Below are 72,089 nucleotides of genomic sequence, written 5' to 3'. Positions count from 1 at the left end.
CGGGCAGGGTCCTCGCACCTCCTGTACCAGTCGCTGACTCGTTTTGTTAAGATTATGTAAATGTTTTTGCTATGTATATCCCTATTACATGTAAAGCGCCATGGAATAAATGGCGCTATAATACTAATAAATAATAATAAAACGGCAACTGGTAATAATTAAACTCTGATATAAATCTCAGGCCCACTCTATGTATATTGAGTTCCCTGACAAATTCAAAACATTGTTCACTCGTCCCTGACCAGATGATAAAAATGTAGTCAGTATATTTGTATCATACCCCAATATATGGATGTCATCACTTATGATCATCCCTGAATATTGTGGTTTCCTCCCACCAGCCCAGGAATAGGTTAGCATATGAGGGGGCACAGAGGCTCCTCATCGCAGTACCCCTGAGCTGGTGGAAGTACTTCCTGTCAAAAGAAAGACGTTATGAGTAAGAGTGAATTTCAGAAGATCCTCCATGAAGTCATTATGTCTGCTACACTCTATTGATCTCAATTTCAATAAACGTCTTACTCCTCTGATACCATCCTCATGCAGTATATTACTGTACAAAGCCTCGATATCTAGTAAGGCCTGATCCCCTACATGCATGTATACATGCTCGAGGGTCTACATGTAGGGGAGCAGGCAGAGGGAAAACCAACTCCAGAGGGATTATTCCAACTGCAGGACCTCAGGCGCTACTGGGGGAACATTATACTGGGGGGGGGGCATCATACATACTGCATAAGGGGCATAATGGGAGCATTATACTGTGTGGGGGCATCATACATCCTGCATAAGGGGCATAATGGGGACATTATACTGGGGGGGGGGCATCATACATCCTGCATAAGGAGCATAATGGGAGCATTATACTGTGTGGGGGCATCATACATCCTGCATAAGGGGCATAATGGGGACATTACACTGTGTGGGGGCATCATACATACTGCATAAGGGGCATAATGGAGGCATTACACTGTGTGGGGGCATCATACATACTGCATAAGGGGCATAATGGGGACATTTTACTGTGTGGGGGCATCATACATACTGCATAAGGGGCATAATGGGGGCATTACACTGTGTGGGGGCATCATACATACTGCATAAGGGGCATAATGGGGGCATTACACTGTGTCGGGGCATCATACATACTGCATAAGGGGCATAATGGAGGCATTACACTGTGGGGGGCATCATACATACTGCATAAGGGGCATAATGGGGGCATTACACTGTGTGGAAGCATCATACATCCTGTATAAGGGGCATAATGGGGGCATTACACTGTGGGGCAGTAAAGGGGTCCTGTACTATGAGAACAATACGTTTCCTCCCTTCCTGTCTCCATAGTTGGGTCGTATGTATCTATTACAGGAAACAGAACAAAAACCTTATGATTCTTATAAAGGGGCAACACAAGACCCCAAAAGAGTCCCTGCGCCCAGTAATGGGGGATCTCCACATACCTCCACCTGCAGAGCCGCCATCACATATATGGCTGCTCTGTGCGCACAGGACCTGTGATGAGGTCACAGGAGGGGAGGAGTCAGGGGTCACATGATCAGGGGCCTCAGTGGATGCAGGACTCTGCTGTGCTGGTTGTCATGGTGCTGGATGAGCTGAAGTTTATGTGTGGGGTCAGGAGGGGTTTACAGTGTGGATGTAGCAGAGCCGCGTGTGTACGAGGTGTACGGAGCAGAGCCGTGTGTGTGCGAGGTGTACGGAGCAGAGCCGTGTGTATACGAGGTGTACGGAGCGGAGCCCCGTGTGTACGAGGTGTACGGAGCAGAGCCGTGTGTGTACGAGGTGTACGGAGCGAAGCCGCGTGTGTACTAGGTGTACGGAGCGGAGCCGCGTGTGTACTAGGTGTACGGATCCGCACATGTATGTGGTGTACGGAGTGGAGCTACGATTTACTGCATGTAATTACATTTCAATTGGTCAAAATCTACAGCGGAGACTTGCTGTCACTCAAAGTGTAGGAAAGGCCAAGTGCAGGGAAGAGGGGGAGGAAGCCCAAACACTAGGGAAAGGGGGAGTGGAGAACCCTAGGCAGATCTAGTATCACCCTGCCTATCCTACCGTCCCTATATAGGTTCCACACTGATCACCGAGCAGGAAACCTAAGCTCTGTATATCCCTAGAGCTAGGCCTTAGATAGGGAGGGGACAGGGTGAGCATTGGTCACGCCCCACTATAAACTAAAGACAACAAGGTAGACAAACAAAGGGGATAAATTTAGCTTGAGCAGACACCAGAGAGAAAATGCCAACTGTCCTCCAAGGGCACCAGAGAAGAAGCTAGTCGACTACTAGAGCTCCAATGCTTGCACAACGGTACATAGAAATACAGGTGCTTCTCATTAAATTAGAATATCATCAAAAAGTTAATTTATTTCAGTTCTTCAATACAAAAAGTGAAACTCATGTTATATAGAGTCATTACAAACAGAATGATCTATTTCAAGTGTTTATTTCTAGACCCTGCTGGCGCTCCTGTGGATATTATGGGAATCCTCGTGAGTTTGAAAAGAACCACCTTATGACCCACTTTTTCTTTAAAAAATGGGGTGGTTTTATTTTCTTAAAAAAAAATGTGTATATTTAAAAACAAGATATCGTGAAGAAATTATCATATATACTGGATATCTTAATAGACAAATCACCACTCGTTTCTGCTTAAAAAAGCCTTCATCAGGTGCATAAAGAGGAGTGTGTCTCTCAAACTTTTTATACTCAAATGTTCTTGAACACCGCCTACACCCATCAGTACAAGCACATGCCTGGCCCTTCCTCTGTTCGTCCAACACCACCATCCATCCAGCAACATTCACATCTGGCTACCCTCATGCCTGTGGAGGCTACTGGTGGGCCAACATTTTGTGAGCCTCAGCCCTACACTCTGCCTGTAAGGCATCAGACACCTGTGCCACAACAATTTGGACTTCACAAGCCTTTGCCAAGATCCCAACAAGCTAATCCATCTCAAACATGTCAGCCACATTACAACCACACAAAATTATACACAGCCTGGTGTGGCAGCTCACCAATACGCAGCCCCTCATAATTACTCACATCACACACAAACCACAGACCAAACAAGGTATTCAGCCTCTTTGACACAAGAACATTATCCTACAGACACATCTGTGACACATGCAGCCATACACACACGGGCAAACACCCTCACTCCACCCCCAAACATCTACCGGCCAAACTGACACACACTCCTCCAGCCCTGAATGGGGAAGCACACAAAACCCCACAGAGGAATCATTGTCGAATCAGGGTGATTATGTGGATTTATAACTAATGATCCTAAATCTGCTGTATATATTATATATTTATTAATGTTCTTGCAACAATAACAGAATCACATGTGTTGGCTGCATAATAAAAGACCTTGTTCATTTGTTCAGATGGTTAGTTTTTATTTTCATACATACATTATAAAAGAAACGCCAAAAACAAACAAACATAAAATAGCATTGGTGACAGTGTGTTTGTTAGTGTTGTGTGGATGTAGAACATAATGACACCCTGAAAAATATCAAAAACAAATATAAGGTTTCATTAACGTACAACGGGTGTCAAAATAACTCACATGCTCAACAACTTACATGACATTACACCTAATGTGAGAATATGTGCTACATTCATGGGCCCAGAATGTGTTGCCACTCGGGCCTTATTTAAGCAAGTATAATTACACTAACCTCACAACACAATGTGTGTGATGTTGTATACAGAGTGTGAACTTAAAGTTTCTGTGCTCATTGACGACATATGCAGCAATAAGAAGAATTGTGTGCTAACAGTGGTCCAGTAAGCAGACATGGAATAATTTATGGCAAGATATTGACTAAAAACAACAATAAAAGTACAACATCAGAATGTGTTTTTGTTTTTATATGTAAAACAGGATGAAATCACATAAATCTTGCAAAATTAAAAATAGAGGAGGCTTCTTTTTAAACAAAATGAGTTTGAATCAAACAACGGTAAACTTATGGAAAATTGAAAAATGAGGTATTTGTTATTTTGTCAGGGAAAGAGGAAGCCTTTGCGAAGGGTGTGTAACATTTTCCGCAAACAAAAATAAGGTCGCAACCCACGTGACAGATCCTCATTGTCAATTCAAAAAATCAAACCCTACAATTCTATCTAATGATGGCATGCTTTGAATCACTCCATTTGCCATGGGACACTACCATCTGGTGACCTAAAATAATCACAAAAAATATTCCTGACTCGAAGGCCAGAAGTACCTGCTTGTGGACTACGCGGAATGTCCTGTGGTCTTGGCACGCCTAACATTGTCACATCCTCAACATCTTCCAAGAATGCTTCATGTGTTCTTGCAAAATTATGCAAGAGGATGCTTGGCTTTATGGCTGCCTTAACATTGGCTGGATGGATTTGTATAGGACTCTGAAATATACGCCACTTAGAGGTTAACAATCCAAAAGCACACTCAACAAAACAACGGGATTTTGTCAGTTGCATGTTAAAAATGCGCCTCTGTGTATCCAAACCTCTCTGTGCAAATGGCCTCAAAATATGGCTTGAGAGTGCAAAACCCTCATCAGCAACCATAATAAATGGTGCAGGTGAACCAGAGGCTCCTGGAAGTGCACATGGCTGGGGAAGGTTTACATTCGTTTCAGCAAGCCGCCTAGCAAATCTGGAGGAGCGAAGGATACGAGCATCCGACACACTCCCATAGGCACCAATGTCAGCAATTACAGAACAGTAGTTACTGTCAGCTAAAGCCAGCAGCTCTACTGAGAAAAAAATGTAATTTATTAAAGAATCATGAGCATGAGTTTGGCGGCTTCTTGACACGAATGTGCTTCCCATCTAGTGCACCGATACAATTGGGAAACTGTGCTGCTTCCATGAACCCTGGGCAATCCTCACCCAGTCATGTGTGCTTGGCTGAGGCATCAACCGGCTCTTCAGCTTGTCCCAAATAATATCACAGGTTGAGCGTACAATCTGGGATATCATCGACGTGCCAAGGAGGAACTGGAAATGGTGTGAACTAAATGAATTGCCAGTAGCCAGGAATCTGAAATTAGAAATGCCAAAAATGTTAACACAAAAAGACAGCCATGATGTTAAAAATGCAAAAAAAAAACAATGTCTATATATTGATGTTTAAAATGGGGAATAGAGTGCAAACACTTTATAGGCCGAAATTTCAACCACAATATTTATAATATAACCAGAGATGCGCATCTCTGTCTGAAGCCTTAATAGACTGCGCAAGAAGGACACGCCTGCGCAGTCTGGCTCCAGACAGAAGCACACATGGAGCCGTTACAGGTTAGAGGAATGTGTATGGCGCCGGACATCACGGTATGCGTAGGAACTGAACGCATACGGCCATACTTAACTCACCTAGAGGAGCGTTGCCGCTGCTCCTCTCTTCGCCGCAGACCGGAGCAGGAATCGGCGCATGCACATAGCGCTATCTGGCGCCATTTTACTGAAGACACATTTTCAGTGTGTCTTCAGCAAAATGGCGCCGGACAGCGCGGTATGCGCATGCACGCACTCCGGCGCCGCACTCCTCCCTCCGGCAGAACAGGAGACAGCAGCACTGGAGCACAAGGAAGAAAGGTATAAGTGTTTATTTTTTTGTATGTGTGCAGCGTGAAAGGGATGAAGGGTGCCATACATACAAGGATTGGGGGATGAGAGGGCCACACATACCAGGATTGGGGGTTGAAGGGTACCATGCATACCAGGATTTGGGGTTGAGGGGTACCATGCATACCAGGATTGGGGGATGAGGAGTACCAAGCATACCAGGATTGGGAGGTGAGGGGGCCACACATACCAGGATTGGGAGGTGAGGGGGCCACACATACCAGAATTGGGGGATGAGGGGTACCAAGCATACCAGGATTGGGAGGTGAGGGGGCCACACATACCAGGATTGGGGGATGAGGGGTACCATACATACCAGGATTGGGAAATGAGGAGGGTCATACATACCAGGATTGGGGGGGGTGAGGGGTACCAAGCATACCAGGATTGTGGGGTGAGGAGACCATGCATACAAGGGGTCATGTATACCAGGATGAGGGGTACTACACATACCAGGATTGGGGGGGTGAGGAGACCATACATACCAGGATTGGGAGGTGAGGGGACCATCCATACCAGGATTGGGGGGGTGAGGGGACTATGCATACCAGGATTGGGGGGTGAAGGGTGCCATGCATACCAGAATAGGGATGAGGGGTACCATACATACCAGGATAGGAATGCGGGGTACCATGCATACCAGGATAAGGGAAGTGGTGCCATGCATGCCAGAATAGGTATGAGGGGTACCATGCATACCAGAATAGGATGAGGGGTGCCATGCATACCAGGATAAGGGATGGGGTGCCATGAATACCAGGATTGAGGGCGAGGGGTGCCATGCATACCAGGATTGGGGGAGAGGGGTGCCATGCTTACCAGAACTGGGGGCGAGGGGTGCCATGCATACCAGGATTGGGGGAGAGGGGTGCCATGCATACCAGAATTGGGGGTGAGGGGTGCCATGCATACCAGTATTGGGGGTGAAGGGTGCCATGCATACCAGGATAGGGATAAGGGGGCCATGCATACCAGGATTGGGGATGAGGGGTGATATGCATAACAGGATTGGAATGAGGGGTGCCATGCATACCAGGATTGAGGATGAGGGGCGCCATGCATACCAGGATTGGATGTGAGGGGTGCCATGCATACCAGGATAGGAATGAGGGGTACCATGCATACCAGGATGAGGGGTAACATACATACCAGGATATGGATGAGGGATGGTGTACCATGCATACCAGGATAGGGATGAGGAGTGCCATGCATACCAGGATGGGGGTGAGGGGCCCATGCATACCAGGATAAGGCTGAGGGGGCCATGCATACAAGGATGACGGGTGCCATGCATACCAGGATTGGGGGTGAGGGGTGCCATGTATACCAGGATTGGGGGTGAGAGGTGCCATGCATACCAGGATTGGGGGTGAGGGTGACATGAATACTAGGATTGGGGGTGAGGGGTACGATGCAGACCAGGATTGGGGCTGAAGGGTGCCATGCATACCAGGATTGGGGATGAAGGGTGCCATGCATACCAGGATTGGGGATGAGGGGGCCATGCATACCAGGATGGGGATGAGGGGTGCCATGCATTCCAGGATTGGGGATGAGGGGGCCATGCATACCAAGATGGGGATGAGGGGGCCATGAATACCAGGATATGGATAAAAGGTGCCATGCATACTAGGATTGGGGGTGAGGGGTGCCATGCATACCAGGATAGGGATGAGGGGTTCCATGCATACCAGGATCGGGGTTGAGGGTTGCCATGCATACCAGGATTGCAGATGAGGCGTGCCATGTATACCAGGATAGGGATGAGACGTGCCATGCATACCAGGAAAGGAATTAGGAGTGCCATGCATACCAGGATAAGGCTGAGGGGGCCATGCATACAAGGATGAGGGGTGCCAAGCATAACAGGATTGGGGGTGAGGGGTGCCATGCATACCAGGATTGAGGGTGAGGGGTACCATGCATACCAGAATTGGGGGTGAAGGGTGCCATGCATACCAGTATTGGGGGTGAAGGGTGCCATGCATACCAGGATAGGGATAAGGGGGTCATGCATACCAGGATTGGGGATGAGGGGTGACATGCATAACAGGATTGGAATGAGGGGTGCCATGCATACCAGGATTGAGGATGAGGGGCGCCATGCATACCAGGATTGGATGTGAGGGGTGCCATGCATACCAGGATAGGAATGAGGGGTACCATGCATACCAGGATGAGGGGTACCATACATACCAGGATATGGATGAGGGATGGTGTACCATGCATACCAGGATAGGGATGAGGAGTGCCATGCATACCAGGATGGGGGTGAGGGGCCCATGCATACCAGGATAAGGCTGAGGGGGCCTTGCATACAAGGATGAGGGGTGCCATGCATACCAGGATTGGGGGTGAGGGGTGCCATGTATACCAGGATTGGGGGTGAGAGGTGCCATGCATACCAGGATTGGGGGAGAGAGGTGCCATGCATACCAGGATTGGGGGTGAGGGTGACATGAATACTAGGATTGGGGGTGAGGGGTATGATGCAGACCAGGATTGGGGCTGAAGGGTGTCATGCATACCAGGATTGGGGATGAAGGGTGCCATGCATACCAGGATTGGGGATGAGGGGGGCATGCATACCAGGATGGGGATGAGGGGTGTCATGCATTCCAGGATTGGGGATGAGGGGGCCATGCATACCAAGATGGGGATGAGGGGGCCATGAATACCAGGATATGGATGAAAGGTGCCATGCATACCAGGATTGGGGGTGAGGGGTGCCATGCATACCAGGATAGGGATGAGGGGTTCCATGCATACCAGGATCGGGGGTGAGGGTTGCCATGCATACCAGGATTGCAGATGAGGCGTGCCATGTATACCAGGATAGGGATGAGACGTGCCATGCATACCAGGAAAGGAATTAGGAGTGCCATGCATACCAGGATAAGGCTGAGGGGGCCATGCATACAAGGATGAGGGGTGCCAAGCATAACAGGATTGGGGGTGAGGGGTGCCATGCATACCAGGATTGAGGGTGAGGGGTGCCATGCATACCAGGATTGGGGGTGAGGGTGACATGCATTCTAGGATTGGGGGTGAGGGGTGCCATGCATACCAGGATTGGGGGTGAAGGGTGCCATGCATACCAGGATTGGGGGTGAAGGGTGCCATGCATACCAGGATTGGGTATGAAGGGGGCCATGCATACCAGGATGGGGATGAGGGGTGCCATGAATACCAGGATTGGGGATGAGGGGGGCATGCATAACAGGATGGAAATGAGGGGTCCATGCATACCAGGATTGGAGATGAGGCAAGCCATGTATACCAGGATAGAGATGAGGCTTGCCATGCATACCAGGATGGGGGTGAAAGGGCCATGCATACCAGGTTGAGGGGTGCCATGAATACCAGGATTGGGGGTGAGGGATGCCATGCATACCAGGATTGGGGGAGATGCGTGCCATGCATACTAGGATTGGGGATGAAGGGTGCCATGCATACCAGGATTGGGGATGAGGGGTCCATGCATACCAGGAAGGGGATGATTATGGTGGAGCGCATTTGACCTGGATGAACATTATTGTCAAAATCTCTTTCCTATGATAACCCGAGCAGAGCTATCGAATAGCCACCAGGTGTATGCAGCAAACCAACTGAAAGGAGAAAATCCCTTTGTGATCCTTAGAAATCCGTAAGCTGAACTGAAAGACCAAACAAAGGTGAGTGCAAATGAAAATATTCATATTACCGCCATATACTACACTTAGATTGGTGCGCTCTCTGTCTACCTTTCTCTTTGTTGTGAGGATAGGGATGAGGGAGCCATACATACCAGGATTGGGGATGAGGGGTGCCATGCATACCAGGATTGGGGATGAGGGGACCATGCATACCAGGATGGGGATGAGGGGTGCCATGAATACCAGGATATGGATGAAAGGTGCCATGCATACCAGGATTGGGGGTGAGGGGTGCCATGCATACCAGAATAGGCATGAGGGGTGCCATGCATACCAGGATAGAGATGAGTGGTGCCATGCATACCAGGATTGGGTATGAGGGGTGCCATGCATACCAGGATTGGGGGTGAGGCGTACCATGTATACAACGATTGGGGGTAAGGGGTGCCATGCATACCAGGATTGGGGATGAGGGGTGCCATGCATACCAGAATAGGGATGAGGGTTACCATGCATACCAGGATGAGGGAAGGGGTGCCATGCACACCAGGATGAGGGGTACCATGCATACCAGAATAGGGATGAGAGATACCATGCATACCAGAATAGGGATGAGGGGTACCATGCATACCAGAATAAGGGATGGGTGCCATGCATACCAGGATAGGGATGAGGGAGCCATACATACCAGGATTGGGGATGAGGGGTGCCATGCATACCAGGATGAGGGATTGGGTGCAATGCATACCAGGTTTCTGGGATGAGGAGACCATACATACCAGAATTGGGATGAGGGGTGCCATGTATACCAGGATGAGGGGTACCATACATACAGAATAGGGATGCGGGGTACCATGCATACCAGGATAGGGATGAGGAGTGCCATGCATACCAGGATGGGGGTGAGGGGCCCATGCATGCCAGGATAAGGCTGATGGGGCCATGCATACAAGGATGAGGGGTGCCATGCATACCAGGATTGGGGATGAGGGGTGCCATGAATACCAGGATAGGGATGAGGGGTGCCATGCATACTAGGATAGGGATGAGGGGTGCCATGCATACCAGGATTGAGGGTGAGGGGTGCCATGCATACCAGGATAGGGATGAGGCATGCCATGCATACCAGGATGAGGGTGAGGGGGTCATGCATACGAGGATGAGGGGTGCCATGCATACCAGGATTGGGGGTAAGGGGTGCCATGCACACCCGGATGAGGGGTACCAAGCATACCAGGATAGGGATGAGGGGTACCATGCATACCAGAATAGGGATGAGGGGTACCATGCATACCAGGATAAGGGATGGGGTGCCATACATACCAGGATTGTGGATGCGGGGTGCCATGCATACCAGGATGATGGATTGGGTGCCATGCATACCAGGTTTCTGGGATGAGGAGGCCATACATACCAGAATTGGGATGAGGGGTGCCATGTATACCAGGATGAGGGGTACCATACATACCAGAATAGGGATGTGGGGTACCATGCATACCAGGATAGGGATGAGGAGTGCCATGCATACCAGGATGGGGGTGAGGGACCCATGCATACCAGAATAAGGCTGAGGGGGCCATGCATACAAGGATGAGGGCCATGCATACCAGGAATGGGGATGAGGGGTGCCATGCATACCAGGATTGGGGGTGAGGGGTGCCATGCATACCAGGATTGGAGGTGAGGGGTGTCATGCATACAAGGATAGGGATGAGGCATGACATGCATACCAGGATTGGGTATGAGGGGTGCCATGCATACCAGGATTGGGGGTGAGGTGTTCCATGTATACCAGGATTGGGGGTAAGGGGTGGCATGCATACCAGGATTGGGAGTGAAGGGTTCCATGCATACCAGGATTGGGGATGAGGGGTGCCATGAATACCAGAATAGGGATGAGGGGTACCATGGATACCAGGATGAAAGAAGGGGTGCCCTGCACACCAGGATGAGGGGTACCAGGCACACCAGGATAAGGGGTGCCATACATACCAGGATCGGGGGTAAGGGGTGCCATGCATATCAGGATTGGGGTGAGGGGTGCCATGCATACCAGGATTGGAAGTGAAGGGTGCCATGCATACCAGGATTGGGGATGAGGGGTGCCATGAATACCAGAATAGGGATGATGGGTACCATGGATACCAGGATGAGGGAAGGGGTGCCCTGCACACCAGGATGAGGGGTACCATGCATACCAGAATAGGGATGAGAGATACCATGCATATCAGAATAGGGATGAGGGGTACCATGCATACCAGAATAAGGGATGGGTGCCATGCATACCAGGATAGGGATGAGGGAGCCATACATACCAGGATTGGGGATGAGGGGTGCCATGCATACCAGGATGAGGGATTGGTTGCCATGCATACCAGGTTTCTAGGATGAGGAGGCCATACATACCAGAATTGGGATGAGGGGTGCCATGTATACCAGGATGAGGGGTACCATACATACAGAATAGGGATGCAGGGTACCATGCATACCAGGATAGGGATGAGGAGTGCCATGCATTCCATGAAGGGGGTGAGGGGCCCATGTATACCAGGATAAGGCTGAGGGGGCCATGCATACAAGGATGAGGGGTGCCATGCATACCAGGATTGGGGGTAAGGGGTGCCATGCATACCAGGATAGGGATGAGGCGTGCCATGCATACCAGGATGAGGGGTGCCATGCATACCAGGATTGGGGGTAAGGGGTACCATGCACACCAGGATGAGGGGTACCATGCATACCAGAATAGGGATGAGGGGTACCATGCATACCAGAATAGGGATGCGGGGTACCATGCATACCAGGATAGGGATGAAGAGTGCCATGCATACCAGGATGGGGGTGAGGGGCCCATGCATACCAGGATAAGGCTGAGGGGGCCATGCATACAAGGATGAGGTGTGCCATGCGTACCAGGATTGGGGATGAGGGGTGCCATGAATACCAGGATAAGGATGAGGGGTGCCATGCATACCAGGATAGGGATGAGGGGTGCTATGCATACCAGGATTGGCGGTGAGGGGTGCCAAGCATACCAGGATTGGGGGTGAGGGGTGCCATGCATACCAGGATAGGAATGAGGTGTGCCATGCATACCAGGATTGGGGGTAAGGGGTGCCATGCATACCAGGATTGGGGGTGAGGGGTGCCATGCATACTAGGATTGGGGGTAAAGGGTGCCATGCATACCAGGATTGGGAATGAGGGGGCCATGCATACCAGCATGGGGATGAGGGGTGCCATGCATACCAGGATTACGGATGAGAGGGCCATGCATACCAGGATGGGGATGAGGGGTGCCATGCATACCAGGATATGGATGAAAGGTGCCATGCATACCAGGATTGGGGGTCAGGGGTGCCATGCATACCAGGATAGGGATGAGGGGTGCCATGCATACCAGGATAGGGATGAGGGGTGCCATGCATACCAGGATAGAGATAAGGGGTACCATGCATACCAGGATGAGGTTAGGGGAGCCATGCACACCAGGATGAGGAGTACCATGCATACCAGAATAGGGATGAGGGATACTATGCATACCAGAATAGGGATGAGGGAGCCATACATACCAAGATTGGGGATGAGGGGTGCCATGCATACCAGGATTGGGGATGAGGGGTGCCATGCATACCAGGATGAGGGATTGGGTGCCATGCATACCAGAATAGGGATGCGGGGTACCATACATACCAGGATGAGGGATGGGGTGCTATGCATATCAGGATTGGGGGATGAGGGGTACCATACATACCAGAATAGGGATGAGAGGTACCATGCGTACCAGGATGAGGGGTACCATATATAACAGGATTTGGATGTGGGGTACCATACATACCAGGATTTGGAATGATGGGTGCCATACATACCAGGATTGGGAATGAGGGGTGCCATGCATACCAGAATTGGGAATGAGGGGTGCCATGCATACCAGGATTGGGAATGAGGGGTGCCATGCATACCAGGATTGGGTGTGAGGGGCGCCATGCATACCAGAATTGGGTGTGAAGGGTGCCATGCATACCAGGATTGGTGATATGGGGTGCCATGCATAAAAGGATTGGGAATTAGGGGCGCCATGCATACCAAGATTGGGGGTGAGGGGTGCCATGCATACCAGGATTGTGGGTGAGGGGTGCCATGCATACCAGGATTGGGGGTAAGGGTTGTCATGCATACCAGGATTGGGAGTGAAGGGTGCCATGCATACCAGGATAGGGGATGAGGGGGCCATGCATACCAGAATAGGGATGAGGGGTACCATGCATACCAGGATGAGGGAAGGGGTGCCATGCATACCATTATAGGGATGAGGGAGCCATACATACCTGGATTGGGGATGAGGGATGCCATGCATACCAGCATTGGGGATGAGGGATGCCATGCATACCAGGATGAGGGATTGGGTGCCAAGCATGCCAAGTTTCTGGTATGAGGACGCCATACATACCAGAATTGGGATGAGGGGTGCCATGTATACCAGGATGAAGGATACCCTACATACCAGGATGAGGGATGGGGTGCTATGGTTATCAGGATTGGGGGATGAGGAGGCCATACATACCAGGATTGGGGGATGAGAGTACCATACATACTAAAATAGTGATGAGAGGTACAATGCATAGCAGGATGAGGGATGGGGTGCCATGCATACCAGGATGAGGGGTACCATACATACCAGAATGGGGATGGGGTGCCATGCATACCAAGATTGGGGGATGAGTGGTGCCATGCATACCAGGATGAGGGATTGTGTACCATACATACCAGGATTGGGGGATGAGGGTTATCATGCATACCAGGATAGGAATGCAGGGTACCATGCACACCAGGATGAGGGATGGGGTGCCATGCATATCAGGATGAGGGGTACCATGCATACCAGAATAGGGATGAGGGGTACCATGCATACCAGGATTGGGGGATGAGGAGTGCCATGCAAACCAGGATAGGGATGAGGGGGCAATACATACCAGGATTGGGGATGAGGGAGCCATGCATACCAGGATGAGGGATTGGGTATCATGCATACCAGGTTTCTGGGATGCATACCAGGATTGGGGGATGAGGAGTGCCATAGTTGCCAGAATTGAGATGAGGGGTGCCATGTGTACCAGATTTGGAATGAGGGGTGCCATGCATACCAGGATTGGGGATGAGGGGTGCCATGCCATGACAGGATGCGGGTAGCACAAATACCAGGAGGAGGGCAGCACAAATACCAGCATGGGAGACCATAAACCAATAAAAATGCTCGCCACCCGGGCGTAGAACGGGTTCAATAACTCGTTTCATATATATCCATAGCTAATACATGGCAAATGTGTTGGGTGAAGTATAAACCACAACTATGACTGAAGCACACAGGTGTTACATATACTGGAGAGCTGGCAAATGCTGGACAACACATGTTGGGGAGGGGAATGGTCTTCGTTTCGCTATAATTTCACATATGCCAAAATGATTGTTTGCACTTGAGAAATGTATACTTGGACATTAATAAAACAGTGCAGTGCTTATAAATATTGATCAGTGGCAAACATAGTTAAGGGGTTATCAAAAAATGACCAAGAAACAAACTTACCTCGGTTACTAGCAAACGCTCCTCTGGAGAAATGCTTAGTCACATGTGACTCGCCCCCTGGGCCGTGAGGTACCCAGAACCGGGCCTTCTGGTGTACGGGGCTGATGGGGGTAGTAGTGGCAACCCGATCCCGTGGCTCAGGGTGGTCAGACCAAATTGTGGCAGTCTATCAATCAGTGTTTTGAATGTCCGACTACGCCACCCGTGGATTGCAGTCAGAGATAACCACCGCTGAGAGGCAGACCACTGAGGCTGGTGTTGGTGTGCAGCACAGGGGTAGGATAACTCCCCACAGGAAGAGTGTAGCCTCAGGGCAGTGTAAGTGGATGCTGGGGGTGATGGTGACGGCGCAGCAGAAATCACACAGAGTCCAATGATGCAGTCCAGGGTCTTTTACTCACAGTGTTATCCAAGTCACTTCTGTCAGCAAGGACTGCCCGAGCCGTGCTGCGTCCACCAGGTGAGAAGCTCGGTCAACCCCCAGGCAATTCAGGAGTATGGCACAGGACCCCCTTTTGTCCTTTGTCTGGCCTCTCGTGCCCCACCAGTGTCCTGACTTCTGTCCGGCTACCGCGGACCGTGTCGGGTAAGCGTTGGCCTTCACTTCCCGCTATCCTATATGGTGCCTTCCTAGCAGGTTTAGCGGGGGGTCGCACCAATAAATGGTCACAATCTCCGGTTCTTGGCTGAGGGTAGATTCGCCTCCACCAACTTAGGGATCCGGTACCTTTCCATAGCTTGACCCTTCCACCCGATATAATGGGGTATGCAATGGTTGCTGGCCGTTCTGCACTCTTAGGGTCCCTTCTGCCTTCTTGTTTCTGGAGCCCTTCCACTCCTCTTTCTCTTCTCCTTCCTTCCTTCTCCTTCTTCTCTTCTCCTCTCTGGCCCCGGCCTTCTCTCTAGGCCTGCCTCGTGGAGCTGAGCTCAGGCTGAGCCATGGCTCCCTGTCAGCTCTGACTGAACTACTTCTCTCTTTCTCACTGACTTAAGATGGCTCCCACCTTTTATCTACTTCTCAGTGTCTGAGCTCAGGTGACCTGCACCCAATGAGCTCCTTCCTGTGCTCCAGAAACCGTCCCCTTTCTGCTCCTACACCACTGGGTTCTCTCCCCCCTCCCCACTCCAGCCAGGGACATGGTCAGTTGTGCCCGCAGCTGGGAGCACCGTCGAGCTGTCCCCCAGAAATGAGGAGTGTATGTGCGTGCAGCTAACTGAGCCCTAGTCCACACTCCATCCTTACCTGGGAGTGGAATATCACACCTCTGGTTGAGGTGCAATACCCCTGTAGCAACCGAACCCTCGGGGCGCTACACATGCAGATGTCTTTTTTAATTAGGAAAGGACCCAAATCCTCCAGACGTTTGTCTAAACAACACATGGACAGGCGACAGAAAGCAATAAACTGTGCAGGATACTTGCGAAGTTCATTTTACAATGTATGAAAATGTCCATATGCCCCACGTTGCAAGAGGAGCGGGTCAACCCATAGTGTTTGGGACGCCGTGGTTCTTCACCAAGCATATGGCGCCAAACTCCAAAGTGACGGGACACAAGCCAGGCCAACACAACAATGCCTCATTGGAAACACACATATTTGGCAAACCACAGAACTAACACACGAGACAAATCATAAATGTGTGAGCTAATTGTGTTTTTAAGGATTTTAATAGCTAATTACTAAATTGGCGCACCTTTTCCATATCAAACCATTTAATTATAGATAAAACCCTTTCATTTCTGAAACAAATAGTAACTTCCACGGAAAGCACACAGATGGTAAACACGGACAGCAAACGGATGCAACATGTAACACAGATAGCTCCGGAACCGGAAAAAAATGGACGTGTGAAACCGGCCTAAAGATTTTGTACCTGCTTGTGAAGATTGTGCACACGCTAAAGTCTGTCACAACCGGCCGGCCGGTGTATTGGCTACATTGGCATTTCCAGAAAGACAGTGGACGCATCGGTCCATGGATTTCATCACAGATTTGCCTTTGTCAGGTGAGAAGACTGTTGTTTGGGTGGTTGGCTGATTAAGTAAACTGGCTTATTTTGTTCCTTTGTCAGGGTTACCTGATGGGAGACCCTCTCCAGGTTGTTTATTTGTCATGTGGTGAGATTACATGGAATTCCTCATAACACTGTGTCTGATAGGGGAGCGTAATTTGTCTCCAAATTCTGGAGAGCGTTTTGTAGTAAACTGGGGATTGACTTGTCATGTTCCTGTGTCTACCACCCTGAGACCAACGGTCAGGCAGAAAGGATAAATCAATCTTTGGAACAAATTTTCAGGTGTTTTGATGCAGCTCAGCAGGAGGATTGGTCTTCATTCTTACCTCTTGCTGATTTCACCTTTAATAGACAGATCAATCAGTCCACTGGAGCCTGGCTGTTTTTTGTAATTATGGTTTTCATCTCCAATTTGGTGAATTTTCTAAGATAAGTTCTGAATGTCCTGGGATGGAGATCACCATACAGAAACATGGGGATGTTAAATATTTACATAGGTTGAAAAAAGATCATATAATGGTCCCCATATAATGTTCCATACAGAATAATGGACCCCATATAATGCTCCATACAGAATAATGGACTCCATACAGTATATTGCTCCATACAGTATAATGGACTTCATATATTGCTCCATACAGAATAATGGACCCCATATATTTCTCCATACAGAATAGTGGGCCCCATATAATGCTCCATATAGATTAATGGACCCCATATAATGCTCCATACAGAATAATGGACCCCAAATATTGCTCCATACAGAATAATGGACCCCATATAATGCTCCATACAGAATAACTGACCCCATATAATGCTCCATACAGATTAATGGACCCCATATAATGCTCCATACAGAATAATGGACCCCATATAATGCTCCATACAGAATAATGGACCCCATATAATGCTCCATACAGAATATTGGACCCCATATATTGCTCCATACAGAATAATGGGCCTCATATACTGCTCCATACAGAATAACGGACCCCATATATTGCTCCATACAGAATAATGGACACCATATAATGCTCTATACAGAATAATGGGCCTCATATATTGCTCCATACAGAATAATGGACCCCATATATTGCTCCATACAGAATAATGGACCCCATATATTTCTCCACACAGAATAATAGACCCCATATATTGCTCCATACAAAAAAAGTGGGCCCCATATATTCCTCCATACAGAATAGTGAACCCCATATATTGCTCCATATAGAGTGATGGACCCCATATAATGCTCCATACAGAATAATGTGCCCAATATAATTTTACATACAGAATAATAGACCCCATATAGTGCTCCATACAAAATAGTGGGCCCCACATAATGCTTCATACAGAATAATGGACCCCAAATATTGCTCCATACTGAATAATGGACCCCATGTAATGCTCCATACTGAATAATGGACCCCATATATTGCTCCATACAGAATAATGGACCCCATGTAATCCTCCATACAGAAAAATGGACCCCATATATTGCTCCATACAGAATAATGGGCCTCATATATTGCTCAATACAGAATAATGGACCCCATATATTTTCCATCCAGAATAATTGACCTCATATAATGCTCCATACAGAATAATGGACCCCATATAATGCTCCGTACAGAATAATGGGCCTCATATATTGCTCCATACAGAATAATGGACCCCATATATTGCTCCATACAGAATAATGGACCCCATATATTTCTCCATACAGAATAGTGGGCCCCATATAATGCTCCATATAGATTAATGGACCCCATATAATGCTCCATACAGAATAATGGACCCCAAATATTGCTCCATACAGAATAACGGACCCCATATAATGCTCCATACAGAATAACTGACCCCATATAATGCTCCATACAGAATAACTGACCCCATATAATGCTCCATACAGATTAACGGACCCCATATAATGCTCCATACAGAATAATGGACCCCATATAATGCTCTACACAGAATAACGGACCCCATATAATGCTCTATACAGAATAATGGCTCCCATATAATGCTCCATTCAGAATAATGGACTCCATATAATGCTCCATACAGAATAATGGCCCCCATATATGCTCCATACAAAATAATGGACGCCATATATTGCTCCATACAAAATAATGGACCCCATATATTGCTCCATACAAAATAATGGACCCCATATATTTCTCCATACATAATAATGGGCCCCATATAATGCTCCATACAGAATAATGGGCCTCATATAATGCTCCATACAGAATAATGGACCCCATATAATGCTACATAAATAATGGACCCCATATATTGCTCCATACAGAATAATGGGCCTCATATAATGCCCATACAGAAAAATGGACCCCATATACAGTATTGCTCCATACAGAATAATGGACCCCAAATATTGCTCCATACAGAATAACGGACCCCATATAATGCTCCATACAGAATAACTGACCCCATATAATGCTCCATACAGAATAACTGACCCCATATAATGCTCCATACAGATTAACGGACCCCATATAATGCTCCATACAGAATAATGGACCCCATATAATGCTCTACACAGAATAACGGACCCCATATAATGCTCTATACAGAATAATGGCTCCCATATAATGCTCCATTCAGAATAATGGACTCCATATAATGCTCCATAAATAATGGCCCCCATATATGCTCCATACAAAATAATGGACGCCATATATTGCTCCATACAAAATAATGGACCCCATATATTGCTCCATACAAAATAATGGACCCCATATATTTCTCCATACATAATAATGGGCCCCATATAATGCTCCATACAGAATAATGGGCCTCATATAATGCTCCATACAGAATAATGGACCCCATATAATGCTACATAAATAATGGACCCCATATATTGCTCCATACAGAATAATGGGCCTCATATAATGCCCATACAGAAAAATGGACCCCATATACAGTATTGCTCCATACAGAATAATGGGCCTCATATATTGCTCCATACAGAATAATGGGCCTCATATATTGCTCCATACAGAATAATGGACCCCATATATTGCTCCATACAGAATAATGGACGGACCCCATGTATTTCTCCATACAGAATGGACCCAATATATTGCTCCATACAAGAGTGGGCCCCATATAATGCTCCATACAGAATAGTGGACCCCATATATTGCTCCATACAGAGTGATGGACCCCATATATTGCTCCATACAGAGTGATGGACCCCATATAATGGTCTATACAGAATAATGGACCTCATATATTTCTGCATACAGAATAATGGACCCCATATATTGCTCCATACAGAATAATGGACCCCATATATTGCTCCATACAGAATAATGGACCCCATATATTTCTCCATACAGAATAATATATCCCATATATTGCTCCATACAAAAAAGTGGGCCCGATATATTGCTCCATACAGAATAGTGAACCCCATATATTGCTCCATATAGAGTGATGGACCCCACATAATGCTCCATACAGAATAATGGGCCCCATATAATGCTCCATACAGAATAATAGACCCCATATAGTGCTCCATACAAAATAGTGGGCCCCATATAATGCTCCATACAGAATAATGGACCCCAAATATTGCTCCATACTGAATAATGGACCCCATATATTGCTCCATACAGAATAATGGACCCCATGTAATCCTCCATACAGAAAAATGGACCCCATATATTGCTCCATACAGAATAATGGGCCTCATATATTGCTCAATACAGAATAATGGACCCCATATAATTTCCATCCAGAATAATGGACCTCATATATTGCTCCATACAGAATAATGGACCCCATATAATGCTCCATACAGTATAATGGACTCCATATAATGCTCCATACAGAGTAGGCCCCAAATAATGCTCCCTACATGATGGGCCCCATATAATACTCCATACAAGATGGGAACAATATAATGCTCCATACATGATGGGCCCCATATAATGCTCCAAACAAGATGGGCCCCATATAATTTTTAATTAATTATTTATATAGTGCCATTGATTCCATGGTGCTGTACATAAGAAGGGGTTACATACAAAATACAGATATCACTTACAGTAATTGAACAAACAGTGATAGACTGGTACAGAGGAAAGAGGACCCTGCCCTTGCGCGCTTACATTCTACAGCATATAATGCTGTGTACATAAAAAAAAGCAGAGGGCGCACTGTAGTGATGTCATCGCTCCCTCTGACCTGAGATGTCACAAGTCAGCAGACACAGAAGAAGAAGCTGGAGCTGCGGGGAACGGGGAGAGGTAAGTATTCCAAGTGCCCTCGACTCACTGGCCCCTAAAGGCGAGTGGGCCCCCCCACTGGCTCAAGGCCACGACACTTGCCCATATGTGCCGGGTGCTGATGCTGGCCCTGGCTAGCACTTTTGGAAGAATTTGCAATAATATGGAGAGGGGGCGCCAATAGAGCTGTTACCCAGACAACTAGTGGTTAAAAGAAAGAAGACGCTCACCTTGGTGAGTTGTGAGAATGCACAACTCATATGATGGTAAAATGGAGTGCTGCAGGAGACACCAAACCTCAAGGGTCCGAGTACCATAAGTTGTGGATGCAAGAAAGTGCCAGAAAATCCACGCTCCTCCGGGTCCAAAAAAGGATGCAATATCCAGTACTTAGTTATGAGTCCATTTATTGAAGCTAAAATCAGACGCGTTTCGTGGATGTCCTGTCCACTTCATCAAGTGCATAGCTTATACTGGGTATAACAAGGAGTGGACATAAATATATACAAGTCAAAAAGAAAAAAATGTGAAAAAAACTGCCGCCAAACTAGAGTGGCCGTTAGGGAAGAACAGTTTCTTCAATATGAGAAAAGCATAAATTTGAGTCTCCATCAATGTATATATGTGTCAAGAATAAAATATTAGCATAATTAAAAAATAAATAATTAGAAACCGGTATATTTCAGTGCATATTGCTTAAATAAAAAATAATTCCGAAATGGGAATAAAACCTGTTGTATTGCGATCAGCTGGATCATGTTTAGATCCTAATCGTGGTGCAGCCCTCTATGCTATGGGTACATATATATGTATCGAGACTGATTTGTTCCGATAGGAAATTATAAAAGAATATTTAAAAATGCATTTAAACTTATATATACACATATGAAAATAAAAATAAAAAGGGAAAATGTATATCAAGATCCAAGAGACGGTGCCTTGTTCAAGAGTGTTTTATTTATTTTTATTTTCATATGTATATATAAGTTAAATACATTTTTAATTTTTTTTTTTTATAATTTCTCGATACATACATATGCACCCATAGCATAGAGGGCTGTTTAGGATCTAAACATGATCCAGTTGATCGCAATACAACAGGTTCGATTCCCATTTCGGAATTATTTTTTATTTAAGCAATATGCACTGAAATACTATATACCGGTTCTTAATTATTTATTTTTTAATCATGCTAACATTATTTTATTCTTGACCCATATATACATTGATGGAGACTCAAATTTATGCTTTTCTCATATTGAACGAACTTTTCTTCCCCAACGGCCACTCTGGTTTGGCAGAAGTTTTTTTCACATTTTTTTCTTTTTGACTTGTATATATTTATGTCCACACCTTGTTATACCTGGTATAAGCTATGCACTTGATGAAGTGGACAGGACATCCACGAAACGTGTCTGATTTTAGCTTCAGTAGATGGACTTATATTTAAGCACTGGGTATTGCATCCTTTTTTGGACCCAGAGGAACGTGGATTTTCTGGCACTTTCTTGCATCCACCACATTTGGGAAGAAGTTGACATTTACCGATAAAAGATAGATGGGTCTATAGGATGCCCGCAAGCTGTGGTCCTTGCCTTGTTTAGGCAACACCGTAAATACAGCTTCCTTCAAGGATGTGGGCAATGATCCCCCTCCAAAACATGTATTATATACCTCCAATAACACTGATAGTAATACTTCCTCATTAGTGAGGAGTGAGCACTAAAATGCACGGGTACTTGTTGTTCAAGTCGAGTATATTGGAATGCTCGAGTGCTCGGTCTGAGTAACGAGCCCAATGTAAGTCTATGGGAAACTCAAGCATTTTTCAGGCGGCTCCCCCCAGAGGTCTGCAGAGGGCCTAAAAATTGTCAAAATCGAAGAGAACAGTGCTCAAATGACATGGGAACAGCATGAGGAAGACCCCTGGAAGCATTTCTGACTCCCAGGTCACTGCTGTGAAAAATGTTGTCAGAGTATTACGCTTCCTTTACGGACTCACAATAAAACTTACAAAAACGGAACCAAACTGGATTTTCCTTTGAAAGATGTTAAGGAACACCCTTTCCAGGGTAATGACTTGTATATAAGGAAAAATAAATAACCAAAAACAACAATGCTCCTCCACACTTTGGGCTATGTTCACACATATATACATTTACTGGTATACAAAAAATACATTTACCGGTAAATGTCATTTTAACATTTAACTACCTTATCTTCTCATGTGGTGTGTGAGACATGATCAGACACATCCTGCTTCATTTATGAAGGAGGGACTCAAAGTCACAAACACTATTTTTATAGTGCCATCAGGCAGCCCTTACTATTCTTAAAGGGTCAGCAGTCGGCCCTCACTATAGTTAGACAGCCATCAGCCGGCTATGCTTTGTTGTTCCCATTATTAAAGAGTGAGTCTCCTACACTGTTAATGTGTATGCAATGACTGCAAGAGCTGCCAAAAATTTAGACGTACCCCAATACCCCTTTGAATAGACAGAGGATGTGTGTATCGTACCCAGTCTCATTCGTTCTCTTTACACCACAACTAACCCTCCTCTTCCTGTATTCCCCCACAGGAATCTCCATTCTACCTCCATATCTCCCTAACCGTAACAGTCATCCTAAACGGGACAGATAAAGGACCTCTATGACCTAATTCACTTCAGCACGATATATTTTATCAGTATTTTTTAACCAGCCAAATCCACCTTTTTAGCATTTTATCGAAATAAATTTTGTATTTTAATCTTCATTTATTTTCATAGTCTTTACAAACAAGCACTCTCACCAGTGCAGATACAGTTGTGCTCAAAAGTTTACATACCCCGGCAGAATTTTTGCTTTTTTGGCCCACCCAGCAGAATTTTTGCTTTTTTGGCCTTGGGTCAGAGAATATGAATGATAACAAAAAACTTTTTCTCCACTCATGGTTATTGGTTGGGTGAAGCCATTTATTGTCAAACTACTGTGTTTTCTCTTTTTAAATCTTAATGACAACCATAAACATCCAAATGACCCTGATCAAAAGTTCACATACCCCAGTTCTTAATACAGTGTATTGCCCCCTCTAACATCAATGACAGCTTTAAGTCTTTTGTGGTAGTTGTGGATGAGGTTCTTTATTTTCTCAGATGGTAAATCTGCCTATTCTTCTGGGCAAAAAGCCTCCAGTTCCTGTAAATTCCTGGGCTGTCTAGCATGAACTGCACACTTGAGATCTCCCCAGAGTGTCTCAATGATATTGAGGTCAGGAGACTGAGATGGCCACTCAGAACCTTCACTTTGTTCTGCTGTAGCCAATGGCAGGTCAACTTGGCCTTGTGTTTTGGATCGTTGTCATGTTGGAATGTCCAAGTACGTCCCATGCGCAGCTTTTGGGCTGATGAGTGCAAATTTGCCCCCAGTATTTGCTGATAACTAGTGAGGAGCGAACATACTCGCCACTGTTTGGTACTTGCCCGAGCATCACTGTGCTCGACGAGTATTTCCGGGTTGCTCAGGCGGGAACTCGGGTCCCCTCCGTGCATGTTTGGCACTCTTTAGAGAGCCAGTAAACATGCAGGGATTGCCTGCCACGCACTGTAATGCCGTAGCCATGTTGGTCGTGGGCATTACAGTGATTGGCTGGTCGCACAGCATCATCAGGTCTATATAAGACCTGGCGCCGCTATGCCCGTCAACGTCTACCTTGGAACCAGGCAGAGTAGGATGAGTTGCTTTTGTGTGAGGGAGAGATTTGCTTGTGTATATTTAGTAAAAGTATTCCACAAGATATATATATATATACAGTGGTGGCCAAAAGTATTGGCACCCCTGCAATTCTGTCAGATAATACTCAGTTTCTTCCTGAAAATGATTGCAATCACAAATTCTTTGGTATTATTATCTTCATTTAATTTGTCTTCAATGAAAAAACACAAAAAGAATTGTCCTAAAGCCAAATTGGATACAATTCCACACCAAACCTAAAAAAGGGGGTGGACAAAAGTATTGGCACTGTTTAAAAAATCATGTGATGCTTCTCTAATTCGTGTAATTAACAGCACCTGTAACTTACCTGTGGCACCTAACAGGTGTTGGCAATAACTAAATCACACTTGCAGCCAGTTAACATGGATTAAAGTTGACACAACCTCTGTCCTGTGTCCTTGTGTGTATCACATTGAGCATGGAGAAAAAAAAGAAGACCAAAGAACTGTCTGAGGACTTGAGAAACCAAATTGTGAGGAAGCATGAGCAATCTCAAGGCTACAAGTCCATCTCCAAAGACCTGAATGTTCCTGTGTCTTCCGTGCGCAGTGTCATCAAGAAGTTTAAAGCCCATGGCACTGTGGCTATCCTCCCTAGATATGGACGGAAAAGAAAAATTGACGAGAGATTTCAACGCAAGATTATGCGGATGGTGGATAAAGAACCTCGACTAACATCCAAACAAGTTCAAGCTGCCCTGCAGTCCGAGGGTACAACAGTGTCAACCCGTACTATCTGTCGGCGTCTGAATGAAAAGGGACTGTATGGTAGGATATCCAGGAAGACCCCACTTCTTACCCCGAGACATAAAAAAGCCAGGCTGAAGTTTGCCAAAACTTACCTGAGAAAGCCTAAAACGTTTTGGAAGAATGTTCTCTGGTCAGATGAGACAAAAGTAGAGCTTTTTGGGAAAAAGCATCAACATAGAGTGTACAGGAAAAAAAAGAGGCATTCAAAGAAAAGAACACGGTCCCTACAGTCAAACATGGCGGAGGTTCCCTGATGTTTTGGGGTTGCTTTGCTGCCTCTGGCACTGGACTGCTTGACCGTGTGCATGGCATTATGAAGTCTGAAGACTACCAACAAATTTTGCACCATAATGTAGGGCCCACTGTGAGAAAGCTGGGTCTCCCTCAGAGGTCATGGGTCTTCCAGCAGGACAATGACCCAAAACACACTTCCAAAAGCACTATAAAATGGTTTGAGAGAAAGCACTGGAGACTTCTAAGGTGGCCAGCAATGAGTCCAGACCTGAATCCCATAGAACACCTGTGGAGAGATCTCAAAATGGCAGTTTGGAGAAGGCACCCTTCAAATATCAGGGACCTGGAGCAGTTTGCCAAAGAAGAATGGTCTACAATTCCAGCAGAGCATTGCAAGAAACTCATTGATGGTTACCGGAAGCGGTTGTTCGCAGTTATTTTGGCTAAAGGTTGTGCAACCAAGTATTAGGCTGAGGATGCCAATACTTTTGTCCGGCCCATTTTTGGAGTTTTGTGTGAAATGATCAATGATTTGATTTTTGCTTCATTCTCTTTTGTGTTTTTTCCTTGCAAGCAAATTAAATGAAGATAATAATACCAAAGAATTTGTGATTGCAATCATTTTCAGGAAGAAACTGAGTATTATCTGACAGAATTGCAGGGGTGCCAATACTTTTGGCCACCACTATATATATATATATATATATATATATATATATATCTGAACTAACAGTCCTTCTGAGGACTAATCCAGCTCCATATAATCAGTGCTAGGCAGGAGTTAGGCAGGCAGGCAGTGTATGTGGCAGACTGCAGTGCATATAGCACAAAAGGGTCCATTGAACGTCCTGTCTGCTGCTGCTGTAATAATTTCAGATATTTGTAGACATAACCCCAGATATCAGGGGCCAGGGCAATTTTTTTTTTATTTTAGTCCTCATTATTTGCTTAAAAAGCAATCCAGGGTACACCATTTTTGTGGTCTATTAGCTTGTTTGCACTACAGAATACAGCCAGATCTGTTCAATATTCGAGCAATAAAATTTCAGAAATTTGAACTGAACGTGGAATATACTGGCCTCCTTTTAGATTCTGTTGCAGTGTGTCAGTCAAGCTATTCACACTAGGTATTTGTGAAGAATAGTATCAGTGAATTACAGGCCTGCTATTTAAAACCATGGTTCTCTGTCACACGTATCACATATAACTGCTTTCCAAAATCAGCCATTTCTCGTGAACGTGGAAAAAATTGTTCTCCATTTAAAATGGGCAAGGTGCGTATCAAGGAACGGGGAAGTGGACATGATGGTGCATGCAGAGGCCGAGGATGTGGCCGTGGGCAAGCTGAAATTGTGCCACAACAAAGACCCACATATTGTCGCTCAACCTTCCTGTCTTAATTACTAGGGGACTGCAGCACAACACTATTGAACCCAGAGCAGTGTCAAAAGGTTCTTGGCTGGATAGCAGATAATGCTTCCAGTCACTTTGACACCCCCACCACCCTGGCTTCCACACGGTCAAGTGTCAGTAGCCGTGAATCTGGACCTCATATTTCTCACCCTGAATCTCCTTCCTCCCACCATGTCGAGTGCCTGGAAATAACTGATGCCACACTTGGACACTCAGAAGAGCTGTTCACTTTTCCATTTGTAGATTCGGGCCTCTTGCCCGACCAGTCAAGAGGAGAACACGTGTAGCGATGCCCAAATATTGGAGCAACCACGGTCACATGAAGGCAATGATGGGAAAGTGCAATTACTGTCGCAGGAGGTGGACGATGTTGATGAGACACAATTGCCAGAAAGTCAGGAGGAGGACTAGGGTGCGTAAGTGTAAGAGGAGGTGGTGGATGATATAATAACTGACCCAACCTGGCAGGGGGACATAGAGAGCGAGGACAGCAGCACACAGGGGGAGGGAGGCGTAGCACCACAACAGGCAGGAAGAAGCAGTGTGGTGGCCGCAGACACAAGGCGGGAAAGCACTCCTCGTAACACCAACACGACGGAAGTTGCCAGTACAACTGTTAGGTCTTCCCGAGTCTGGTTATCATTAAAGACTCCGCAGATAACCCCAAAAAGGCCATTTGCACCACCTGCCAGGCCACCATCAGTAGGGGTAGCAAAAGTAGCAGCCTGACCACCACCAGCATGATCAGGCACATGGCAGCAAAGCACCTAAGTGGCCGAACCCCAGGGTCCAGCAACAGCGTCTGACACCACTGCTCCTTCCGCTGTTGTGCATGCACACCAATCCCCTGTCCATGGCTCATGCCAAGATGCCTCCCGCCCTGCACCTGTCATTGCACACTCTCAACTAGTACCATCAGCAAGCACGTCCACGTCCTTGTCCCAGCGCAGCATTCAGTTTTCCCAACCCCAGTCCTTGGAACGCAAGACAAATACGCAGCCAACGCCCCACAGGACACACTACTAAATTCTCACATTTCGCGAATGCTTGCACTCGAAATGTTGCCTTTTAGGCTCGTGGAGACGGAAGCTTTTCACAACCTGATGGCGGCGGTACTTGGTCCCCAGCCAACACTATTTCTCCTGGTGTGCCGTTCCCGCATTACACGAGCAGGTGTCCCACAACATTAGCCGTGCCCTCAACAATGCAGTTACTGGGAATCCCACCTAACCACGGACACATGGACAAATGCTTGTGGTCAGGGACGGTACATCTCTCTGACGGCACACTGGGCTAATATAGTGGAAGCCGGGACCCAGTCAGATTTTGGGACGGAACACGTCCTCCTGACGCCGAGTACTGCGGGCCCTGGATCAATCAGGGTTGCCCCCACATTCTACAGCTCCTGCACCTCCTCCTCCTCTTCAGTCTCCATCTCCGAAATGACCACATTAGTCGCAAACTGGAAGCACTGCAACACTGCCTCGGCCAAGCGGCAACAGGCTGTGCTGAAGCTAATATGCTTAGGTGACAAATCGCACAATGCTGAAAAGTTGTGGGCAGCTCTGAAAGAGCAGGCAGATCTATGGCTGACACCACTGAACCTACAGCCAGGCATGGTCGTGTGTGACAATGGCCGGCCGGAATCTGGTGGCGGCTCTGAGGTGAGGCGAGCTCACACACGTACCATGCCTGGCCCATATGCATAACCTCGTGGTTCAGCGGTTTCTCAAAACTGACCCGGATCTGCTTGTCAAAGTACGCCGCGTGTATGCCCATTTTAGAAAGTCACCTCCAGCTTCCGCTGCCTTTGCCGTGCTTCAGCAGCGTTTGCAACTTCCAGCTCACCGACAGATCTGCAATGTCCCCACACGTTGGAACTCTACATTATAGACGTTGGGAAGGATTTGTGAGCAGAAGAGGGCAGTTGTTGACTACCAGCATCAACAAGGCGGTCAGTATTCAGTTCAGACTCCACACATAACACCTGAGGAGTGGGCGTGGATATCAGACATCTGTACCTTCCTCCAAAAGTTTGAGGACTCCACAAACATGGTGAGCGTAGATGTTGTCATAATTAGCATCACCATCCCGCTTCTCTGTCTTCTGAAATGCTCTGTGCTCACAATTAAAGAGGATGCATTGCAGGTGGAGCACGATGAGATGGAGCAAGGAACCATACAGGGTGATTTCACACAGCCCAGCCTCATCTCATCCCAAAGTGCATTGGGTGACAATGAGGAGGAGGAGGAAGAACAGGAGCTAATTTCCTGCGCTATAGACGGTACTACTGTCATATCATCTGTACAGCGTGGATGGCCTGAGGACAGGGATGAGGAGAACATGGTTAGTCGTCCTCTTGGTGAGGACTCGGAAGTCTTACCTCTTTGCAGTCTGGCACACATGGCTGAGTTTATGTTACGCTGCCTTTCCCATCACCCTTGCATTGTCCAAATTTTGGGTGACAGTCATTACTGGTTGGTGACACTTCTAGACCCACGATACAAGGAGAACTTTCTGTCTCTTATTCCTACGCTGGACAGGGCTCATAAAATGGGGCAGTACCAGAATGCCCTTGTTGCAGAATGACTAAAAAAAATTCCCGTCTTAAAACGCTGGCAGCAGAGGTCACAGTTCGTTGGACAACCAAGGCGTACAGGTGAGGGAGACACAAATGCAATACAGCAGAGGCAGGGGAATACTGTCTAAGTTCTGGGACAGTTTTCTCAGACCCTCCCATTGCACAGGCCCTGAGGTGTAAGGTACTCTCACAAGGAGGGAAAAGTTTTGGAAGATGTTGAGGGAGTACCTTGCTGACCATACCAACATCCTCCGTGATTCCTTTGTGCCTTATAATTATTGAGTATCCAAGCTGGACTCAGTGGGATGAACTGGCTCTCTACGCTTTGGAGGTCCTGGTCTGCTCTGCCACTAGCATTTTATTAGAACGGGTTTTTAGTGCCGCTGGTGGAATTATAACCGATAGACGCATCCGCCTGTCCACTGAAAATGCTGACAGGCTGACTCTTATAAAAATGAACAAGGGCTGGATTGGGCCAGATTTCTCAACATCCCCGAATGATAGCAGTATGACAAACTCAAAAACAGTGTTTTTTTTGGGATGTCTAATTCTATTCCCATGCACCTCTGTCTTCACACCCAGACATTGGGTATACACTTCCTGATTTTGTCTATTTGATCTTGTCCTCCTTCTCCACCACCATATCACCACCATATCACCAAATCTACAACTCTTGCAAGGGGTATTGAAGTTCCTCCAAATTTTTGGGAGCCGTTGCATTCACTGCATACCCTGTATCTGTATAGCAGACCCTCTTCTTTCTACTGGGAACATGCCGTTACTGTGACCCAGCTCTATGTGTCTTTAAATTGTTAGTGGGATTTTTGCCAAATTTTGGCAGCTGTTGGACTCACTGCATACCCTGTAACTGGATACCAGACCCGCTCCTTTCTAATGGGAACATGCCATTACTGTGGCCCTGCTCTATGTGTTTTTAAACTGTTAGTGGGGTTTTTCTCAACTTTTGGCAGCCTTTGCAGTCACAACATGGGCATTTTCACTATAGGAGACCCACTCCTTTATAATGGAAACATTTTTTGTTACTGAGACCCTCCTATATGTCTCTTCAAAGGGGTATGGTGTTGCGTCCAAATTTTTGTCAGCCCTTGCAGTCACTGCATAGGCAATAACAGTATAGGAGACCCACTTGTTAATAATGGGAACAACAAAGCATAGCCAGCTGATGGCTCTCTAACAATAGCGAGGAATGACTGCTGGCCCTTTAAGAATAGTAAGGCGCTTCCTGATGGCCCTATAAAAATAGGCTTTGTGACTTTCAGAGTCCCTCCTTCATAAATGAAACAGGATGTGCCTGATGATGTGTCACACACCACATGGCCAGATAAGGTTGTAAAATTTAAATTACATTTCACGGTGAATGCATTTGTCACTGTTGACAGCAATGCAAAACTGCAAAAAAAGCTATGTGTGAACATAGCCCAAGGTGTGGAGGAGCATTTTTATTTTTGGTTATTTATTTTGCCATATATACAAGTCATTACCCTGGAAAGGATGTTCCTTAACATATTTGCCAGGAAATTCCATTTTGGTTTTATTTTTGTATGTTTTATTGTGAGTCCGTAAAAGTAGCGTAATACTCTGACAACACTGTTTACAGCAGTGACCTGGGAGTCAGAAATGCTTCCAGGGGTCTTCCCCATACTGTTCGCATGACATTTGAGCACTGTTCCCATTGATTTGGGAAATTTTTAGGACCTCTGCAGACTGCCAAGGGGGGGGGGGCAGTCTGCAGAGGTCCTAAAATTACTGCTTTATAGTAGGAATGGTGTTCCTTGCATCATAGGCCTGGTTGACCTCTCTCCAAATGTAATGTTTATGGTTGTGGCAAAAAAGTTCAATTTTGGTCTCATCACTCCAAATTACCTTGTTCCAGAAGTTTTGAGGCTTGTGTCTGTGCTGTTTGGCGTATTGTACGCGAGATACTTTGTGGCATTTGCGCAGTAATGGCTTTCTTCTGGCGACTCGACCATGAAGACCATTTTTCTTTAAGTGCCTGCTTATCTTGAAACAGCCACACCGCTAGTTTTCAGAGAGTCCTGAATTTTAGCTGGATGTTATTTGTGGGTTTTTCTTTGCATCCCGAACAATTTTCCTGGCAGTTGTGGCCGAGATTGTTGGTCTACCTGACTGTGGTTTGGTTTTTACAGAGACCCTGATTTTCCAGTTGTTAATCACAGATTTAACGCTGCTGACTGGCATTATCAATTCCTTGACTCACAATCCAGAAACATCAGTGGCTGGATGAAAGATGCAAGTCTGTATGGATCCCACAAACTCATTCAATATTATGCACAGACACTGATTACAAGCAAACAGGTCACAGGTGAGGATGTTACCTTTAGTAGCCATTCAAACCCATTTGTGTCAAATTCTGTACATGTTATCAGGCCAAAATCACCAGGGTATGTGAACTTTTGATCAGGGTCATTTGGATGTTTTTGGAAGTCATTATGATTTAAAAAGAGAAAACAAAGTAGTTTGACAATAAATGGCTTCACCCAACCAATAACCATGAGTGGAGAAAAAGGTTTTTGTTATCATTCATATTCTCTGAAACAAGGCCAAGAAAGCAAAAATTCTGCCTGGGTATGTAATCTTTTGAGCACAACTCTATCAGAAAATAGGCATAAAATATTCTGCATCTGTATATTTACAAAAATAATGTTTCAAAGTACTGAAACTTTTATCATTAATTATATGTAGCAGTAAAAGGAAAACTCATTGTCCAATTTGAATTCAAGAGGTCAAACTCATTAAGAAATGGCTCAGTTAATAACAGAACCTGACAATTTTTAAAACTATGCAAAACAGTGTTACATGATCTGAAAGGTCCTTGAGATAGTCACGTGAAAGGTTCTTCAGCTGCTCAGTCAGGATGTGCTGCCTCTGTACAGGTCCCGGTACCTTCCCTCTCCTGCTCTGCACCAATCATTTAGATAAGTGTGGTGCTGGAGGAGAGAGCAGTTCTCTCACTGATCAGGAAGGACACTGTCTCATTGTCCTCAGTCACAGGAAGCTACCTCCAGTCTATAGAACACACTCACTTATTAGCAACATTTTTTCTTGCTAAAAGTGTGTCTTTTCAAGTAAAACATTTTCCACATTAAGGATATAAAAAGGCTTCTCCCCTGTGTGACTTCTCTGATGTATAACAAGATCTGATTCATTGTTAAAACATTTCCCACATTCTGAACAGGAAAAAGGCTTCTCCCCTGTGTGAGTTCTCTGGTGTATAACAAGATTCCATTTCCGGTTAAAACATTTCCCACATTCTGAACAGGAAAAAGGCTTCTCCCCTGTGTGAATTCTCTGATGTTTAACAAGATCTGATTTCTGGTTAAAACATTTCCCACATTCTGAACAGGAAAAAGGCTTCTCTCCTGTGTGAGTTCTCTGGTGACTAAGAAAATATGATTTTGTGTTAAAACATTTCCCACATTGTGAACAGGAAAAAGGCTTCTCCCCTGTGTGAGTTCTCTGGTGTATAACAAGATTCCATTTTCGGATAAAACATTTCCCACATTCTGAACAGGAAAAAGGCTTCTCACCTGGGTGAATTCTCTGATGTGTAACAAGATCTGATTTCTGGTTAAAACATTTCCCACATTCTGAACAGGAAAAAGGCTTCTCCCCTGTGTGAGTTCTCTGGTGACTAAGAAGAATTGATTTCTGGTTAAAACATTTCCCACATTCTGAACAGGAAAAAACCTTCTCCCCTGTGTGAGTTCTTTGATGTATAACAAGAGTTGATTTCTGATTAAAACATTTTCCACATTCTGAACAGGAAAAAGTCTTCTCCCCTGTGTGAGTTCTTTGATGTGTAGCAAAAGCTGATTTCTGGTTAAAACATTTCCCACATTCTGAACATGAAAAAGGCTTCTCCCCTGTATGAGTTCTCTGGTGACGAAGAAGATTTGATCTATTGTTAAAACATTTCCCACATTCTGAACAGGAAAAAGGCTTCTCCCCTGTGTGAGTTCTCTGATGTGTAACAAGATCTGATTTCTGGTTAAAACATTTCCCACATTCTGAACAGGAAAAAGTCTTCTCCCCTGTGTGAGTTCTTTGATGTATAACAGCAACTGATTTCTGGTTAAAACATTTCCCACATTCTGAACAGGAAAAAGCCTTCTCCCCTGTGTGAGTTCTCTGGTGACTAAGAAGACTTGATTTCTTGTTAAAACATCTCATACACTTGGAACAAGAAAATCTATTCTTTGCTGTGTCAATTTTTTGATGTTTAAGAAAAAACATTTTGACGGGAAAACTATTTCCATATTCTGACTGTGAAAATGATTTTTTAGCTTTAGGAGCAGTTAGATTTTTAATGCTTATTTTGTGACTTTGATTTTCCTTAGTAGTAGGTAATGAATCAGAAGAAAGGACCTGTTTCAAAGGATCAGATGACACATCTTTGCTGTGAAGGGATGATGGTATATCTGGAGTAATGGCATTTCCTTCAATTGTATCCTGTGGGATCTCAAGATCATCTGATTTGAAAATTGAAGATGTCAGCTGTCCCTCTGATCTCCTGGTACAGTCATCTGCTAAGTAAAAAAAATATTATATTTGAATGAAATATTCTTGAAATTTATATTTTTGAACATTTCTACTTAAACTAATGGTACAAATGGCAAGCTATGGAAAAAGATTGAATTATTCACCAAGACAATGACAGTTCACAGTATAATATAAAACCTCATAGCATGAAACAGTAGAGTGTGGTGTTCAACTGTTTGTTCATTCTGCCTCCCAAATATGAAATATGTGAAAATGATACCAATAAAACTTTCTACTCATTTCACAAAAAAATAAGCTCCCACTCAGGTCCATCATCTGTCAACAGAGGTTTCTACATCATTAGTGGCTCAAAGGCTCTTGAAAAGCAACATGACGTCCATAAACCAATCCAGCAAAATCCACTCTTCCAAAGTCACATATGCTCCCTACTTAACTCAAATGGAAAGCATCACACCCTACTAAAGCTCACGCATAATTCCGGAAGCTGCCAGATACAGTCTTGTTCTCCTCTGGTTAAGTCCTCTGTGATCAGCTCTCGTGTTGTGTATTTTCTTCTTAGTTTCTTCTTGTGATCCCAGCCCATTTACTGACTACTATTGTGTCTTCTGATTTTGTATTTTCTCTGCCCTCCTGGTTCTAATCCGGCTACCTGACTATTCTTCTTGTCATCTCACACCACAGAACAGCAGGCAACACCGTGGCCCAAGTCTAGGGGTCTTTTTGTGCAAGAACAGATCCATGTAGAGGGGATAAAGGGTGATGGGCAAAACTTTGACTATAGATAATAACACATCTAATGAAAAGATCCAAAAAAAATAATAAAATGTAACTAGTGGTGAAACCTCTCTGGGGTAATTAGAGTATGTTTCTTGGCTCAAGTCATGCCAACATATCTCCTGCAGGCATGAATAAATGTATATTACAGCCATCAGCCACGCACAGCTTATAGATATATCATGGCACAGGTGTAATGTTTTTTGTACACTTTATCACGATTATTTTTGAAGTTATTTGGTTTAAAAAGAAATTGAAAAGTCAGGATAAAAGGAAACTCTTTTGTTATTGTACAGAAATTCACACTTGGCCCTCACTGCACGTTTAATATTGTCAATCATAAAAGCGAGGTTTGGTCATAAAGACTGGACCTGGTCTTGTAGGGACCATATGAGGACATTCAGCAGCACAGAAGGGAGAGAAGGTAGATTCATCTAATAAGATATCAGGGATCTAGGAAGCCAACAGCATCATTACCTCCGCTTTCTCTCACAGGCCAATCATAATATGTTTCTTCAAGTGATTTTCTAACTTGTCAGCACTTTCTACATATGCTGTCATTTGGATTAGTTTAGAGACCTGGGCAGGTAAGAGTCAGGATCTTCTAATTTCAGTTGGTAGGTGGATCTTCCAGGTTGTAAGTTCTATAGAAAAGGGCTTTCAATGTCCAAAGTCATTTGAACAGTTTTTGGTGGAGGAGAATGTTTTGGTAAAGATGCAAAATGGTGATCACACGATTGTGATACAGCTGGACTACATGACCGGTAAACCAGCCACAGCCTGTAACTGAGAAGAATCTGTGACTTCTCTGCATTTAGTGGTTACTACTCACCTCCACAATTATCTGTAGGAATCTCCTCTTTACATCGCTCATCACCCCTTACATATGTCTCCGTAGTATTAATATGGGTCAGATCTTCACCCTGAAACAAATATAGTACAAGTCACAGACAGATGGAGAAGTCCCATCTATGAACAGCTCCAATCCAGCCATCTCCACCGTTCTCATTACACAAGTATAAAACATATAATATTGGTGGATGAAGCAAGACTGAGCACAAGACCTTCACAGCCGTCTACACATCATAGGGGAGATCTCATGACACCTTCTATCCATCTACCTGATGATCCTGAGGAACATTGGGATCTTCTTCTATACAGTCCTGTGGAAGAAGAGGACGGGGACATCTTTCTGGTGTTATCCTCTTACTGGATAGATCTGGAAAAAACACATACAGGGACTGAATTCATTCTTTACATAGAGATAATTATAGGCTGTGTGTATTTAGTCCTGTCTATTACCTGGTGATGTGAGGGGCTGGGGAAGCTCCATCATGATGTCCTTGTACAGATCTTTGTGTCCTTCTAAATACTCCCACTCCTCCATGGAGAAATAGACAGTTACGTCCTGACACCTTATAGGAACCTGACACATACAATGATAGAGTTATACCCCCAATCCCTTCATAGCTTTACTAGAAAATGTCCCAGCATTCCCAGCAGTGTCACCTCCCCAGTCAGCAGCTCAATCATCTTGTAGGTGAGATCTAGGATCTTTTGGTCATTGATGTCCTCATGTATCAGGGGGTGAGGTGGAAGCTCCGTGATTGGGCTCAGGGGTCTTTCCCATCCCTCAGATACAGGGTCCTGACAGCGCTCACTAGAGGTCTTCTTCACTACTGTGTAATCCTGGTTATGGAGAGACACATTAATACATCTCACTACAGACATTTCCAGAGTCCTCACCTCTCCAGTTCTGTCCATCTGTTATTCCCATAGATAAGAATGATGTAATGTGACGTCATCAGAATCTCTCACCTCTCCAGTAAGCCGGAAGAGGATCTCTAGGGTGAGGTGTAATATCCTCTCCGCCATCTTGTCTCTGTCCATATCCATCTTTGATGGGTAAATCAGGAAAATTCTCTTATATAGAAGATATTCACTGAGAGGATCCAAAATTGTAGAGACCTGAATGAGAAGATGAATCGATGGAACATAATAAAAATCCTGTGTAATAATACAATTACTGGAGATAATAAGGTGAAACATATGAGGACATATATTATTTTACAGTGTTTAGTTTTCTTCTTTACACCTACTAATAAAACCTATATATCTTAGGCCACAGACAACAAGCAGTTCTTCCTCAGAGTCTGCAGCTGAATACATTTCTCATAGACTCATCTTCCTTATTGCTAATTCTCATCTCATTTACTTGAATTGGCATTAGCAAGACTGCAGGAGATATTCATTACACGTAACATGAGAAATAACTACTTCATGATGAGGACGAAATCTTCATCTTCTACTACGGCTCTATAAAAGTATTTGGCCAGAGTCCGTCACTGACTACATCACCACCGGCCGTCTATATGTTTCCGGTCTTCACCGGACTGTCATCCATCACGTTAGATCTCAGGTCTGATTCACACCCAGAAGTTTGAGACTTTTATAAAAGCTTGTTTGTAAGAACACCAAGACAGGAGTTATTTGATACCAAAGTCTCCATGTACAGTGTTTTATGGGGGTACAGTGTTTGATGGGGTTTATTTCTGACCTTAGGCTTTCCTATATTACAAGAAAAACTCCATAAAAAAGCAGATATTAAAATGTTTCCAAAGAAAATTGGCATTAACAATTCTTGTAATAAGAAAAAAACCTGCAAAAAGCATAAGACACATTTTGTTACTTTTTAACATGTTAAACATTTGTTTTAAAAGAAAATAACTCTTTTGGGCGCCAGAACAGATGTACACCACAGGGATGGCACAGGTACGGCTGCTACACCAACCCTGGCAGTCTAACCACTTGTTGCTGTCAAAAGCAAACATGGCATCTAAGAAGGTTTGACAGAGTTCGGCTCAGTGCCCCTCCTCCCCCAAGTACTCAATAGTATGGGGCTGACTAGTTACTATGATACTTAAATGACCAATAATGGTGTTTGGGCCTGCAATGTACAAAAGTCTATTAGTCTATTATGCTGGACCAGAGGCAGCATACAATAAGTTACTTTTTAATGCCCCCATACACATTAGACTAAAGTTGCATGAAAGCACTGATTTTGGGGCATTTGGTCAACTATATAATGTATTTGGGGACCTCCTGACAGATGATGTCAGGGCAGAGAAGGATCTGGGATCCTGAATTTCAGGCTAATCCATTTATTTTTCCTGTAGATAATCCTCCGCTAGAGGAGTCTGGAGGAGACTCTCATACAGATCACAAGAAAGCTGGAATATGTGTCTGTATGGGGGGAGTCGGGAGAGATAGCCGTCTGCCAAATGACCGTTCAGCCAACACTTATCTCATGTGTATGGGTCAGTTAGTATTACACTGACAAGCAGTAATAATACACTACAGTAGTACAGTGCATCATCTGAGCAATCAGAGGCTTGTATGTTTTATGATCGCACTAAGGAGAGTTGTTTAACCCCTTAGTGATGGAGCAAAGAAACAGAAATTTGGAAAATTTTGCAATTTTCAAACTTTGAATTCTTATGCCCTTAAATCAGAGTTATGTCACATGCTTCACAGGAACTGAAGCAAAGAGAAGGAAAAAAATAAACATTTAACTTTTTTCTCAAACATTTTACTTCAGACCCAATTTTTTTTCATTTTCACAAGGGTAACAATAGAAAATGGACAACAAACTGTGTTGTGCAATTTCTCCTGAGCATGCCGATATCCCATATGTGGGGAAAAACCACTGTTTAGGCGCACTGCAGGGCTCGGAAGGGAAGGAGCATTGTTTGACTTTTTAAACTTGATTTGTTTTATTAAACAGTTTTAGAAATAATTATACATTGCATTTGGTAGTAGAAAACATCCAGAGACATCACATCAACATAAATTTACATCGATGAGGACATATTAAAAAAAACTGGTCAGATGGGTTATCGCATGCATACAAATAATTTCTTTGCCCTGCAAATGTCACATCTTCTGAAATTACCGTATTTTTCGGACTACAACATGCACCGGACCATAAGACGCACCCCAAATTTTGGGGTGGAAAATAGGGAAAAATAATGTTTTTTATAAGATGGGGTCCATCTTATAGTCTGAATAGGTACGGTATCTTATCTGGGGGGTGGTGGAGCAGGGGGTCACAGGAGGCAGGGTCCTTCAGGAAACCGGCCCGGCAGAAGCCAGTGCTCCAGCAGCTGTGAGATGAGGTGGTGGTGCAGCAGGATTGCAGGTCCCTCTGTTCCCTGCCTCAGGAACCCGGCGGCGGCAGCAGAAGAGGTTAAATGCTGCGGGGCCGGTGTCTGACTGGGGTCTGTCACCTGCTGGGGCCCTGTCACCTGCTGGGGCCGGTCTGAAGTCTGGGGCCCTGTCTCCTGCTGGGGCCCTGTTTCCTGCTGGGGCCCTGTCTCCTGCTGGGGACCTGTCTCCTGCTGGGGCCCTGTCTGAGGTCAGGGGCCTGTCAACTGCTGGGGGCTGTCTGAAGTCAGGAACCCTGTCATCTGCTGGGGCCCTGTCACCTGCCGGGGACAGTCTGAAGTCAGGGGCCCTGTCGCCTGCTGGGGCTAGTCTGAAGTCAGGGGCCCTGGCGCCTGCTGGGGCCAGTCTGAAGTCAGGGGCCCTGTTGCCTGCTGGGGCCAGTCTGAAGTTAGGGGCCCTGTCGCCTGCAGAGGCCAGTCTGAAGTTAGGGGCCCTGTCACCTGCTTGGGCCCTGTCGCCTGCAGGGGCCAGTCTGAAGTCAGGGGCCCTGTCGCCTGCTGGGGCCAGTCTGAAGTCAGGGGCCCTGTTGCCTGCTGGGGCCAGTCTGAAATTAGGGGCCCTGTCGCCTGCAGGGGCCAGTCTGAAGTCAGGGGCCCTGTCACCTGCTGGGGCTAGTCTGAAGTTAGGGACCCTGTCACCTGCTGGGGCCAGTCTAAAGTCAGGGGCCCTGTCGCCTGCTGGGGCCAGTCTGAAGTCAGGGGCCCTGTCGCCTGCTGGGGTCAGTCTGAAGTCAGGGGCCCTGTCGCCTGCTGGGGCCAGTCTGAAGTCAGGGGCCCTGTCGCCTGCTGGGGCCAGTCTGAAGTCAGGGGTCCTGTCGCCTGCTGGGGCCAGTCTGAAATTAGGGGCCCTGTCGCCTGAAGGGGCCAGTCTAAAGTCAGGGGCCCTGTCACCTGCTGGGGCCAGTCTGAAGTCAGGGCCCTGTCACCTGCTGGGGCCAGTCTGAAGTCAGGGGCCCTGTCGCCTGCTGGGGCCAGTCTGAAGTCAGGGGCCCTGGCGCCTGCTGGGGCCAGTCTGAAATTAGGGGCCCTGTCGCCTGCAGGGGCCTGTCTGAAGTCAGGGGCCCTGTCACCTGCTGGGGCCAGTCTGAAGTTAGGGGTCCTGTCGCCTGCTGGGGCCAGTCTGAAATTAGGGGCCCTGTCGCCTGAAGGGGCCAGTCTAAAGTCAGGGGCCCTGTCACCTGCTGGGGCCAGTCTGAAGTCAGGGCCCTGTCACCTGCTGGGGCCAGTCTGAAGTCAGGGGCCCTGTCACCTGCTGGGGCCAGTCTGAAGTCAGGGGCCCTGTCGCCTGCTGGGGCCAGTCTGAAGTCAGGGGCCCTGTTGCCTGCTGGGGCCAGTCTGAAATTAGGGGCCCTGTCGCCTGCAGGGGCCTGTCTGAAGTCAGGGGCCCTGTCACCTGCTGGGGCCAGTCTGAAGTTAGGGGTCCTGTCGCCTGCTGGGGCCAGTCTGAAGTTAGGGGCTCTGTCGCCTGCTGGGGCCCTGTCTCCTGCTGGGGCCCTGTTTCCTGCTGGGGCCCTGTCTCCTGCTGGGGCCCTGTCTCCTGCTGGGGCCCAGTCTGAAGTCAGGGGCCCTGTTGCCTGCTGGGGCCAGTCTGAAATTAGGGGCCCTGTCACCTGCTGGGGCCAGTCTGAAGTTAGGGGTCCTGTCGCCTGCTGGGGCCAGTCTGAAGTTAGGGGCCCTGTCGCCTGCTGGGGCCCTGTCTCCTGCTGGGGCCCTGTTTCCTGCTGGGGCCCTGTCTCCTGCTGGGGCCCTGTCTCCTGCTGGGGCCCAGTCTGAAGTCAGGGGCCCTGTTGCCTGCAGGGGCCAGTCTGAAATTAGGGGCCCTGTCGCCTGCAGGGGCCTGTCTGAAGTCAGGGGCTCTGTCACCTGCTGAGGCCAGTCTGAAGTCAGGGGCCCTGTCACTTGCTGGGGACAGTCTGAAGTTAGGGTCCCTGTCGCCTGCTGGGGCCAGTCTGAAGTTAGGGGCCCTGTCGCCTGCTGGGGCCAGTCTGAAGTTAGGGGCCCTGTCGCCTGCTGGGGCCAGTCTGAAGTTAGGGGCCCTGTTGCCTGCTGGGGCCAGTCTTAAATCAGGGGCCCTGTCGCCTTCTGGGGCCAGTCTGAAGTCAGGGGGCCCTGTCGCCTGCTGGGGCCAGTCTGAAGTCAGGGGCCCTGTCACCTGCTGGGGCCAGTCTGAAGTTAGGGGCCCTGTCACCTGCTGCGGCCAGTCTGAAGTTAGGGGCCCTGTCACCTGTTGGGGCTAGTCTGAAGTCAGGGGCCCTGTCACCTGCTTGGGCCAGTCTGAAGTCAGGGGCCCTGTCGCCTGCTGGGGCCCTGTCTCCTGCTGGGGCCCTGTTTCCTGCTGGGGCCCTGTCTCCTGCTGGGGCCAGTCTGAAGTCAGGGGCCCTGTTGCCTGCTGGGGCCAGTCTGAAGTTAGGGGCCCTGTCGCCTGCAGGGGCCAGTCTGAAGTTAGGGGCCCTATCACCTGCTTGGGCCCTGTCGCCTGCAGGGGCCAGTCTGAAGTCAGGGGCCCTGTCGCCTGCTGGGGCCAGTCTGAAGTCAGGGGCCCTGTTGCCTGCTGGGGCCAGTCTGAAATTAGGGGCCCTGTTGCCTGCAGGGGCCAGTCTGAAGTCAGGGGCCCTGTCACCTGCTGGGGCCAGTCTGAAGTTAGGGACCCTGTCACCTGCTGGGGCCAGTCTGAAGTCAGGGGCCCTGTCACCTGCTGGGGCCAGTCTGAAGTCAGGGGCCCTGTCGCCTGCTGGGGTCAGTCTGAAGTCAGGGGCCCTGTCGCCTGCTGGGGCCAGTCTGAAGTCCGGGGCCCTGTCGCCTGCAGGGGCCAGTCTGAAGTCAGGGGTCCTGTCGCCTGCTGGGGCCAGTCTGAAATTAGGGGCCCTGTCGCCTGAAGGGGCCAGTCTGAAGTCAGGGGCCCTGTCACCTGCTGGGGCCAGTCTGAAGTCAGGGGCCCTGTCACCTGCTGGGGCCAGTCTGAAGTCAGGGCCCTGTCACCTGCTAGGGCCAGTCTGAAGTCAGGGGCCCTGTCACCTGCTGGGGCCAGTCTGAAGTCAGGGGCCCTGTCGCCTGCTGGGGCCAGTCTGAAGTCAGGGGCCCTGTTGCCTGCTGGGGCCAGTCTGAAATTAGGGGCCCTGTCACCTGCAGGGGCCTGTCTGAAGTCAGGGGCTCTGTCACCTGCTGGGGCCAGTCTGAAGTTAGGGGTCCTGTCGCCTGCTGGGGCCAGTCTGAAGTTAGGGGCCCTGTCGCCTGCTGGGGCCCTGTCTCCTGCTGGGGCCCTGTTTCCTGCTGGGGCCCTGTCTCCTGCTGGGGCCCTGTCTCCTGCTGGGGCCCAGTCTGAAGTCAGGGGCCCTGTTGCCTGCAGGGGCCAGTCTGAAATTAGGGGCCCTGTCGCCTGCAGGGGCCTGTCTGAAGTCAGGGGCTCTGTCACCTGCTGGGGCCAGTCTGAAGTCAGGGGCCCTGTCACCTGCTGGGGACAGTCTGAAGTTAGGGTCCCTGTCGCCTGCTGGGGCCAGTCTGAAGTTAGGGGCCCTGTTGCCTGCTGGGGCCAGTCTGAAGTCAGGGGCCCTGTTGCCTTCTGGGGCCAGTCTGAAGTTAGGGGCCCTGTTGCCTGCTGGGGCCAGTCTGAAGTCAGGGGCCCTGTCGCCTTCTGGGGCCAGTCTGAAGTCAGGGGGCCCTGTCGCCTGCTGGGGCCAGTCTGAAGTCAGGGGCCCTGTCACCTGCTGGGGCCAGTCTGAAGTTAGGGGCCCTGTCACCTTCTGGGGCCAGTCTGAAGTTAGGGGCCCTGTCACCTGTTGGGGCTAGTCTGAAGTCAGGGGCCCTGTCACCTGCTGGGGCCAGTCTGAAGTCAGGGGCCCTGTCGCCTGCTGGGGCCCTGTCTCCTGCTGGGGCCCTGTTTCCTGCTGGGGCCCTGTCTCCTGCTGGGGACCTGTCTCCTGCTGGGGCCCAGTCTGAAGTCAGGGGCCCTGTTGCCTGCTGGGGCCAGTCTGAAATTAGGGGCCCTGTCGCCTGCAGGGGCCTGTCTGAAGTCAGGGGCCCTGTCACCTGCTGGGGCCTGTCTGAAGTCAGGGGCCCTGTCACCTGCTGGGGCCCAGTCACCTGCTGGGGCCTGTCACCTGGCAAAAAGCGGGTCTGGCGGTGAGGCAGAGGAGCCGAGGCCTATTTCGGAATGTGAGCAGCGTCCGGCGGTGAGGCAGAGGAGCCGGGGCCTGTGCCAGGCTGTGAGCAGTGTCCTCACGCCCAGCCTGAAGCAGAAGAGCGAGTGCGGCTACCGGTGGTCATCTTCCTGAAGCCATGATCTACAGGAAAATGGTCGCTGTAGCTCCCGGAAGCCGCACACGTTCTTCTGTCTCACCGCCGGACGCTGCTCACAGCCCGGCACATGCCCCGGCTCCTCTGCTTCATCAGCCACTCCAGCACAGGTACAGACCCTGGCTCCAGCCACATGGCACCACTGCCGCCGCCGGACCCTGCGATCCCCGCTCCACAACAACTGGTAAAGTTCGGACCATAAGACGCACCCCATTTTCCTTCCAAATCTGGGGGAAAAAAGTGTGTCTTATGGTCCGAAAAAAACGGTATATATATAAAAAAAGAGAAAAAAAAAAGAGTATTTACCCAATTAGGATACAATCCAAACCTTGAACTCTCAACCACAACTTATCAAACTTGTGCTGTCTTTATCCTTTCCATGCTCAGATTGACTCACATCATAGTGTATATGGATCTAAATGCTTGCCCCCATAAGCAATAGTTGTCATTTATAACACGTGATTTACTATTTATTCTCACATCCCTTACATATTTACTTTCCAGCTCAAACCCTTTGCATGAGTAGAGATTGTAACACACGAAAAATTCCAATAGTTCCATATTTTGGAAAATTTTAATGGACAACCTCTATTTTGGTATACTATCTTTTCATATGAAATGATTGAATTAACCAGTGCGATCCAGGAACGCTATGTTGGTTGTGTATTGCCCATCCATCTTAGAGCCAACAATTTCCTGGCCAAGAATAAGGTTTCTCTCAAAAAAATCTTAGTATAGTGATCGCAGACATCATCCTCCATTACCCCAAAAAGGCAAATCAGTGGATCACATGGAATGGGGATGGATATTAAAGAGGATAGTAAGGAGGTAACATCTGCCAGAAAGACCTAATAATGGAGCAGTCCCAGATTAAATGAACAAAGTCGGCATCCATGGTATGACTTCGTAAACATTCTGAATTAGAGGAGCGCTCCATTTGATATAGTCTGAGGGGTGTGAGATATGACTGATGAACAATATAAAGCTGAATCAGCTTATTTTTAACGGAGGGAGAGACAAAGGACGGGGACTCTAAAATTTCATCCCACTATTCGGGATTAGAAGTCTCCATGTTTTTTGCTGGCAAAGCGTTGCAATCTAAGCCTGCTGATAGCAAATATGTATATAAGCTAGATAAAAGACCTTGTGGACCTTGAGATTTAAATATTCCTATTAAGGGAAATGAGGAAATAGTTTGATTTAATTCACAGTTTTGTAAGTGAGATCTGAGCCCATTTCTAAGTTGGAGGTACCTGAAGAATTGAGATCTTGGAACCTTGAATTTATTTTTCACCTGTTCAAATGACATCAGTATAGATCTTTCATAAATATCTCTTAACAAATAGACCCCACTAGCTATCCAAAAGGGGGCAGATGGATGTTCCATTAATGTCGCAAAATACAGATTCCCCCATATAGGCATTTCAGCTATAACATGTGTAAAGTCAATTCTTTTCTTTGCTTGCTTCCATACCGTTCTCACCAATCTATGTAGGGGTAACAACTTAATGGGAGAAGCTTTATTCAATTATAGAAAACCCAATAAACAAACTGTGCCTAAAACGTGTGCCAAATGGTTCTCATAATTCGGTAACTGGGAGTCAGACATCCAACCACGGATCGCTTTTAGCTGACCTGCTAAATAGTATAGATGGAAGTCAGACAGAGCTGCTCCTCCCATATCTTTAGGCCTTTGAAGGGTAGATAACCTGAGTTTAGGTCTGGAGTTCCCCCAAATAAATGTGGACATCAAAGAGTTAAGAGATGTAAAGAATTTTTTAGGGACCAGTACTGCACCATGTTGTAATATATAATTAAATTTAGGGAGTAAGATCATCTAAATTAAGTTAATCCTTCCTGACACGGATAGCGGTAATCTCCCCCACAAGGAAAATTTGCATTTAGCATATTCTAATAAAGGGAGAATATTACTCGAGAGGTCCTCTCTATCATTTCTAACAATCATAATTCCCAAGTATTTGAAACATGACACTACAGGTAAAGGAGATAACACTTCCAAATCAGTATTTGGAGTGGGCGACAAAAACATAAGAGAAGATTTATCCCAATTTATAAAGAGGCCCGAATATTCACTAAATTTATCAATAGTAGATATAACATATGGAAGAGTATCTTTAACCTTGTCCATAAAAATTATCATGTCATCTGCATCTAAACCAATTTTATCACTTCTGTCTGCAATTGTAATTCCACTAATATCCTCAGATGATCGTATTCTTATAGCTAATGCTTCAATTGCCAGAGCGAACAAAGCTGGAGACAAAGGGCATCCCTGGCGGGTTCCCCTTTAAAATGAAAGAGATGTGGATGATATATTATTTATCACTATCTTAGCTTTTGGGGCCGCGTACAATATTTGAATCCAGGCCCGAAATTTAGGGCCAAAACCAAATTTCTCTAGACAAGCAAATAAAAACGGCCACTCCAACGAGTCAAAAGCCTTGGCCGCATCCAGTGAAGCCAAGGCCCAATCATTTCCCGGTATCAGAGAGCTATATTGAGTTATTGATTGTACCCTTCTAATGTTAATAGAAGTATTTTTTCCTGGCATAAAGCCTGTTTGGTTCGGGTGGACAACTGATAGTATCACCTTATTATGTTTCATGGCTAGAATTTTTGTAAGAATTTTGTAATCCACATTTAATAGTGAAATAGGGCGATATGATCCACATTCCAGAGGATCCTTCCCCTCCTTTTTAAGAACAATAATATTGGCATCATAAAAGGAATCAGACAAGCAACCACTTTGCATCGCCTCTGAGAAAGTCTCTAAAAGGTGCTGCATCAAGCCCTTTTGATATCTAAGGTTGAGTTCTAGTGGTAGGTGATCAGGGCCCGAAGCTTTACCCAATGCCATATCTGCCAGGGCTGCATTTATTTCCTCTAAAGTGATATCTGCATCCAAAAGGGATTGTTGTGTGTTATTTAATTTGGGAAAATCAAGATCTGCCAAATAAGAGAGACATTCTAATTTATTATGGGCACTTTGGGATTTATATAATGATTTATAAAAGTTATGAAAGCCATTTAGAATTTCTTCTGCCGCAGTGACTATCTGGCCCCCTAATGTTCGAATCCTGTGAATAGCACTAGAGTCATTATGTTTGCGGACCATAAAGGCCAACAACTTACTTGATTGGTTCTCCAATTCAAAATATGATTGTCTAGTGAAGAATAGTTTACGTTTAGATTTAGTGTCAACGTTTTGTGTGTACATTCTATAAGAGTGTAGCCAGTTTATTCTATTCACATCAGACGGGTCTGAAACATAAGACTTCAGCTTCTTTTAACTTATGTTCAAACTCGGTATCAACATGTGCAGTCGTTCTCTTCATGTAAGAGAAAGCGGAGGAGAGGCATCCTCTAAGGTATGCCTTCAGTGTATCCCCAAAAAATCTTAGTGTTCCTTGGCAACGGATGTACTTCCATGAAACAGTCAATTTGATCCGGTATTCTATCATTAGGACAAATTAATTTTAACCAAAAGTGATTAAGTTTCCATGCGGATCTGTCCCGTAACTGGTCAAATTTAAGCGTTAGTATCACCGGGCTATGGTCTGAAATCCCTCTTACCCCTTGTTCAATACTATGTACCCACATCGCAGTATTACTAGAACTGAAAATATAATCTAATCGTGATAACGTAGATTTAGTTGAGGAGTGACAAGTGTATTCTTTAGTTCCGGGGTGATGTAATCTCCACAAATCTATCCAACCATATAAGTTGAAAACAAATTAGACGATGGTATTGTTGTCCTTCTGGTGTTGTCACCAATTCTCAATCTATCTAAATTTTCGTCCATAATCAAGTTGAATTCCCCCATACACAAGATCTGAGCATCCGGGTAGTTTAGTGCGAAGCTTACTGCCTTTTGGATAATAATTAGATTAGCAGGAGGTGGGTTATATATACATAGTATTACATACTCTCTGGAATCAATTATAGCATTTATAAAACAAATCTTCCCTCTGAATCTCTGCGAGCCTCCCTAACCTCCCAGCTAATGGCCTTATGGATTAAAAACAAAACTCCTCTTGAATAGCTTGTATGGTAAGAGTGTAACGACCATTGCACCCAGGGTTTATTTAGCCAACTAGCTGAATCTCTAGTGAAGTGTTTTTCGACTAAAGCCAGGATACGTGGCTGGCAAGTTTTGATTTGCGAGAATACTTTAACCCTCTTCTTAGGGGATTTCAGACCTCTTAAATTCCATGTCATACATTTCAGTTGTGACGCCATGTATCTAATATAAGAAAGATGAAAATAGATATGAGGGGTAGAAGCAAGAGACCCTTGCACTATTACTGCTCATAATCATTATTTCCCTTATGATGTATCCAATCATTTCCACCCAATTTACATATTTATGGGGCTCACCAGGTTGATCTATCGCCTCTGTAAGACCCAATAGATCATATTGCATGGAGACAAAGTAGAAAGAACTGATCACTTTGACAGCGTTCAACTTGTAAACAACAATCCTAAACACAACCAAAACAAGAAGTAGACTTGAACATTTCTTATGCCGCTTCCTTTCGGGGAATACCATCACTGATCCCAGTGTGAGGTATTATGTTGTCTTTGACGATGCAAAGTCTGAACTCCCGCATATGAAAAAGGTGCATCAAATGAAATCAAACCCAATGTTCAATATAGGAATGGCGACATAAAGGGTGTCGGTCACCCTTTTCCAGGCTTTGGGTGCAACTGGAGCCACTCCAACGCTTCCTCCGGGGTAGCAAAGAAAATAGTAGAGTTTCCAGAAACAATTCGGAGACGAGCAGGATAAGCCATTGCATAGATAATCCCTTTGTCTTTAAGTTTCTTCTTGACATCCATAAATTGGGCTCTCTGTTTCTGTAGTTCCACGGAAAAATCAGTGAAGATAGAAATTGTAGAATTGTTGTATTTAATAGAGCCTTTTTGTCTTGCCAATCTCAGGGTGGTATCTCTAGCCTTAGAATTCAACAGTCTAGCAAGAAGGGGTCTAGGAGGGGCCCCAGGAGGGGGGGGGGATTTTCTGGAACTCTGTGGGCCCTTTCCACAGCAAAGACCAGGGAGTATTCATCTCCTAAGGTAGATTTAAGCCAATTTTCCAAATAGATTTCAGGATGCTGACCCTCTGTTCGTTCTGGTAGGCCAATAATTTGTATATTATTTCTTTGCATTCGATTTTCTAGTTCATCAGCTTTTTGGCGCCAGACGTTTATGGAGCCAGCCACTTTGGTCAACTTGTTAACAATAGGCAGCAGTTTATCTTCCAGTTCTGATACCCTTGTCTCAGCCTCAGTGACACGTTTCTTCATGGTTTGCATGTCTTGGCGGAGTAGGCCCACATCTGAATGAACCTCCTCTATCTTCCTGGTCAGAGAGTTCTTGCAAGTGGATATACACTACCATTCAAAAGTTTGGGGCCATCCAGACAATTTTGTGCTTTCCATGAAAATTCATACTTTTATTTATCAAATGACTTGTGAAATGATTAGAAAATATGGTCCAGACATTGACAAGGTTAGAAATAATGATTTTTATTAGAAAGAATAATTTTCTCCTTCAAACTTTGCTTTCGTCAAAGAATGCTCCCTTTACAGCAATTACAACATTGCAGACCTTTGGCATTGTAGCTGTTAATTTGCTGAGGTAATCTTGAGACATTTCACCCCCATGCTTCCTGAAGCCCCTCTCACAAGTTGGATTGGCTTGATGGGCACTTTTTGCGTACCATACGGTCAAGCTGCTCCAACAGTTCAGTGGGGTTGAAATCTGGTGACTGCTCTCGCCACTCCATTACAGATAGAATACCAGCTGCCTGCTTCTTCCCTAAATAGTTCATGCAAAATTTGGAGGTGTGCTTTGGGTCATTGTCCGGTTGTAGGATGAAATTGGCTCCAATCAAGCGCTGTCCACAGGGTATGGCATGGCGTTGCAAAATGGAGTGATAGCCTTCCTTATTCAAAATCCCATTTACCTTGTACAAATCTCCCACTTTCCAGCACCAAAGCAACCCCAGACCATCACATTACCTCCACCATGCTTGACAGATGGCGTCAGGCACTCTTCAAGCATCTTCCACCTAAACCTTGATTCGTCTGTCCATAAAACTTTTTTCCAATCTTCCTCTGTCCAATGTCTGTGTTCTTTTGCCCATATTAATCTTTTCCTTTTATCAGCCAGTCTCAGATATGGCCACTTTGCCCTGAAGGCCAGCATCCCGGAGTCGCCTCTTCACTGTAGATATTGACACTGGCGTTTTGCGAGTACTATTTAATGAAGCTGCCAGTTGATGAGCTGTGAGGCATCGATTTCTAATACTAGAGACTCTAATGTACTTGTCTTGTTGCTCAGTTGTACAGCGGAGCCTCTCACTTCTCTTTCTACTCTGGTTAGAGCCTGTTTGAGCTCTCCTCTGAAGGGAGTAGTACACACCGTTGTAGGAAATCTTCAGTTTCTTGGCAACTTCTCGCATGGAATAGCCTTCATTTCTAAGAACAAGTATAGACTATCGAGTTTCACATGAAAGTTCTCTTTTTTTGGCCATTTTGAGAGTTTCATTAAACAAACAAATGTAATGCTCCAGATTCTCAACTAGCTCAAAGGAAGGTAAATTTTATAGCTTCTCAAATCAGCCAAACCGTTTTCAGCTGGGCTAACATACTTGTGCAAGGGTTTTCTAGGGTTTTCTAAACATCCATTAGCCTTCTTACACAGTTAGCAAACACAATGTACCATTAAAACACTGGAGTGGTGGTTGTTGGAAATGAGCTTCTATACACCTATTTAGATATTGCAATAAAAACAAAACGTTTGCAGCTAGAATAGTCATTTACCACATTAACAAAGTATAGAGTGTATTTCTGATTCATTTAATGTTAGCTTCTGTAGCGTCGGCGTCCCTGCCTCCTGCTAGGCAGGGACGCCGTTCCCCTCACCTCTCCGCTCCGTGCCCGGCGTCTTCCTCCCGCTCTGCTGGCAGCGCGCGCTCCTTCCCGGCCACTGTGCTTAGGGCGTGCGTGCGCGCGCTCGCCCTCTCTTAAAGGGGCCGCACGCGCCGTCCTAAGGAGTCCCCGGCAAATGGCCGGAGGACCTCTCCATATATAAGGCACCTCCTCCAAAATGGAGGTGCCCGAGCAATGTTGTTGCAAAGCCTTTCAACTCTGCTTCAGCCCTCAGGTCCCGTTACCAGTTACCTGCCAGTCACCTGACAGATTCCTGCTTGATACCTGCCTGATACTTATCTATCTGCGGTCCGACAGTCTGCCTACCAGCCCTGCCAGTCTGTCTATGGATCAGTCTGCCCGCTCACCTGGGAGCGCTCACCTGTTACCTGCCTGCTAGCCTACCTGGAGGCTCTGCCATCACGTGCTGTGACCACCTGCCTGTCCAGAGACTCTTGCCCGTTCACCTGGGAGCGCACATCTGCTACCTGCCTGCTAGCCTACCTGGAGGCTAAGCTGTCACGTGCTGTGACCACCTGCCTGTCCAGAGACTCTTGCCCGCTCATCTGGGAGCGCACATCTGCTACCTGCCTGCTAGCCTACCTGAAGGCTCTGCCGTCACTGCCGTGACCACCTGCTTGTCCAGAGACTCTTGCACGCTCACCTGGGAGCGCACATCTGCTACCTGCCTGCTAGCCTACCTGGAGGCTCTGCCGTCACTTGCCGTGACCACCCGTCTGTCTAGAGACTGTCCCTGTCACTTGCCGTATCCCCCTGCCCTTCTACCCAGAGACTGTCCCTGTCATTTGCCGTATCCTCCTGCCCTTCTACCCAGAGACTGTCCCTGTCACTTGCCGTGACTACCTGCCCACCTTCCCTGGGAGCCACCCGCTTCCTTACAAGGACTGCCCTTTTGTATTGTAGCTCAGAGGTTCCACCTCCCAGACCCGTTACAGCTTCATTGAAAAAATATGTGCTTTTCATTCAAAAGTAATGAAATTTCTAAATGACCCCAAACTTTTGAACGGTAGTGTAGCTTCTAAGAGTTGATCAGCAACTTGCTTCAAGGTCATTTCTTCATGCCCCCCCCCCCTCCTTCTCATCAGATACATGACTCTTAAGTTGATCCATTGTTTTATTTGACAAGGATGTTGGCCCCTTCCTCAACCGAGAATTTTCCTGGAGGTCCCCTCTGGTAAAGTCTTTCAATTTATCTGCTTTACTCGAGTTTTTCCCTCGGCTCATTTTGTAATGTTATAAGCAGAGTATATTATATTATGCTTACTCCAGAAGTACAGTACAGACCAAAAGTTTGGACACACCTTCTCATTTAAAGATTTTTCTGTATTTTCATGACTATGAAAATTGTACATTCACACTAAAGGCATCAAAACTATGAATCAACACATGTGGAATTATATACTTAACAAAAAAGTGTGAAACAACTGAAAATATGTCTTATATTCTAGGTTCTTCAAAGTAGCCACCTTTTGCTTTGATGACTGCTTTGCACACTCTTAGCATTCTCTTGATGAGCTTCAAGAGGTAGTCACCGGAAATGGTCTTCCAACAATCTTGAAGGAGTTCCCAGAGATGCTTAGCACTTGTTGGCCCTTTTGCCTTCACTCTGCGGTCCAGCTCACCCCAAACCATCTCGATTGGGTTCAGGTCTGGTGACTGTGGAGGCCAGGTCTTCTCGCGTAGCAACCCATCACTCTCCTTCTTGGTCAAATAGCCCTTACACAGCCTGGAGGTGTGTTTGGGGTCAATGTCCTGTTGAAAAATAAATGATGGTCCAACTAAACACAAACTGGATGGAATAGCATGCCGCTGCAAGATGCTGTGGTAGCCATGCTGGTTCAGTATGCCTTCAATTTTGAATAAATTCCCAACAGTGTCACCAGCAAAGCACCCACACACCATCACACCTCCTCCTCCATGCTTCACGGTGGGAACCAGGCATGTAGAGTCCATCCGTTCACCTTTTCTGCGTCGCACAAAGACACGGTGGTTTGAACCAAAGATCTCAAATTTGGACTCATCAGACCAAAGCACAGGTTTCCACTGGTCTAATGTCCATTCCTTGTGTTCTTTAGCCCAAACAAGTCTCTTCTGCTTGTTGCCTGTCCTTAGCAGTGGTTTCCTAGCAACTATTTTACCATGAAGGCCTGCTGCACAAAGTCTCCTCTTAACAGTTGTTGTAGAGATGTGTCTGCTGCTAGAACTCTGTGGGGCATTGACCTGGTCTCTAAGCTGAGCTGCTGTTAACCTGCGATTTCTGAGGCTGGTGACTCGAATAAACTTATCCTCAGAAGCAGAGGTGACTCTTGGTCTTCCTTTCCTGGGGCGGTCCTCATGTGAGTCAGTTTCTTTGTAGCGCTTGATGGTTTTTGCAACTGCACTTGGGGACACATTCAAAGTTTGCCCAATTTTTCGCACTGACTGACCTTAATTTCTTAAAGTAATGATGGCCACTCGTTTTTCTTTACTTAGCTGCTTTTTTCTTGCCATAATACAAATTCTAACAGTCTATTCAGTAGGACTATCAGCTGTGTATCCTCCTGACTTCTGCACAACACAACTGATGGTCCCAACTCCATTTATAAGGCAAGAAATCCCACTTATTAAACCTGACAGCGCACACCTGTGAAGTGAAAACCATTTCCGGTGACTACCTCTTGAAGCTCATCAAGAAAATGCCAAAAGTGTGCAAAGCAGTCATCAAAGCAAAAGGTGGCTACTTTGAAGAACCTAGAATATAAGACATATTTTCAGTTGTTTCACACTTTTTTGTTAAGTATATAATTCCACATGTGTTAATTCATAGTTTTGACGCCTTCAGTGTGAATGTACAATTTTCAAAGTCATGAAAATACAGAAAAATCTTTAAATGAGGTGTGTCCAAACCTTTGGTCTGTACTGTATGTGGCCCTCATCCCCATCCATGGCACCCCAATCCTCCATCCTGGTATGCATGTCACCCCTTGATCCCCCATCCTGGCATACATGGGGACCCTTGATCCCTCATCCTTGTATGCATGGCACCCCTTGATCCTGGTATGCATGGCACCCCTTGATTCCCCTATCCTGGTATGCTTGGCACCCCTTGATATCCCCATCCTGGTATGCATGGAACCCCTTAATTCCCCCATCCTGGTATGCATGGCATGGCACCCCTTGATTCCCCCATCCTAGTATGCATGGCACTCCTTGATCCTGGTATGCTTGGCATCCCTCCATCCTGGTATGCATGGCACCCTCTGAGCCCCATCACGCTGCCCACAAAAAAAATAAACAATTATACTCACCTACTCTCTCCTTTAGCGCTGTGTCCCACACTACTGCAGACATTCTCACTGTGTGAGCAGCGCATGGCAGGGAAGTGCTGTGCCGGAATAGTCACTGCTCCCCGCGTTGGGACTGTGTGTGTGGGGAGCAGTGACCATTCACTCTCTTCAATAGCCGGCACACTGCAGCCGCAGCAAGGCTCCTGCTGCCCCTCTGCGGTCAGTGTGCCCGCTATTAAAGTCTATTAAAGACCATGAATATTCACTATAACCAATGGGAGTGGGTTGTAGCCAATATTCATGGACTTTAATAATGGGCACATAGACCGCAGTGGGGCAGCAGAAGCCGCGCTGCGGCTACAATGAACTGGCTTATAAGGAGAATATTCATTTTCTTTAGCAGCAGGGACAGTGTAGGCTGCAGCAGGCGGCTGCTGCTTCCTGTGCCCAGCTCATCCCCCGCTGCTGCTCATCCCCCGCTGCTGCTCCTCCCCCGCCCCCCCCCATCACCCACAGCCATACATGTTTGGACTATAAGACGCACCCCCCACTTTCCTCCAAAATTTTGGAGGAAAAAGTGCGTCTTATAGTCTGAAAAATAAGGTAGTTTGTGGGTGACATTTGCAGAGCCCCAAAGGTGTCAGAACAGCAGAAAGAAAACAAAAGTAACCCCACTGTAGAAATTGCACCTCTCAATTAATTCATCTACGGCTGCAGTGACTATTTTGTAACATCCACGCCAGGCTTTTTCTGGAGAATTGCAAAACAGCCATTTTAGTGCCCACACACTGTGCCCCTATACAGTGTAGTGCCCCCATACATTGTGCCCAGCTTGTGCTTCTGGCGACACGCACTCCATAAACTGTTAAGTGCTCTCCCCTCACTATGACAATGCCAAACATGTGGCCGCTCATTGTGGTTTAGGCATTTTGGGACTCAGAAGGAGGAGAGCATTTGGATTTGGGAGAGCAGAATCCAAACAATTTAATTTGAGGGGGAAGATAGCCATGTCTCTTTTCAGAGTTTGTTCTACCAGTAACGTGGGAACCCCCTAAGTTCCAATGACACATGACGGACCTGAGTGGGGTCTGGTTTTGTGGGGAAAAAATTAGGGGTTTTTATTGGTAACATTTTGGGACACATTTTTTGATCACTTCCAGAATAAGGCTAGGATCTCATTCTTGTGTTCAACGCTGAGCACTTACCGCGGGGTTTCCATGTAAAGTCCACAAAAATGTGATTCAAACGAAACCCCCAATAGAACCACCCACCATAACGAGGCAGATGGAGACACTTTGGGCTCCGTTTGGCGCATCTGCTACGGTGGTATCCATCTTTTTAGGCATGCACAGATCTGTGGTTGCCCACACTTGTGCGCTAAAAAGATGCCTAAAATAATGGGAGACCGCTGGAACAGAGACCAGTCCAAAGTGACTCCATCGGCCTCATAAGTGAGTGGATCCGTCCGGGGTTTTGTCTGAATCTCGGTTTTGGGGAATTTACACGGAAACCCCGACATAAGGTCTCAGTGGAGAGCGCAGGATAAATCTGAGTTGAGCCTTATTCCGATTTTTGTAAGGTAGAATGAACAAAGACAGTAGTACAAGAATAGATCTTATTTTTATTTTTGCACCGTTTTCTGTGTGGTATAAGTGATAAGGTGGATTTATTCTTCTGGTCAGTGCGATTACAGCAATACCATATTTATATGGGGTCTTTTAGGTTTTGCTGCCATCACACAATAAAAATGCTTTTTTTTTTTATAAAAAGTTATTTTCGTTGCCATATTCTGGGAGCTGTAACTTTTTTATTTTTTGGTGAACAGAGCTGTATGACAGCTTATTATTTGCGGGACGAGCTGCAGATTTTTTTTGCACCATTTTCACATATTTTTTGTTTGCATTTTATGTAGATTTTTCAGTCATAGAATGAACAAAAACCAGCAATACTGTATTTTTTTCTTTTTTTTTTTGCGCCATGTGGTAACAGTGATCAGACCAATCTGTTCGTTGGGCCTGTACAATTAAAGCAATACCAGATTTATATTTTTTGTGCTTTGCTATTTTTACAGACTAAAAATAATATTTTACAAAAATGAATTTGTTTTTGCATCGCCATATTCTGAGAGCTGTAACTATTTTTTTTTTTGCCAAATTAGCTATATTAGGGCTTGTTTTTTGCGGTTAGGCATTTTCACTTTTACCATTTTAGATAGCTTTTATTCACTTTTTTGTGAGTCAGTATGATGAAAAAGCAATGTTTTATTTTTTTTTTTTATGGTGTTCACCAAACGCAATAAATAACATGACAGTTTTATAGAGCAGGCAGTTCCGGATGCGGCGATACCAATTATGTGTACTTTTTTTTCAGTTTTGTTATCACAAATGCTGTGTTTTGAATGGCGAAACGGCTTTTCGTGATTACTGTGCAGGTTTTTTTTTCACTTTTTTACATATTTAATTTTACTTTTTTCACTGAGGGACATGTATAATTTTTAATTTTATCACTGGTCTCATACACTGCAGTACTCGTGTACTGCAGTGAATGATAGTCAGCTTATAGCTAGAGCTCACAGGCCACGTAACCCTGGGGTCATCACATGACCCCAATGTACCATGGTAACCATCGGGACCCGCAATTCTCATCACTGGGGTCCGATGGTTACAGAGGGAGTCTTGTGACCCCCTTGTAACAACTTAAATACTGCTGTTGCAATTGACAGCAGCATTTAAGGGTTTAATCGGCCCTAAACTGTCTGGGGCCGATACTACAGGGTGTGAGCTGTCACATACAGTTGATATCTGCGGGAATTGCCACCTCCAGGCGGCAATATTCCCTTATTCCCGATTGCAGTTTTAAAACGGCAATGAGGGAATACGGCCCCTTAACGACAGCCGTTTTAATGCGGATCAACGGTCGTTAAGGGGATAAAAATTTTTTTTAAACAAAAAGGATTAACGTGAAAAAAATATCATTTTTAGCAACAAGAAATATCCATCACTATAGGGAAAACAGACTCACTGCACGATGATAAGTCACGTCCATAACAACAACTTTATTATACTATTATATTATCCTATACACATGTGACAGACATGACAGAGTCTGGAGATGCCGTGGAGAGCGATCTGCTGCCTGCAACATCCTTCAGCATGACCGGTTTGGCAGTGGGTCAGTAATGGTGTGGGGTGGCATTTCTTTGGAGGGCCGCACAACCCTCCATGTGCTCGCCAGAGGTAGCCTGACTGCCATTAGGTACCGAGATGACATCCTCAGACCCCTTGTGAGACCATATGCAGGTGCGGTTGGCCCTGGGTTTCTCCTAATGCAGGACAATGCCAGACCTCATGTGGCTGGAATGTGTCAGCAGTTCCTGCAAGATGAAGGCATTGAAGCTATGGACTGGCCCACCCGTTTCCCAGACCTGAATCCGATTGAGCACATCTGGGACATCTTGGCTCGCTCCATCCAACAACGTCACGTTGCACCACAGACTGTCCAGGAGTTGGCGGATGCTTTAGTGCAGGTCTGAGAGGAGATACCACAGGAGACCATCCGCAACCTCATCATGAGCATGCCCAGGCGTTGTAGGGAGGTCATATATATTTGTCATATCTCCAACTCTGCAGACCGCATGCTGCTTTTGTACTTGGCAGGCCCTGACCAAACAGTATGGAGATGAATGAGGGAGACCAAAGTTCAAAACTAAACTTTTCAACACTTTATGAACGATTCTCCTGCATTACGCAGAGTCAGGAACTTTACAGTTACATGTAGCAGTACATAACATTTGTTACAAGCTACAACAGTCCAGTAAACTATTATGGGAAGGCCCATCATCCCCTGTGGGGACCATACAGGTTGAGATGTGTCGCTACGGCCCCTCAAACCTACTCTCAGCTCCCAGTTGATTTGTGAGGACCTCACTGGCTGAGGTGCATCGGTACAACTTCTCAATATTAGTCTCAAAGTCCACACACTCCTTTCTATGGCACTACATCTTCAGTTCAATTTCTGAAGCACCTGGGGGTTCCAAGTGCTCACTAAGCATCTAGATAGGTGCCTTGGGGGGTCTAGTTTCCAAAATGGGGTCACTTGTGGGGGAGCTCCAATGTTTAGGCACGCAGGGGCTCTCCAAACGCAACATGGCGTCCGCTAACAATTTGAGCTGATTTTCCATTCAATTTGTTAGCGGACACCATGTCGCATTTGGAGAGCCCCTGATGTGCCTAAACAGTGGAGCTCCCCAACAAGTGACCCCATTTTGGAAACTATACCCCTCAAGGATTTTATTAAGGTGTATAGTGAACATTTTGAACCCAGAGGTACGACACAGAATTTGATAACATTAGGTCATCATATTGAATAAGTTGTCATTAGTCTTGAGCGCAAGTGCTCGCTACTTGAGTTTGCATCGGGTACTCAGGTATGCACCATATACAGCGTGTGCTCGAGTGACATGCTCGAGTCCCTGCTCCGCATGTTTCACGGTTATTGGACACCCCAAAAAAAACATGCGGGGATCGCTCGTGCATGGCAGGCAATCCCCGCAAAGTTTTTTGGCCGCGAAGCATATGGGGTGGAGACACTTATGTGTACTTTTATTGTTTTTTTTTTTTTTTTTTTATAATAATATTTATTGATGGGTACATTATATTTTTATTTTTGGTGGATTATTTTTTTTATTTTTTTTTTTATATTTTTGCAATTTTTTTTTTATTTTTTTTTCACTTTCTGAAAGTTTTTATACTTTATTACTTTGTCCCACTATGGGCCTTTCACTTTTTTTTCTCTGATCGCCTGCATGGCACAGGAATGCAGCACCATCCCTGTGCCATGCAGGCTGTCAGCGCTGGACAGGGAGAAGATTGTTTGGAGATGCACTGCGCATGTCCAAAAAATCTTCCTGCTGTCTGGTGACCCGGATGTTGTCATGACGACATCGGGTCGTCATGGCAACATCCTGGAAGCCACGGCAGACAGCGCTGGAAGCCGGAAGAGGAGGTGAGTATCTGCGATCAACTCCCCTTGCCGCCGCAATGCTGCGATCGACTTCGATCGCAGCATCGCGGGGGTTAATGTGCTGGGAGCGGTGCGTGACCGCTCCCTGCACATAGTACCGGGTGTCAGCTGTGACAATCAGCTGACACCTGGTGGCGATCGCGCCCGCACAGCCTGTGTGCGCGCGCGATCGCCATGATGTACTAATACGGGTCTGGCTCTTAAGTCCCAGGGCACAGACGTGTATTAGTACGTCAAATGTTGTTAAGGGGTTAAAAAAAAAAAAACACACATTACTCAACCAACTCTGTTCCGGAGGTGTGCTGCTCTGGTCTGTGCAGTGTGAGTACTGAGGCTCCATACTACAGGTGTGATGTAGTGACGCCATTGTGCCTGCAGTGCACGGAGTCGCAGACTCACAGGAAAAGGGTGAATGGCGGATTGGGGAGCTTTCAACTCCCTGATTCACTATTTATTCAATGGTATCCCCATCATGGGAATGTGGATATCACTGAAATTGTGATGATGGGTAGGGAGAGCGTGCTCGGTGCCGAGTCCTCTCAATTCATGGGCACCATAGCGGCTGCAAGGACTGCCACTATGGATGATATGGCCCTGCTAACTATTGTGTGGCAAATATCTCATAGGTCCTGGGTTCATTAGTATCTGCACCAAGAATGGGGCTCAGTGAGAATTCATTCATTAGCCGTGGGGTGGATAGTACCATATTGTGTGTGTAGGGGGCAATACTGTGGGAAAACCCCTCTAAATGAAATCTTAAACCTTTTTTACATATATGTATTGAAAACTGGACTAACAACATTATTATATAAATATATATATACTAGCAAAATTACAAGCTCAATGGGTTCTGTGGTTGTATATAAACAGATGTAAACAATGATGCTGCTGAATAATTGATACAGTCACTACCTTACCCTGCCTTGTACCTAAACAAAGCTGATACTGCCTAGCTGCGGAGGTTAGCACCCTAAGGGACAATAATGGCGCCACTGCTCACCAGTGGGTGTCCCTCAGAAGCCCTAGTTAACTTTGGTATATATATCAGAAAAATACACTACAGTGCATTGTGAAAGCATTTGGCCCCCTTGAACTTTTCTACCTTTTGCCACATTTCTGGCTTCAAACATAAAGATATAAAATTCTATTTTTCAGGGGAAAAATCAACAACAAGTGGGACACAATCGTGAAGTGGAACGAAATTTACAAGATATTTTAAACTTTTTTAACAAATTTAAAACTGAAAAGTGGGGCGTGCAATATTATTCGGCCCCCTTGAGTTAATACTTTATAGCGCCACCTTTTGCTGAGATTACAGCTGCAAGTCGCTTGGGGTATGTCTCTATCAGTTTTGCACATCGAGAGGCTGAAATTCTTGGCCATTCTTCCTTGCAAAACAGCTCGAGCTCATTGAGGTTGGATGGAGGGCGTTTGTGAACAGCAGTTTTCAGCTCTTTCCACAGATTCTCGATTGGATTCAAGTCTGGACTTTGACTTGGCCATTCTAACACCTGGATACGTTTATTTTTGAACCATTCCATTGTAGATTTTGCTTTATGCTTGAGATCATTGTCTTGTTCACGATTGTGTCCCACTTGTTGTTGATTCTCCCCCAAAAATTAGAATTTTATATTGTTATGTTTGAAGCCAGAAATGTGGCAAAAGGTAAAAAAGTTCAAGGGGGCCAAATACTTTCACAAAGCACTGTATGTCTCAATGAATAAAGGAAAGGGTAGGGTACTCAACAGAGAATGTTTCAATAATCCACCTCAACGAGTTTCCCCAACAGCTTCAACAGGAGGCTTGTTACAGGGGTGTTAATTCATGATGTTCAGCATAGTGTGCCTAATAGCCAGGTGTCCATGTATAAATATCCCACTTCATCCAAAACCCCTCCCCAGTCTAGGAGACCCATTCCCATTCCTAGAGGTGAATTGTCACAGGATATACAGATTAGAGTCTGTCTACAATAATGTACTGCGCCTGTGCTACTTCTCATGCGCTAGAGGTCCGATAATGTCCATCCCCTAGTGTGCATGTCCAGAAGTGAAGTGCTGTACACTGAAACGCCGGATAAACTGATTGCTGCCGTGCCACTCGTACCCATGACTGTGCATGGTTGTAGTTATGTGTTTCACACCGCAGAGTATAATGGCCTATATGTGTCTGGACCAACACCCTTGTCAGTAGATAAAATAACATACGGTTAGAGGGTTTGTGTTTGTCCGTGCTTTGCATCCGATCACATGATTACAGGGGCATAATGGGGCATTACACTGTGTGGGGGCATAATACATCCTGCATAAGGGGCATAATGGGGGCATTACACTGTGTGGGGGCATCATACATCCTGCTTAAGGGGCATAATGGAGGTATTAAACTGTGTGGGGCATCATACATACTGCATGAGGTGCATAATGGGGGCATTACACTGTGTGGGGGCATCATACATCCTGCATAAGGGGCATAATGGGGGCATTACACTGTGGGGTCAGTAAAGGGGCCCTGTACTATGAGAACAATACGTTTGCTCCCTTCCTGTCTCCATAGTTGGGTCGTATGTAGGAGAAGTCATTATTATGGGAGACTTCAACTACCCTGAAATACATTGGGGGACAGAAACATGTAGTTCAAGCAAAGGTAATAGGTTTTTGACAACTATGAGAGACAATTACCTTTCACAACTGGTTCAGGACCCAACAAGAAGGGGGGCACTGCTAGACCTAATATTAACCAATAGGCCAGACCGCATATCAAATATACGAGTTGGGGGTCACTTGGGTAATAGTGATCACAAAATAATATGTTTTCATGTAACCTTTAATAAGATGTGTAGTAGAGGGGTTACAAGGACATTACACTTCAGGAAGGCTAATTTCCAACGGTTGAGAGATGATCTTAGTGCAATAAACTGGGACGATATCCTGAGACATAAAGCTACACAGAGCAAATGGGAGACATTTATTAACATCCTGAATAGTACCTGTGCACAATATATACCCTTTGGGAATAAACATGCTAGAAATAGGAGGAAACCACTATGGCTAAATAGAGCTGTAAGGGGCGCAATAAGTGACAAAAAGAAAGCATTCATAGAACTAAAGCAAGTAGGTAGTGATGAGGCATTAAATAAATATAGAAAATTAAATACATTCTGTAAAAAACAAATCAAGGCAGCAAAGATTGAGGCAGAGAGAATCATTGCCAGAGAAAGTAAAAATAACCCCAAAATATTCTTTAACTATATAAATAGTAAAAAACTAAAAAATGATAGTGTTGGCCCCCTTAAAAATAGTCTGGGTGAAATGGTGGATGAGGCTGAGGAAAAAGCCAATATGCTAAATGATTTTTTTTCAACCGTATTTACACAAGAAAATCGCATGACAGAAAACATTATTAGTGATAACAAAAATTCTCCATTAAATGTCACTTGCTTAACCCAGCAGGAAGTACGGCGGCGTCTAAAAATCACTAAAGTTGACAAATCCCCGGGCCCAGATGGGATACACCCGCGAGTACTGCAGAAATTAAGTAACGTCATAGATAGACCATTATTTTTAATCTTTAAAGATTCCATAATAACAGGGTCTGTACCACAGGACTGGCGTATAGCAAATGTGGTGCCAATATTCAAAAAGGGGACAAAAACTGAACTTGGAAATTATAGGCCGGTAAGCTTAACCTCTACTGTGGGTAAAATCCTGGAGGGTTTCCTAAGAGATGCTATAATAGAGTATCTGAAGAAGAATAACCTCATGACCCAATATCAACATGGGTTTACGAGGGACCGTTCCTGTCAAACTAATCTGATCAGCTTTTATGAGAAGGCAAGTTCGGGACTGGACCAAGGAAATGCAGTGGATGTTGTGTATATGGACTTTTCAAAAGCTTTTGATACGGTTCCACACAAAAGGTTGATACATAAAATGAGAACAATGGGGATAGGGGAAAATATATGTGTGTGGGTTAAGAATTGGCTCAGTGATAGGAAACAAAGGGTTGTTATTAATGGAAAACACTCAGACTGGGTCTCAGTTAACAGTGGGGTACCACAGGGGTCAGTATTGGGCCCCCTTCTTTTTAACATATTTATTAATGACCTTGTAGGGGGCATAAAGAGTAATATTTCAATATTTGCAGATGACACTAAACTCTGCAGGGTAATCAATACAAAGGAGGACAATTTTATATTACAGGAGGATCTATGTAAACTAGAAGCTTGGGCTGATAAATGGCAAATGAACTTTAATGGGGATAAATGTAAGGTAATGCACTTGGGCAGAGGAAATAAAATGTATAATTATATGCTTAATTGTAAAACACTGGGCAAAACTGTAACTGAAAAAGACCTGGGTGTATTGGTGGACGACAAGCTCACGTTTGGTGGCCAGTGTCAGGCAGCTGTTGCAAAGGCAAATAAAATAATGGGATGCATTAAAAGAAGCATAGATGCTCATGAGGAGAACATAATTTTACCTCTATACAAGTCACTAGTGCGACCACACTTAGAATACTGTGTACAGTTCTGGTCTCCGGTGTATAAGAAAGACATAGCTGAACTAGAGCGGGTGCAGAGAAGAGCGACCAAGGTTATTAGAGGACTGGGGGGTCTGCAATACCAAGACAGGTTATTACACTTGGGGTTATTTACTGTGGAAAAAAGAAGGCTTAGGGGTGATCTTATTACTATGTACAAGTATATGAGGGGACAGTACAAAGACCTTTCTACTGATCTTTTTACTCTGAGGCCTGAGACGGGGACAAGGGGGCATCTTCTACGTCTGGAGGAAAGAAGGTTTAAACATAATCACAGACGCGGATTCTTTACTGTAAGAGCAGTGAGACTATGGAGCTCTCTGCCGCATGATGTTGTAATGAGTGATTCACTGTTAAAATTTAAGAAGGGCATAGATGCCTTTCTTGAAAAGTATAATATTACAGGTTATATATACTAGATTCCTTGATAGGGCGTTGATCCAGGGAACTAGTCTGATTGTCATATGGAGTCGGGAAGGAATTTTTTTCCCCAATGTGGAGCTTAGTGTTTGCCACATGGTTTTTTTTTGCCTTCCTCTGGATCAACATGTTAGGCTATGGGTTGAACTAGATGGACCTAGTCTTCCTTCAACCTTAAAAACTATATCACTATATCACTATTACAGGAAACACAAAACCCCAAAAGAGTCTCCGTGCTGAAGGGGTTACAGCCCCCTGCGCCCAGTAATGGGGGATCTCCACATACCTCCACCTGCAGAGCCGCTACCACATATATGGCTGCTCTGTGCGCACAGGACCTGTGATGAGGTCACAGGAGGGGAGGAGTCAGGGGTCACATGATCAGGGGCCTCAGTGGATGCAGGACTCTGCTGTGCTGGTTGTCATGGTGCTGGATGAGCTGAAGTTTATGTGTGGGGTCAGGAGGGGTTTACAGTGTGGATGTAACAGAGCCGTGTGTGTGTACGAGGTGTACGGAGCGGAGCCGTGTGTGTACGAGGTGTACGGAGCGGAGCCGCGTGTGTATGAGATGTAGACAACATACAACCCCCTAAAGTGACCTCATTTCGGACACTACCCATCAGGGAAGACATCTAAGGCCACGGCCCCACTATCAGTATTTGGTCAGTATTCGGTCAGTATTTTTATCAGGAGTGGGCACAAGAACCATGTGAGGAACAATCAGAGAAAAGGTATAATAGAAACAAGTCACCAATTCTGCATTTATCACCCACTCCTGGTTTTGGCTCCCACTCCTGAGAAAAAATACTGACCAAATACTGATAGTGGGGTCGTGGCCTGAGGGTGTATTGAGAATTATTATCCCAAAGGTGTGTCACTGATTTCTTTACCATTTCGCTGTGTGATAATAATATTACATTTATTCTGAGGCGCAGCGAGGGGGTTCAGCTCAGGGTCCCGTCTTTTACATCTGGTCCAGGTCGATATCACGACTTCTCCAGCACAGACACATCTGACTTCTGACATTTCCAGCCCAGTCCCCATCTATTCCCAACCGGCACTAACTCCTCATCCTGCTTTCACCCCAATGCTGAGCCGCTGCTGTGTCCCTATTACTGATCCTCTTAATGCCTCATATAATAATGCCACCACTGTGCCTCTTATAAAGTAAAATGCCTCCTTTGTGCCTTAGATGGTAAAATTGTGCCCTAGAAAACATTAATGCCCTGTGCAAATACCCTAGAAAAAAGTGCACATATTTTGCCCCTAGAAAGTAATAATGCCCGCCCCCAGTGGGCCCATTTGACAGTCACAATACCCTGAGTGCCCCTATAACAATTATGCATCTTAGGTGCCCACTTAAAATGTAATAATGTCCCGAGTCCCCACCATATATAGCTCCCTTCTACACAGCATGACATTTTGCATGCATACCAATTTACGTTTCTGTTCAGACTCTCAGGTTTTTTCTTTGTAGTTTAATGTACTTTAGTGAATATAAGGGTGTGGCCGCCCTTTTTCTGAGCTGGAAGGTTCATTCTGCCTCTCAGGTTCATACTTCTACTAAGGGTTCAGTCTCTCAGCCCTTATCCATATGTATGTCACTTGACAAATGGTAAGATTTTAATATTAGAGTTAGGACTGTCCCATAAGGGTTGCCGTGACGTGGTGGGATGGCTTTTACATTATTTTGATCAAAATTTTTTAACTAAATACCCTTTATTATTTATCATTATTTTTATGCACTTGGCGATTTATCCATTTACCTTTGGGTATTTGTGTATTGTCTTTGTTTTATTTCTGTCTAATGGCCTTATGTAAACATGCATTTACATTTTGAATGAACGCTAGTGTTGAGCGAGCATGCTCGACACTGCTCGGTACTCGCCCGAGCATCTCACTACTCGGGATGTTCGGCGAGAACCGAGCATTTCCTGCACGTTTGGCGCTCTTTACAGAGCCAATGAACAGGCAGGGTTTGTCAGCCAGTCACTGTAATGCCGCAGCCATGTTGTTTGTGGGCATTACAGTGATTGGCTGGCCGCACAGCGTCACCTCGAGTATTTAAAACCGGGCACCGCCATCTTGGACACTGTCGCTCCAGATCAGACAGACAGTGTAGGGTCAGTGCTGCAGAGCTAGGGAGAGATTTATACTGCGAAATAGTTAGTGTAGGGTCTCTAAAGCCTGCCAAATCAAACAAACAGTCCTTCTCAGGACTAATATCCATCCCAGTTATCAGGCAGGCAGGCAGGCAGGCTGTATAGGAAACGCAGTGGTTATACCAGCAAACGCTGCATTACAGTCCTGTGTGCTCCTGCTGGTCAAATTGCTAGACTTATCCCCAAGTCTCGGGGGCCAGGAAAAATCCTTTTTTTTTCATCTAAATCCTGTTTTGTTTTTTTTCCTCAGTCAGACTGTACAAATACCCATCTTATTAACCTTTTGGTATCCCCCCCCCAAAAAAAAAATTGAGTGTCTCGCTGACTGTTCAGACAACAATATATCTGTTTAAAAGAGTCTGGTGTAGGCCAGAGAACTATAACTGTGTTTTTCCTCTTCCAAGGTTCACATCTGGGTGTTATCAACCTGCTTGCCTTTTTTCCATAAAAAAAAACAGTTTGTGTTGCTGACTGTTCAGACACAAATATATCTATTTTACCAAGTCTGGTATGAAATTATAACTGTGGTTTTGCAGTTCCATGGTTCAAATCTCTGTATTATCCACTTTTTTGTCTTTTTTGCATAAAAAAAACCATTTTCAGTTTCTCGCTGACTGTTCAGACGCAAATATATCTGTTTAAAAGAGTCTGGTGTAGGCCAGAGAAATAGAACTGTGGTTTGCCTCTTCCACGGTTCAAATCTCCTTTCTATTACCCTTTTGCCATTGATAGTGCGAGTGTAAGCTATTTTACTTCATTTACAATGGGCAAGGCACGTGGCAAGGGACGTGGAACTGGACGTTCTGGTGATGGTGCGTGCAGAGGATGGGGCCGTGGCCAAGGTGAAAATGTGCCACAACCAACAGCCACATCTTCCCGCTGCCAGTTCTTGACCGAATTACTAGGGAAGCACACAACAGCACCACTATTGCGAACTGATCAGTGTGAACAGGTTATTAATTGGATAGCAGTTAATACTTCCAGTCACCTGGGCGCCACCACCTCCGGTCTGTCTTCCACACGGTCAAGTCTTAGTAGCCGTGAGTCTCGACTGCATACTCCTCCTCACCCTGATGCTCCTTCCTCCCACCATGCCGAGTGTCATCAGACAGCAACTGATCCAGTTGGACACTCTGAAGAGCTGTTCACTGGTCCATTTCCATATTTGTGCCCCTCGCCTGCTCCGCTTGAAGTGGTGGAAGAGGAGATCCCATGTAGCGATAGCCAAATGTTTTAACAGGCATGGCCACAGGAAGGCGACGCTGGCAATTTGTCACAAGAGGTGGACGATGACGAGACACAATTGCCACGAAGTGAGGAGGAGGACCGTGGTGCGGAAGTGGAAGAGGAGGAGGTGGTGGATGATCTAGTAACTGACCCAACGTGGCAGTAGGACATGCAGAGCGAGGCCAGCAGCACACAGGGGGAGGGAGGCCGAGTACCCCAACAGGCAGGATGAAGCAGTGTGGTGGCCGCACACAGAAGGCGGGCAACAGTTCCCCGTAACACCAACACAAGGGACGTTGCCAGTACAACCTGTAGGACTCTGCTGATAACCCCAAAAAGGCCATTTGTACCACCTGCCAGGCCAGCATCAGCAGGGGTGACAAAACTGCCAGCCTGACCACCACCAGCATGATCAGGCACATGGCAGCAAAGCAGCTGACTTTGTGGGGCGAACCCCAGGGTCCACGACCAGTGTCAGCGGGAGTCACCACAGCTTCTTCAGCTGCTGTGTGTTTAAGAGAACCCCCTGTTGTGCGTGTAAGGCTATCCCCTGTCCATACTGCATGCAAAGATGCCCCCTCCTCTCAGTCTTCACTTGTTATGGCAGTTTCTCAAGAAACAGCATCAACGTCCAAGTCCCAAAGCAACATTCAATTGTCCATATCCCAGAGCTTTGAACGAAAGTGCAAATTCGCAGCCAACGCCTCACAGGCCACAGTCCTAAATTCGCACATTTCACGACTTTTAGGCTGGTGGAGACGGAATCCTTCCGCAACCTTATGGCGGTGGCCATCCCTCGGTACTTGGTCCCCAGCCGACACTATTTTGCCCGGTGCACCATCCCGCACTACAAAAGCATGTGTCCCAAAACATCTGCCGTGCCCTCAACAACGCAGTTATTGGGAGAGTCCACCTGACAAAGGACACGTGGACAAGTGCTTGTGGCCAGGGACGGTACATCTCCCTGACGGCACACTGGGTAAACATAGTGGAAGCCGGGACCCAGTTGGACCTTGGGACAGAACACATTCTCCCCACACTGAGGATTGCAGGCCCTATGTCAGTTAGAGTTGCCCTCACAGTGTACAGCTCCTGCGCATCATCCTCCTCATGTTCAGCCTCCATCTGAGATATCACCACATCAGTTACAAGCTGGAAGCACTGCAGTACTGCCTCAGCCAAGCGGCAAAAGGCTGTGCTGAAACTCATAAGCTTAGGTGATAAACCTCACACTGCTTGTGAGTTGTGGACAGCTGTGAAAGAGCAGGCAGATCTGTGGCTGAGACCTCTGAACCTACATCCAGGCATGGTCGTGTGTGACAATGGCCGTAACCTGGTGGCGGCTCTGAGGCGAGGCGAGATCACACACGTACCATGCCTGGCTCATGTGCTTTACCTCGTTGTTCAGCGGTTTCTTAAATTGTACCCCGATTTGCCAGATCTGCTCGTCAAAGTATGCCGCCTGTCAGCTCATTTTCGGAAATCGGCTACAGCTTCCACCGCCCTTGCTGTGTTGCAGCAGCATTTGCAGCTTCCGGCACACTGACTGGTGTGTGATGTCCCCACACGTTGGAACTCTACCCTCCACATGTTGCAAAGGATTTGTGAGCAGAAGAGAGCAGTTGTGGAGTACCAGCTGCAACAAGGCCATCAATATTCAGGTCAGACTCCACACATAAGCCCTCAGGAGTGGACCTAGATGTCTGACATATGTACCATCCTGACAAACTTTGAGGAGTCCACTAAGATGGTGAGTGGCGATGACGCCATCATTAGCGTCAGCATCCCACTTGTCTGTATTTTGCAACGCTCTCTGCAGAGAATTAAAGAGGAGGCATTGCAGCCAGAGTATGATGAGATGGATCAAGAAGCCGTAGCGGGCGATTACACACAGCCCAGCCTCATCTCATCCCATCCCAACGTGCATTGGGGGACAATGAGGGAGAGGAGGAGGAAGAACAGGAGATGATATCATGCGCTGTAGACGGTAGTACCTGTACAACTGTCATACCGTCGGTTCAGCGTGGGTGGCTTGAGGACAGGGGGGAGGAGGAGGAGAAGGAGGAGGAGAGCATGGTCAGTCGTCATCTTGGTGAGGACACCGAAGTCTTGCCCGTTACCAGTCTGGCACGCATGGCTGACTTTATGTTACGCTGCCTTAACCGTGACCCTCGCGTTGTCAAAATGTTGGGTGACAGTCATTACTGGTTGGTGACACTTTTAGACCCCTGCTACAAGGAGAACTTTCACTCTCTTATTCCTGAGGTGGAGAGGTCTACAAAAATGGGGCAGTACCAGAAGGCCCTTGCTGCAGAGCTGTTAAAAAAATTCCCATCTGAACTTGATAGCGGCAGAGGTTACAGTTCGTTGACCAACCAAGGCGTACAGGCGAGATGTAGCATCGGCGTCTCTGCCTCCCGCTAGGCAAAGACGCCGTCCCTCTCACCCTCCTGTTCAGCGCGCGGCGTCCTCCTGCGCTCCTTCCCTCGCTGCTGCCGGTGCGCGCTCCTTCCCGGGCACTGTGCTTAGGGCGCGCGCTCGCTCCCCCTCTCTTAAAGGGGCCGCGCGCATCGTCCTAAGGGGTCGCCGGTCAATTGCCGGAAGACTTCCCATATATAAGGCACCTCCTCCAAAATGGAGGTGCCCGAGCAAAGTTGTTTGCACTGTGTCTCACCTGCGCTTTAGCCCTCAGGTTCCGCTGCTAGCCTGACTCCTCATTCTGCCTGCCAGCCTGTTACTTGCCTTGTCTGTTTGACCGCTCACCTGGGAGCGTCCACCAGTTACCTGACTGTTACCTGCCTCGTCTGTCAGATCGCTCACCTGGGAATGTCCACCACTTACCTGCCTGTTACCTGCCGCGTCTGTCTGACCGTTCACCTGGGAGCGCCCACCAGTTACCTGCCAGTTACCCGCCTCGTCTGTCTGCCCGCTCACCTGGAAGCACCTGCCTGTTTCCTGCCAGCCTGCCTGGAGACCCTGCCGTCACTTGTTGTGACCACCTTCCTGGTAAAACCTATAGACTGCTACCTGCCCTGCTTTCTCGAACTGTGTCCACCTGCCAGCTACCAGAGACTTCCGCCTGCTTGCCGTGTCCATCCGCCATACCGGTCAGTCCCAGCCATCTGACCCGTGGGAGCCACCTGCTCTCTTACAAGGTCGTCCCCAGAGTAGCACCTGGTCCCTCAGTCCGGATCCTCCCTGGTCACGGTGTCGTTAGCTGCCGTACGACCAGGGTCGGTTCGGGTGGATACTTAGTCACGCCCCTCTGGGTCCCTCCTTGCCCCTCGGCACAGAGGTTCCACCACCCGGCCCCGTAACACGAGAGAGACACAACTCCAATCCAGCAGAGGCAGGGGAACACTGTCAACATTCTGGGACAGTTTTCTGAGACCCGCCCAGCTTACTGAGGCGCGGGGTACTCTCACAAAGAGTGGAAAGTTTCAAAAGATGGTGAGGGAGTACCTTGCCGACCGCACCAGCGTTCTCCGTGATTCCTCTGTGCCTTTTAATTATTGGGTATCCAAGCTGGACACTTGGAATGAACTCGCTCTGTACGCCTTGTAGTTCCTGACCTGCCCTGCCGCTAGCGTGTTATCGGAGAGTATTTTTAGTGCGGCTGGGGGAATTATAACTGATAAGCGCACTCGCCTGTCAACTGACAATGCTGACAAGCTGACCCTTATCAAAATGAACAAGGGCTGGATTGGGACAGACTTCTCATCACCACCAAATGACAGCAGAGTAACATAAAGTCAAATCCACTGTGTTGTTTCGGGAGGTGTATTCCCATGCACCACTTCACACCCACACATGGGTATACGCTTCCTGATTTCGGCTGTTTTTTGCTCTTCTCCTTATCCTCAGCCTCCACCACCACTATATCACCAAGGTGACCGTGGTCCGTGTTGCCAGCATTGCAAGTTCCTCCGTCCTAATTTTTGGCAGCTTTTGCTTGGAAGGCATAGGCAAAGACTATGGAAGACTCACTCCCCAATAATGGAAATAATGTTTTTAATATTCTGTGCTGCATGCCTCTTGTTAAGCTACTGTGACCTCCACGTCTCTTCCAAGGGGCATTAAATCAGTCTTGTTAAGCTACTGCGACCTCCACGTCTCTTCCAAGGGGCATTAAAACCATCTTGTTAAGCTACTGTGACCTCCACCACTCTTCCAAGGGGCATTAAAACAGTCTTGTTAAGCTACTGTGACTTCCATGTCTCTTCCACGGGGCATTGATATTGTCTTTTTATTCCACTGTAACCTCCACCACTCTTCCAAGGGGCATCAAAACCGTCTTGTTAAGCTACTGTGACCTCCACGTCTCTTCAAAGGGGCATTAAAACCGTCTTGTTAAGCTACTGTGATCTCCACGTCTCTTCCAACGGGCATTGATATTGTCTTTTTATTCCACTGCGACCACCACTCTTCCAAGGGGCATTGATATTGTCTTTTTATTCTACTTCAACCTCCACGTCTCTTCCAAGGGGCATTGATATTGTCTTTTTATTCCACTATAACCTCCTCCACTCTTCCAAGGGGAATTAAAACCGTCTTGTTAAGCTACCGTGACCTCCACGTCTCTTCCAAGGGGCATTAAAACCGTCTTGTTTAGCTACTGTGACCTCCACGTCTCTTCCAAGGGGCATTAAAACCGTCTTGTTAAGCTACTGTGACCTCCATGTCTCTTCCACAAGGCATTGATATTGTCTTTTTATTCCACTGTAACCTCCACCACTCTTCCAAGGGGCATCAAAACCGTCTTGTTAAGCTACTGT

General features: G+C 46.3%; 2 protein-coding genes across 2 annotated transcripts in view; both read right to left on the bottom strand.

Annotated features, from left to right (window-relative positions):
• The window catches only part of LOC141182769 (uncharacterized), an 18,497-nt gene extending 16,981 nt beyond the window's left edge, over positions 1-1,516 (bottom strand). Inside the window, exon 1 of the mRNA XM_073660873.1 lies at positions 1,464-1,516. Within this exon, the coding sequence (XP_073516974.1) occupies positions 1,464-1,484 (21 nt within the window). The 5' untranslated portion in view covers positions 1,485-1,516. The remainder of the gene's footprint in view (positions 1-1,463) is intronic.
• Positions 1,517-26,575: 25,059 nt separating this feature from the next.
• Positions 26,576-64,270, bottom strand: LOC141182768 (uncharacterized). Its single transcript, XM_073660872.1, has 7 exons — positions 64,212-64,270; positions 37,006-37,155; positions 36,697-36,876; positions 36,490-36,613; positions 36,309-36,406; positions 36,020-36,110; positions 26,576-34,436 (listed from the first exon to the last, which is right to left on the bottom strand). The coding sequence occupies exons 2-7, from the start codon at positions 37,081-37,083 to the stop codon at positions 32,959-32,961; spliced, it is 2,049 nt and encodes a 682-aa protein (XP_073516973.1). The 5' UTR covers positions 37,084-37,155; positions 64,212-64,270; the 3' UTR covers positions 26,576-32,958.
• Positions 64,271-72,089: the final 7,819 nt, after the last annotated feature.

The sequence above is a fragment of the Phyllobates terribilis genome, unplaced genomic scaffold, assembly GCF_046119375.1.
Source record: "Phyllobates terribilis strain yellow unplaced genomic scaffold, ASM4611937v1 Scaffold_36__1_contigs__length_13169755, whole genome shotgun sequence".
Taxonomy (NCBI): domain Eukaryota; kingdom Metazoa; phylum Chordata; class Amphibia; order Anura; family Dendrobatidae; genus Phyllobates; species Phyllobates terribilis.
This window is presented reverse-complemented; position numbering and strand designations above follow the sequence as displayed.

What these genes read in the sequence shown, in the direction of transcription:
- LOC141182768 (XM_073660872.1), bottom strand. Translation starts at nt 37,083, where the DNA reads ATGGATATGGACAGAGACAAGATGGCGGAGAGGATATTACACCTCACC. An exon ending in TTGAGCTGCTGACTGGGGAG is followed by an intron (nt 36,614 to 36,696) that starts GTGACACTGCTG and finishes TGTATGTGTCAG; the next exon opens with GTTCCTATAAGGTGTCAGGA. An exon ending in CCAGCCCCTCACATCACCAG is followed by an intron (nt 36,407 to 36,489) that starts GTAATAGACAGG and finishes TGTTTTTTCCAG; the next exon opens with ATCTATCCAGTAAGAGGATA.